The following is a 72,089-nucleotide window of genomic DNA, read 5'->3' on the forward strand; positions in this document are numbered from 1 at the left end:
GGAGATACAATCCTGGTGACCTCAGCAGAATGTAGAAGTGAACAAGTCACTATGCTGGTCCAGATCGAGGTGATTGCAAATTCTTCAGTGTGATCTTTTGTATTAATGTACAGTGTTCACAAAGTGACAGTTTTTGAATGCTTCCATGACAATAACTTGCTGTGTATTCTCTAAACTCTCATCCAGCAACTTTTACCTTCTGCCTGCCTTGAAGATCACTCAGTTCATTCTTCCCAATTCTGCAGGTATTCCCTTTTCTCCATCACACATTTCTGAATTTGAGTGTATACAGCTTTCTGCAAAGAAGACATTTAGGCTCTTCACAAACACGTTTAAATCTTTCTGAAAGAGATGAGTGCTCAAGACCTTTCCTTGTGAAACCATGTCGCTTCAGCAGAGTGTGACGACAGGAAGAGGGACTTCAAATTCATTGCATTTTCATCAATACACACAATGTTGTTTACCTTCTCTCTGAGGTTAGGTATGAAGCAAATACTCCTCCCTGAATATATGATTGAATCCCTACAAGGTGGAAACTGACCATTTCTCCAAACAAGTCCACACCGGCCCTGCCAAGAGTTACCCAGCCGGATGCATTCCCCTCCCCCACTACTCTAGATTTACCCCTGACCCATGCACTGAACCGACACACCCCTGAATACTCCGGGCAATTCAGCATGGCCAATTCACCGAACCTGCACATCCCTGAATACTACAGGCAATTTAGCATAGCCAATTCACCAAACCTACACATCCCTGAATACTACAGGCAATTCAGCATGGCCACTTCACCAAACCTGCACATCCCTGAATACTACAGGCAATTCAGCATGGCCAATTCACTGAACCTGCACATCCCTGAATACTACAGGCAATTCAGCATGGCCACTTCACTGAACCTGTACATCCCTGAATACTACAGGCAATTCAGCATGGCCACTTCACTGAACCTGTACATCCCTGAATACTACAGACAATTCAGCATAGCCAATTCACCGAACCTGCACATCCCTGAATACTACAGGCAATTCAGCATTGCCAATTCACCGAACCTGCACATCCCTGAATACTACAGGCAATTCAGCATGGCTAACTTACCGAACCTGCACATCCCTGAATACTACAGGCAATTCAGCATGGCCAATTCACCGAACCTACACATCCCTGAATACTACAGGCAATTCAGCATGGCCAATTCACTGAACCTACACATCCCTGAATACTACAGGCAATTCAGCATAGCCAATTCACCAAGCCTACACATCCTTGAATACTACAGGCAATTCAGCATGGCCAACTCACCGAATCTACACATCCCTGAATACTACAGGCAATTCAGCATGGCCAATTCACCGAACCTACACATCCCTGAATACTACAGGCAATTCAGCATGGCCAATTCACTGAACCTACACATCCCTGAATACTACAGGCAATTCAGCATAGCCAATTCACTGAACCTACACATCCCTGAATACTACAGGCAATTCAGCATGGCCAATTCACCGAACCTACATGTCTTTAGACTGTGTGAATAAACCCAGCCAGACACCCGCACAATGTGCAAACTCCACAGAAACAGTCCCCCGAGGCTGGAATCGGACCTGGGTCCCCGAGCGCTGTGAGACACTAGTGTGAACCACTGAGCCTCCGTGCCACCCACAAAGGTGAAGGGTTTGCTTGTTGGTGAGATGAAGAGTTTTCTCGAGATTATCCCCATCTTTCATGACCAAGATACGTTCATGTTCTTTGAGACCTCTTGTTTCAGGAGTATTTCCTCATGTTTCAATCTTTATCCTTTTCCTTTTTGTTTTAATTTGTTGTTTCCAGTTCCAAAACAAAAATTAACCAAAACCTACTTATTATTTTGAAAACGATTTTTAAAATATAACGTAAACGTTCTGTTTACTGCCTAACTAATTTTACCAAATGCTAATATTACATACTCAAGCTTTCACACCAACCCGAGTTTTTAACACCTTCTTCAGTCTTTATAAAACAGACTTTAAGACGTGGAAATTAATTTTCATTGCAACTATGCTGATATTGTCACTTTCAGAGATTATTTTGTTCTTTTTTTTTGAGCACAGGTATAAGGCAGAAGCACTGAGCTGATGACTGAAGCCATGATGTGGAGGTGCCAGTGTTGGCCTGGAGTGGACAACATTAAAAATCACACAACACCAGGTTATAGTTTGTGCTTCCAAATAAACCTGTTGGACTATCACCTGGTGCACTGTGATTGTTAACTCTGACAACTGAAGCCCACTTGAGTGAACAGCTGAGGAGGCCTTGGATTTTTTTAATGCAGCCTGAATGTGTGTGACCAGCTCTCACAGACCAGGAGCTCTGAGTATCATCAGAATTGATTGGGATCTCAACAGAGTTGGAAGCTTCAGTGAATGTCTCCTGGCTGCTCTTCCCTCTGAAATTTCTCTTGATGTTCCTTTTTCCCTTCTGAAGTGGAGAATTCCATGTGAGAATCTGTGTCTGAATTTTCCTTTTTTCCCCAAGCATGTTTTTATGGGATGTTACTATATTGGCATCATTAATTATAAATGGTTACTGTATTCATTATTCTGTGAAGTTATGAGTTATGTTGCTCCAAATTTTTCTAAGACACAAGTGAAGTTAAAGAGTGTTTAAATAAATTGTATTTTGCTGAATGTTGAGTCCTTTAATCATTCACATTCCATCTCAAACAGATACTTTCGATTTGCCTTTAAAATAAGAACACTGTTGGGTATCTGCTGTCTGCTTCATATATTTTGAGGAGGTCTGGTCTGGGCCATAACATAACCTTCAGATTCACATTTGGCAATTGTTGCACAGCAAAAACAAACAAACATTCTCTCTGTGCAAAGCTCTGAGCATCAAATGGACGGGTGTTGACCCATCACTAAATGTATCAATAATCCATTTGAAATCATCTTTGCGTTCCAAACTGTTTCAGGGAACAAGAGAGATTTCAGAGCTGAATTAGCAGAGAGGCTGTTATGTAACTGTAATATCTCTGTGTTAGTGACCCAGAGTGTCACTACATGATTCTGGACACACATTCACATTTTACTGGAGCATGTACATAGAACATAGAATATTGCAGCGCAGTACAGGCCCTTCGGCCCTCTGTTTCGCCGACCTGTCAAACCAGTCTGAAGCCCATCTAACCTACACTATTCCATGTATGTCCAAATGCTTGTCCAATGACGACTTACATGTATTTAAAGTTGGCGAATCTACTACCGTTGCAGGCAAAGCATTCCATATCCTTACTACTCTCTGTAGTGATTTTAAAAGAATAATAATTTAATGAAGATGATTGGGAATTTAAAGCGGGACTAATGGCGACAGTGTAATTATTGTCGATAGCCAATAAAAATCCCTGGTGTCCTAATTGCCCTGAGGGACTGAGATGCCCCATTCTAATCTGGGGAATGCAGATCCCAAACAATGGGGTTGATGTCAACGCTGGGCAGTTCCAGACAAGTGACCCATGTTCACCTCACCCGAAATTCACTGCCAGCTATTAATTATTGATATTAAACAATGTCGCACCAAGTCATCACTCAATTCATATTTGTTGCCCAATAAATTGCACCTTGGGGATTGATAAAAAGAAGAATTGTAAATGTGTGAATAATTTGTTGCTTATATTAAAAATGGTGAACAAAGTAGAACAACGACGGACAGATCAGATAAGGTGAGTTATGGATCTGGAATTAAGACTGACGATCACCATCCCTTGGGGAGGGGAAAGGTTGAGGAGGAAGGAAACTCATGGTAAGACCAAATGTTGTTCGGGACACTGTGTTGGTACAAGAAATAGAATTTTAAAAAGCTTGTTTATGACTTTTTGGGAGCCCTGGTGGAAATGAGATGGAACTATGTTTTGAACATGGAGGTGTTCATGGGAATAGTGTTCTGCTGCTTGAAGATAAAGGGAAGGTGTGAGGAAGGCAGGCCTAAACAGAGCAGATAATTCCAAGGACCTTGGAAACCATATGTTAGGGGCCCATCAACGTAATAAAGTGAAATTCTGCCTGATGCTTTGAGATGGAAAGTAATACTATCTGAGAAACGGAAATATGGGAGATGGAGTCTCTATAGGAAGAAGTCGATTGTATGAACTTCTCCAGTGTGTAGGAGAGCTAGGAACAGGAATGAACTTCAAAGTTATTTTAATATTTCAGCTCATTGTGAAAGAAACATAATCTCACAGACATCACCAGTGGTGGACACGACGTAGATAAAAACACAGGATGGCGAGACCAGGACAGAAACAATTTTACTGGAATGAAAGTGATTCATAATCTCTCCAAACTTCCCAGTTCTGGAGGCCACACTTGAGGAACAGCTGAAGGATTTCAGACAGTGCACAGAAAACTGTCGAGGGTGAGGGCTGTATCAAGTTGATGGGTCGGATGTAGACAATGTTTTGCCCAGAGGGAAGCGGAACTTGAGAGGAAGTCTGATAAAGATCTTCAAATCATGGAATCTTCAAAAATTCTAAATCAACAGAAAAACAAGACAAGGAGTCAAAATAAAATCACACCAATTTGGGGATTGAAGGAAGAAGCAAATAAATTTTTTGAGACTTTGTTTAAAATTTTTCTTTTCATTGGCTGTGTGGCGTGATTGGCTGGGCCAACATGTCTTACCCAGTGGATGCGGGGGGCAGCATGGTAGCATAGTGGTTAGCACTGCTTCCTCATAGTGCCAGAGACCTGGGTTCAATTCCCGCCTCAGGCAACTGTCTGTGGAGTTTGCACATTCTCCCCATGTCTGCGTGGGTTTCCTTCAGGTGCTCCAGTTTCTTTACACAGTCCAAAGATGTGCAGGTCAGGTGAATTGGCCATGCTAAATTGCCCATAGTGTTAGGGGCAGGGGTAAATGTATGGGGAATGGGTCTGGGTGGATTGCTTTTTGGAGGGTCGGTGTGGACTTGATGGGCGTAAGGGCCTGTTTCCACATTGTAAGTGATCTGATCTAATCCAACCTAATCTAATCTAATCTAATCTAATCATTCTCCATTAACCAGAGGGCAGTCAATCACATAGTTATAGAACATATAACATAGAAACATACAGCGCAGTACAGGCCCTTTGGTCCTCGATGTTGCGCCGATCCAAGCCCACCTAACCTACACTAGCCCACTATCCTCCATATGCCTATCCAATGCCCGTTTAAATGCCCATAAAGAGGGAGGGTCCACCACTGCTACTGGCAGGGCATTCCATGAACTCACGACTCGTTGAGTAAAGAATCTACCCCTAATATCTGTCCTATACCTACCACCCCTTAATTTAAAGCTATGCCCCCTCGTAATAGCTGACTCCATATGTGGAAAAAGGTTCTCATGGTCAACCCTATCTAAACCCCTAATCATCTTGTACACCTCTATCAAGTCACCCCTAAACCTCCTTTTCTCCAATGAAAACAGCCCCAAGTGCCTCAGCCTTTCCTCATACGATCTTCCTTCCATACCAGGCAACATCCTGGTAAACCTCCTCTGCACCCGTTCCAGTGCCTCCACATCCTTCCTATAGTATGGCGACCAAAACTGCACACAATACTCCAGATTCGGCCGCACCAGAGTCTTATACAACTGTAACATGACCTCAGGACTCCGGAACTCAATTCCTCTACCAATAAAAGCCAGTACGCTATATGCCTTCTTCACCGCACTATTTACCTGGGTGGCAACTTTCAGAGATCTTGCACATGGACACCAAGATCCCTCTGCTCATCCACACTACCAAGTATCTGACCATTAGCCCAGTACCCCATCTTTTTGTTACTCATACCAAAGTGAATCACCTCACACTTACCCACATTGAACTCCATTTACCACCTTTCTGCCCAGCTCTGCAGCTTATCTATATCCTGCTGTAACCTGACATATCCTTCCTCACTGTCAACAACTCCACCGACTTTCGTATCATCCGCAAACTTGCTCACCCAACCTTCTAGCCCCTCCTCCAGGTCATTTATAAAAATGACAAACAGCAATGGTCCCAAAAGAGATCCTTGTGGAACACCGCTACTAACTGTACTGCAAGATGAACCTTTACCATCAACTACTACCCTCTGTCTTCTTCCAGCCAGCCAATTCCTAATCCAAACCTCCAACTCACCCTCAATGCCATACCTCCGTATTTTTTGCAGTAGCCTACCATGGGGAACCTTATCAAACGCCTTACTAAAATACATATACGCCACATCTACCACTTTACCCTCGTCCACCTCCTTAGTCACCTTCTCAAAGAATTCAATAAGGTTTGTGAGGCACGACCTGCCCTTCACAAAGCCATGCTGACTATCCTTGATCACATTATTCCTATCCAGATGTTTATAAATCCTATCACTTACAATTCTCTCTAAGACTTTGCCCACAACAGAAGTGAGACTCACTGGCCTATAGTTACTCGGGTTATCCCTACTCCCCTTCTTGAACAAGGGAACCACATTTGCTATCCTCCAGTCTTCTGGCACTATTCCTATAGACAATGAGGACACAAAAGTCAAGGCCAATGGCTCTGTAATCTCCTCCCTTGCTTCCCAGAGAATCCTAGGATAAATGCCATCAGGCCCAGGGGGCTTATCTATTTTCACCCTTTCCAGAATTTCCAACACCTCTTCCCTACATACCTCAAAACCGTCCATTCTAATTAATTGTGACTCAGTATTCACATCGGCAACAATGTCAAGTTCCTGAGTGAATACTGATGAAAAGTATTCATTCAGTGTCTCCCCAATCTCTTCAGCCTCCACACGCAACTTCCCATTACTATCCTTGATTGGACCTATTCCTACCCTAGTCATTCTTTTATTCCTGACATACCTATAGAAAGCCTTTGGGTTTTCCCTAATCCTACGAACTAAGGACTTTTCATGTCCCTTCCTTGCTGCTCTTAGCTCTCTCTTCAGATCCTTCCTGGCTACCTTATAACTCTCAATCGCCCCAACTGAACCTTCACGCCTCATCTTTACATAGGCCGCCCTCTTCTCTTTAACAAGGGATTCCAATTCCTTATTAAACCACGGCTCCCTCACACGACCCTTTCCTCCCTGCCTGACAGGTACATATTTATCAAGGACACTCAATAGTTGCTCCTTGAACAAGCTCCACATATCAATTGCGCCCTTGCCTTGAAGCCTACTTTTCCAATCCACACATCCTAAGTCGTGCCTCACCGCATCATAATTTCCCTGCCCCCAGCTATAACTCTTGCCCTGCAGTGCACACTTATCCCTATCCATTACTAGAGTAAAAGTCACCGAATTGTGGTCACTGTCCCCAAAGTGCTCACCTACCTCCAATTCTAAAACCTGGCCTGGTTCGTTACCCAGAACCAAATCCAGTATGGCCTCACCTCTTGTTGGCCTGTCTAGATATTGTGTAAGGAAACCCTCCTGCATACATTGGACAAACACCGACCCATCTAACGAACTCGAGATATAGCTTTCCCAGTCAATATCTAGAAAGTTAAAGTCCCCCATAACAACCACCCTATTACTTTCACTCTTCTCCTGAATCATCCTCGCAATCCTTTCTTCTACATCTCTAGGACTATTAGGAGGCCTGTAGAAAACTTCTAATACGGTGACCTCACCTTTCCTATTTCTAACCTCAGCCCAAACTACCTCAGATGGCGAGTCTTCATCCATCGTCCTTTCCACCGCTGTAATACTATCTTTGACAAGCAATGCCACACCTCCCCCTCTTTTACCCCCACCTCTGACCCTACTAAAACATTTAAACCCTGGAGTCTGCAACAGCCAATCCTGTCCCTGTTCTGCCCATGTCTCCGTAATAGCCACAACATCGAAATCCCAGGTACCAACCCACGCTGCAAGTTCACCTACCTTATTTCGTATACTTCTTGCATTGAAGTATACACACTTCAAACCACTTTCCTGTTTACAGGCACCCTCCTTTGAGATTGATGCCATGTTCCTAACCTCCCTACACTCCAAGTCCTACACCCTAAAGCTACAGTCTAGGTTCCCATGCCCCTGCAGACTTAGTTTAAGCCCCCCCCCTCCCCCCCAAGACCACTAGCAAACCTCCCCCCAAGGATACTGGTGCCCTCAGGTTCAGGTGTAGACCATCCTGTTTATAGAGATCCCACCTTCACCAGAAAGAACCCCAGTTATCCAGAAACCAGAATCCCTTTCTCCTGCACCATCCCTGTAGCCACGCATTTAACTGTTCTCTCTCCCTATTCCTCGACTCTCTATCACGTGGTACGGGTAACAAACCAGAGACAACAACTCTGTTTGTTCTAACCCTGAGCTTCCAACCTAGCTCCCTGAAAGCCTGCCTAACATCCTCAGCCCTCCTCCTACCTATGTCATTGGTGCCAATGTGGACCACGACTTCAGGCTGCTCCCCCTCCCCCTTAAGGACCCAGAAAACACGATCAGAGACGTTACGTACCCTTGCACCTGGGAGGCAACATACCAAACGTGAGTCTCTCTCGCCCCCACAAAACCGCCTATCTGTGCCTCAGTTATGGGACTGGAGTCACGTATAGCCGTAGACCAAGATGACACAGCACATTTCCTTCCCTAATGGACAATAATGATGTGGAGATGCTGATGTTGGACTGCTGTGGGGAAAGTCAGATGACCCCAGGTTCTAGTCGAACAGATTTATTCAGAATCTCCCGCTTTGGGAGCGCTGCTCCTACATCAGTTGAACAACAGCTTCCTGTTGTGATTTGGAATAAATCTGTTGGATTATAACCTGGTGCCATGTGACTTTTGCCTTTGGACAGTAATGAAGAAGATGGGCTTTTCTGACATTCAGAACTTGTTTCCTGTTCAGTATTAGAACCTTAATCAATATTTAAATAAAAATATAATTTCAAACCCCACGTTGATGCCATCCTTGTATTTAAATGCAGATTCCCAAGAAAATATAAACTGGTTCTTTTGAGCAATAATCCAGTGATAATAACATTGTAAAGTCACCTCATGGCATCATCTGAAATGAAGGGGCTGATAACATTCTGAGTCCGGATTCAATCAGAAGCCAATTCATTGACAGATAGAGGTAACAGTGTCCCACAGGTCAATGGGGACGAGGAAGGGGGCTGGTACTAATGAAGTTGTCCTTGCAGCAATTCGATAAACCTCATGAGAACATTGCGTTGTACCACCTCATCGCTAAACCTGTCCCATCAACAGGGAATTAAGGCAACAATCGCAAGCTGTTTGCTCAAATGAGGCGAAAACAGGTTGAGCAATGTTGAAACCTCAGTGTCCCAGTGGATAACTTTTAGGGTATAAGATACATGCTCTGGAAATGAAGGTAATTCAGTGATTTGCCCATCAGCACGAAGGGACAGAATAATTCATAACGAAAATGCATCGACCAATTCAGTTAGTCAGAAAAATATGTTACCTGATGCTGGCGGTCATTGGGGTACCTGGTAAGTGTCTGTAAACCATGAGATTGCAGAATGATGTACATGAGGTAATTACTATTCTGTGTGGAATTACTCAACAGCTCGAGCTGCTTCCGTGACCGTGGAAATAGCTCGACATTCTCGAGTGTCATCTGTCTCTTCATGTGGAGCTTGTTGTGCCATCTCTATAAAGGTAGTCAGGAATATCATTACAGTCATCGTGAATGACTTGTGTGAATTAATCTCAACTGCCTGGATTTCAATTCTGTTCTCTGTTATAACATTTTATACTTTTTTGGGAAGTCATGCACGGTTAAATCAATGGTCCCTGTGTGAACCCATTCTTATTGGCCCCGTTGAGTATATTATCATTTTACCGAGTTCAGGCCCGAACGGGAATACAAACCTGACTGCACTGACCCTCTGGGTTTCTGAAGGACCGTTCGGTCCAGGATGCTTTTCAGAGCAGGGCAGAAACGGACATTTCTTCCAAGTCGTGTTATTGTTGGACTCACTGCTGCTGCCTGAGCTATTCCCCTCCCCAGGAAGCTGCCAATTTGGGGCCATGAGCAAGCTGATATAATGATTTAAATATTATGTAGTAAACATTTAGTATACCAGTTTTCCAGAGTTTGACAGATTTCGCTTCCTTTATACAATTATTCATCTCGTTTACTGCACATGGCAGACACTCCATTTTCTCACAACTCTTTGAGTAAAGGATTTATTTGAATTCATTCGTGGATTTCTGAGAGACCGTCTTTTATTAGTGAAATTCAAACTGGGCGCCCACAATGTCGTCATTATGTTACCCCACATTCCATTTCTAAACACTTTGTTATTTATATTGTCTCTGTTGGTTCATGACTAATGTCTCTCATATGCGCTGAACGGAAACACGTCTAACAAAAATGTCCTAATTTCTGCAATCTCTCCGATATAATTTGAATATGCGACCAGACCAATTCCCATAACCCCACCATCCTAAACCTCTCAAAATATACTCCGGAGACTGCCCTGAGCCGAACTCTTATTTATCTGAATGTAAGTGTAAGGCGCTCTGTTCCAAATGTGGTTCAATCATTCGGCTTGAAGCAGAACACACATTTGTCTTATTTAACCATGGCTTGAAGTGTGTATACTTTAATGCCAGAAGTATACGAAATAAGGTAGGTGAACTCGCAGCGTGGGTTGGTACCTGGGACTTCAATGTTGTGGCTATTACGGAGACATGGCTAGATCAGGGACAGGATTGGCTGTTGCAGGTTCCAGGGTTTAAATGTTTTAGTAGGGTCAGAGGTGGGGGTAAAAGGGGGGGGGGTGTGGCTTTGCTTGTCAAAGATAGTATTACAGCGGTGGAAAGGAAGATGGACGAAGATTTGCCATCTGAGGTAGTTTGGGTTGAGGTTAGGAATAGGAGAGGTGAGGTCACCCTGTTAGGAGTCTTTTACAGGCCTCCTAATAGTCCTAGAATCGTTGAAGAAAGGATTGCGAAGATGATTCAGGAGAAGAGTGACAGTAATAGGGTGATTGTAATGGGAGACTTTAACTTTCCTGATATTGATTGGGAAAGCTATAGCTCAAGTTCGTTAGATGGGTCAGTGTTTGTGCAATGTGTGCAGGAGAGTTTCCTGACACAATATGTAGATAAGCCAACAAGAGGTGAGGCCATACTGGATTTGGTTCTGGGTAACGAACCAGGCCAGGTATTAGAACTAGAGGTAGGTGAGCACTTTGGGGACAGTGACCACAATTTGGTGATTTTTAGTCTAGTGATGGAGAGGGATAAGTGTGTACTACAGGGCAAGAGTTATAGCTGGGGGCAGGGAAATTATGATGCGTTGAGGCATGACTTAGGATGTGTGGATTGGAAAAGTAGATTCCAAGGCAAGAGCGTAATTGATATGTGGAACTTGTTCAAGGAGCAACTATTGAGTGTCCTTGATAAGTACGTACCTATCAGGCAGGGAGGAAAGGGTCGTGTGAGGGAGCCGTGGTTTAATAAGGAGTTGGAATCCCTTGTTAAATGGAAGAGGGCGGCCTTTGTAAAGATGAGGCGTGAAGGTTCAATAGGGGCGATTGAGAGTTATAAGGTAGCCCGGAAGGACCTGAAGAGAGAGCTAAGAGCAGCAAGGAGGGGACATGAAAGGTCCTTAGTTGGTAGGATTAGGGAAAACCCTAAGGCTTTCTATAGGTATGTTAGGAATAAAAGAATGACTAGGGAAGGAATAGGTCCAATCAAGGATAGTAATGGGAAGTTGCGTGTGGAGGCTGAAGAGATTGGGGAGGCGCTGAATGAATACTTTTCGTCAGTATTCACTCAGGAACAGGACATTGTTGTCGATATGAATACTGAGGCACGAATAAGTAGAATGGATGGCTTTGAGATATGTAGAGAAGAGGTGTTGGAAATTCTGGCAAGGGTGAAAATAGATAAGTCCCCTGGGCCTGATGGCATTTATCCTAGGATTCTCTGGGAAGCAAGGGAGGAGATTGCAGAGCCCTTGGCCTTGATTTTTGTGTCCTCTTTGTCGACAGGAGTAGTGCCAGAGGACTGGAGGCTAGCAAACGTGGTTCCCTTGTTCAAGAAGGGGAGTAGGGATAATCCTAGTAACTATAGGCCAGTGAGTCTCACTTCTTTCGTGGGCAAAGTCTTAGAGAGAATTGTAAGGGATAGGATTTATGTACATCTGGATAAGAATAATGTGATCAAGGATAGTCAGCATGGTTTTGTGAAGGGCAGGTCGTGCCTCACAAACCTTATTGAATTCTTTGAGAAGGTGATTAAGGAGGGAGATGAGGGGAAAGCGGTAGATGTGGTATATATGGATTTTAGTAAGGCATTTGATAAGGTCCCCCATGGTAGGCTACAGCAGAAAATACAGAGATATGGCATTGAGGGTGAGTTGGAGATTTGGATTAGGAATTGGCTCTCTGGAAGAAGACAGAGGGTAGTAGTTGATGGCAAAGGTTCATCTTGGAGTGCCGTCACTAGCGGTGTTCCGCAAGGATCTGTTTTGGGACCATTGCTGTTTGTCATTTTTATAAATGACCTGGAGGAAGGGTTAGAAGGTTGGGTGAGCAAGTTTGCGGATGATACGAAAGTCGGAGGAGTTGTAGACAGTGAGGAAGGATATGGCAGGTTACAGCGGGATATAGAGAAGCTGCAGAGCTGGGCAGAAAGGTGGCAAATGGAGTTCAATGTAGCTAAGTGTGAAGTGATTCACTTTGGTAAGAGTAATAAAAAGATGGATTACTGGGCTAATGGTAGACTACTTGGTAGTGTGGAAGAGCAGAGGGATCTTGGTGTCCATGTACACAGATCTCTGAAAGTTGCCACCCAGGTAAATAGTGCAGTGAAGAAGGCATATGGCGTACTGGCTTTTATTGGTAGAGGAATTGAGTTCCGGAGTCCTGAGGTCATGCTGCAGTTGTATAAGACTCTGGTGCGGCCGCATCTGGAATATTGTGTGCAGTTTTGGTCGCCATACTATAGGAAGGATGTGGAGGCACTGGAACGGGTGCAGAGGAAGTTTACCAGGATGTTGCCTGGTATGGTAGGAAGATCCTATGAGGAAAGGCTGAGGCACTTGGGGTTGTTTTCTTTGGAGAAAAGAAGGTTTAGGGGTGATTTGATAGAGGTGTACAAGATGATTAGGGGGTTAGATAGGGTTGACAATGAGAACCTTTTTCCACGTATGGAGTCAGCTATTACAAGGGGGCATAGCTTTAAATTAAGGGGGGGTAGATATAGGACTGATGTTAGGGGTAGGTTCTTCACTCAGCGAGTCGTAAGTTCATGGAATGCCCTGCCAGTAGCAGTGGTGGACTCTCCCTCTTTATGGGTATTTAAGCAGGCATTGGATAGGCATATGGAGGATAGTGGGTTAGTGTAGGTTAGGTGGGCTTTGATCGGCGCAACATCGAGGGCCGAAGGGCCTGTACTGCGCTGTATTCTTCTATGTTCTATGTTCTATGTTCTATGAGGCTAATGAAATCAAGAACAGACATAATTATAATTTTATTGAAATATTTAACAAAATAATCTATGATTTAACCGTAGCCGGGTCCTCATGCATTTTGTTTTAAATCTCGCCCTTGTAGGCTTGGCTTTAATCGGGAAACTGTCAGTGATATCACATCTCAGTTGTGGTGTGTTCTGCTTCTCTTTGTACAGTTAATGTGTTGGCAATCGTGGTTTTATCGCAGGGAAAGTGTGGCCTTTCTCCATGCATCACTTTGTACCTGGTTGCCATGGCAGCAGCGGATCTATTGGCAATAATCACTAATGTCATACTTCATCGAATCAATGACTATTATTTCCCATTAAATTTCCTGAGTATCACTCCTGTATGCAGTGTTCGTTATGTCTTGCTCCGTGCAGCTATCGACTGTTCTGTCTGGTTCACTGTCTCTTTCACCTTTGACCGATTTGTAGCCATTTGTTACCAGAAGTTGAAAACGAGATATTGTACCAAGAAAACTGCAGCCGTGGTTCTCGCAACAACAGGCACTCTGCTCTGTTTAAAAAATATTCCCATCTACTTCAGATTTAAACCTAAAGTGATAGTTGATAATGTACCGTTTTTCTGCTCTAATAAGCGAAGTTATTTTACTGACCCGAGATGGATTGGATTTCGGAGGTTTGAAAAGGTTTTAACCCCATTGATACCATTCGGGTTAATTCTGTTCCTCAACATTCTGACAGTCAAACACATTTTCAAGGTCAGTCGAATCCGAAAGGGCCTAAAGTGTCAAAACAAGGCCCTGGACCACAGTGACCCAGAGATGGGAAACAGAAGAAAGTCTGTGATTTTACTCTTCAGCATTTCGGGCAGTTTTATACTTCTTTGGTTAGTGTATATTTTATATATTTTTAATGTCTCTTCTAACCTAGATGAGTATTCCTTCTATATCTTTGAAAATGTTGCCTATATGCTGCGGAATCTTAGCTGCTGCACAAACACATTTATTTACGTGGTGACTCAGGCCAAGTTCAGAGAGCAATTAAAAAGTTCAGTAAAATATTTGGTGACGTCAATTGTTAAATTCTTTATAAAAAGGTGCAAACCGACAGTTTCGGTTTCTTCAGCAGATCAGGGGAAAACTGTCAAATAGAAATTCTGAAAGATGACAGCTGAAGGTACTACCCAATGTCAACAACACTGACCGTCCCAACTTCAGCTCAATCACATCGATTGTCTATTCTTCAAACCTACTCAGGGAAAAAATAATTAAACTCAGTACGGAATCAAATATCCCATTCATTGGAAATGTTGACTCAAGTTATTATTCTCGTTTTCGCATTATCGCTACTTCTGTTATTATAAACATGTCTTATTATTAACAGTAGTTATGGTCGTGTTAGTGAGGATCGTGATGGCTGTGGATAAGGAAACATAATGTCTTAAATAATGTGAGCTGGGCAAATTACTCATGGGGTACACATCAAGGAGGATTCCCAGGTTCTTGGACAGTCAAACTGACAGTGGAGGAGATTTCTGTTCTCAAGAAATTCAGGGTTGAAACAGTGTCCCAGAGTTAGAATTCACAGAAGCCAATCAAACTGTGGGCTGTGTGGAAAAGAACAGTCCAGTGTTTTTAATCCAGTGTATAATCTAGAGCTATACAACAGCGTGCAAAAAGGAATAAGGTGAAATTATGTAGCTGCTGTAATTACCTCACAACGTACTGAAGCTATCCAGTCAGTGACAGCCAGTTACTTTATTGTCTCAACATTCTTGTCATGTGTGAGTCTGAGAGAATTGAATTGAATTTATTGTCCCATGTACTGAGGCACAGTGAAAAGCTTTGATTTACGAGCAATACAGGCAGATCACAGAGTTAAGTAGCATAGATGAGTAAATAATAGATAAACAGCAGCAAAAACAAAAACACAGGTACAGCTGAATGTTAAGAGTTTGTGAGTTCATTCAGTATTTGATCGAAGTAGGATAGAAACTGTTACGAAACCGGCTGGTGCGTGTGTTCAGGATTCTGTACCTTCTCCCCGATGGTAGAGGTTGTAGAAAAACATTGCCAGGGTGGGATGGATCTTTGAGAATGCTGGCGGCCTTTCCTTGACAGCGGGCCTGGTAGATGGATTGTATAGATGGGAGGTTGGCCTTTGTGATTGTCTGGGCCGGGTTCACCACTCTATGTAACCATCTCCAATCAGGAATGGTACAGTTACCATAGTGATATACCCAGTCAAAATGCTCTTGCTAGCACACCTATAAAAATTGGCAAGGGTATTCACCATCATGCCAAATTTCCTCTGCTGCCTGAGGAAGAAGAGTCGTTAAATAGAACATGGAACAGTACAGCACAGAACAGGCCCTTCAGCCCACGATGTTGTGCCGACCATTGATCCCCATGTAAGGTAAACCTAATGTACGAATTCTCAAATGTCTGTGACCATATGCATGTCCAGCAGTCTCTTAAATATCCCCAATGACCTTGCTTCCACAACTGCTGGCGATGCATTCCATGCTCTTTCAACTCTCTGCGTAAAGAACCTGCTTCTGACATTCCCTCTATACTTTCCGCCAAACAGCTTAAAACTATGACCCCTCGTGTTAACAATTTCTGCCCTGGGAAAACGTCTCTGGCTATCGACTCTATCTATGCCTCTCATTATCTTGTACACCTCAATTAGGTCCCCTCTCTTCCTTTTTTCCAATGAAAAAAGGTCTGAGCTCAGTCAACCTCTCTTCATAAGATAAGTCCTCTATTCCAGGCAGCATCCTGGTAAACCTCCTCTGAACCCTCTCCAAAGCATCCACATCTCCCCTATAATAGGGCGACCAGAACTGGACGCAGTATTCCAAGTGCGGTCTAACCAAAGTTTTATAGAGCTGCAACAAGATCTCACGGCTCTTAAACTCAATCCCCCTGTTAATGAAATCCAAAACACCATATGCTTTCTTAACAACCCTGTCCACTTGGGTGGCCATTTTAAGGGATCTATGTACCTGCACACTAAGATCCCCCTGTTCCTCCACACTGCAAAGAATCCTGTCTTTAATCCTGTACTCAACTTTCAATTTCGACCTTCCAAAATGCATCACCTCGCATTTATCCAGGTTGAACTCCATCTGCCACCTCTCAGCCCATCTCTGCATCCTGTCAATGTCCCGCTGCAGCCTACAACAGCCCTCTATACTGTCAATGACACCTCCAACCTTTGTGTCATCTGCAAACTTACTAACCCATCCTTCAATCTCCTCATCCAAGTCATTAATAAAAATTACAAACAGTAGAGTCCCAAGGACAGAGCCCTGTTGAATACCACTCACCACTGACTTCCAGGCAGAATATTTTCCTTCCACTACCACTCGCTGTCTTCTGTCGACCAGCCAATTCTGTACCCAGACAGCTAAATTTCCCTGAATCCCATTCCTCCTGACCTTCTGAACGAGCCTACCATGGGGAACCTTATCAAATGCCTTGCGGAAGTCCATATACACCACATCCACAGCTCGACCCTCATCAACTTTTCTAGTCACATCCCCAAAAATACTCAAGATTTGTGAGGCATGACCTGCCCCTCACAAAGCCGGCTGGCTGCATTTAATCAAGCCATGCTTTTCCAGATGGTCATAAATCCTATCCTTCAGAATCCTTTCGAACACCTTGCAGACGACAGATGTGAGACTGACTGGTCTGTAATTGCCAGGGATTTCCCTATTTCCTTTCTTGAAGAGAGGAATTACATTTGCCTCTCTCCAGTCCTCAGGTACGACTCCAGTGGAGAGCGAGGTAGAAAAGATCTTCACAAGTGGTGAAGCAATCACATTTCTCACTTCCCAAAGCAGTCGAGGACAAATCTGGTCCTGGCCTGGTGACTTGTCAATCTTAATGTTTGACAAAATTTTCAGCACATCAGCTTCCTCAATCTCTATCCATTTCAGCATGCTTACCTGCTCCTCAATGGTTTCATTCACTGCAAGGTCCTTTTTCTTTAGTATAAAGGCAGAAGCAAAAAACTCATTTATGGGTTCCCCTACCTCCTCAGACTCGATACACAAATTCCCTTTGCTATCCCCGATCGGCCCTACTCTTTCTTTGATCATTCTCTTATTCCTCACATACGTGTAAAATGCCTTTGGATTCTCCCTAATCCTTCCTGCCAAGTCTTTTTTGTGCCCCCTCCTGGCTCTACTCAGACCATTTTTGAGCTCCTTCCTCGCCTGCCTGTAATCCTCCAGAGCTGAACAAGACCCTTGCTTCCTCCACCTGATGTAAGCTGCCTTCTTTCTTTTGATGAGAAGCTCCACTGCTCTCGTCATCCAAGGTTCCTTTATCTTACCCCTTCTTGCCTGTCTCGGAGGGACATATTTATTCATCACTTGCAACAACTGTTCCTTAAACAGTCTCCACATGTCTATAGTGTCCTTTCCATGGAACAATTGCTCCCAGTCCATGCTTCCCAACTCACGTCTGATCGCATCATAGTTTCCTTTTCCCCAAATTAAGTATCCTCTCATTGTGCTGGGCCTTTGTAACTAGTGTGTCCACATGAAAAGTCCAAGAAAGCTTGTTGTGGAAGACCACTCCAAGGAGCTTGATACTCTCCACTCGTTCCACCTCTGTGCTGTTAATGTGTAGGGTGGAATGAGGAACATCCTGCCAAAAGCCAATAATGAATTCCTTGGTTTTGCTGGCATTGAGAGCTAGGTTGTTCTCAGTGCACCATTTTTCCAGGTCTTCCACCTTCCGTCTATAGTCTGTTTCGTCGCCATCTGAGATTCGACCGAATATGGTGGTGTCATCAGCGAACTTGTGAATAGTGTTAGTCTGGTATTTGGTGATGCAGTCAAAGCTATACAGTGAGTACAGTAAGGGGCCAAGTGTACACCTCTGGGGGGCTCCAGTGTTGAGTGTTAGTGAGGATGAAATATTGTCCCCAATCTTCACGGATTGTGGCCTGTGGGTCAGGAAACTGAGGTTCCAGTTGCAGAGAGTGGGGCTTAGTCTGAGTTTACTAAGTTTAGTAATCAGTCTGAAGGGGACAATAGTGTTGAAGGCTGGACTGTAGGCAATGAGTAGGATTCTTATGTACCTGTTCTTGGGGTGAAGATGTTCTAGGCAGGAGTGAAGGGCAAATGATTATGGCATCTGACATGGATCTATTGGTCTGAAAGGCAAATTGGAGTGGGTCAAGAGTAGTGGGGAGGCTGGAGTTGATTAATACCATGACCAGCCTTTCAAAGCACTTCATGACCACTGAAGTTAGGGCCACTGGGCGGGAGTCATTGAGACAGGCTGCATGAGCCTTCTTCGGCACAGGGATGATGTCAGCCTCTTGGAACAGTCAGGGAGAGTGGCCTGCTGCAGGAAGAGGTTGAAGATGTACATGAAGACCTCTGCGAGTTGATCTGCACATGCTCTGAGTGCACGGCCTGGTACTCCATCTGGTCCCATCGCTTTCCTTGGATTCACACAAAGGAAAACTGATCTGACCTCTGATCCAGTGACTGTTGGGCTAGATTCGTCAGGACTTTTCAGAATAGGTATTAACTCTCTGCTGAAATTCTGCTCAAAGCGAGCACAGAAGGCATTGAGACGATCCGGGAGGGATGTGTCATTGTCTGCTATCTTGCACTGTCTCTTTTTAGAACCTGTGATGTCATTCAGTCCTTGCCATAGTTGCCGGGTGTCTGGGTCTCTAGTTTGAAGCGGTATTGGTCCTTGGCTGTCTTAATGCGTCTGTTAAGGTCATACTTGGATTCTTTATATTTAAGTGGATCTCCTGATCTGCTTGGACTCTTGTGAAAAACAGGATCTCACAAAGAGACTTAGATAATGTTACGATGTGTTACTCTAAATCCTCTGCGAAGGAAAACTAAAACATTCAGAAAAACTCACCTCACCTCGCAATCTGTTAAATGTGAGAGTGAAGGAAAGAAAACCGCTTGATTTCCACAGCTTAAAGAAAATAACAGTTTATTTTTTCTAATTCTAAACAAAAACTTTTAACAAACCCAAGCTCCCTTTGTTCTTCAGTAATCACTGTCTGATCCCAACTCTATAAAAATACTACTGCAATAACACAATTCTTAAACATTAAATCAACTTAATCTCTCAAAATCCATCCAGTTCCTCTGCTGTCTTCCTTCTGCTCTGAATCTGCTGCTTCCTTCTGTCCATCCCAATTTGCTGTATTCCTCTGTCCTTCCAAATTTACTGCTTTCTCCCTGGGCTGTTGTCTTTGAGGATTTTTCTCTTTTCCGACCAGTGCCTTTGTATAAAATTCCTTGGTCTCTGTCATAGATGGGGCCTTCTGGGAGATTTCGTTTGAAGCTTTGAGAACCTGTTTCAGATGAAATGCACTCTCTGGTTTAATCAGCAGTTCCCTCTCATTAATGTTCAAAATGTCCTTCCTTCCCATGTCCCCAGCATCGTACCCTCTCATTGGTCTGATGTCGTTAATACTATAAAATTTAAATTCAATTGTTTTTTTGCATCCTGGGCATAATTATTAATTGGTTAAATTCAAATTCAGTTACCTTAACATCAAAACACCTCCCCCCCAAGCTGATTGATACATATTATCAATGTCGAGCTCTCTCTTCACCCATCACAGACACATGTGATGTTACAATCTCTTAGCTCAGAAAGGACAACTCTCTTTTAAAGTGACCACACACTCTTTCGACTTGGTAACAAGAATAACAACACCATCACCCACAGGTCGATGATCAGTTTCCATCAGAATTTGGGTCTCAGTGCTCTCTGCTTTCACAGTTGGCAATATGTGGAGGTGTCGTTGTTAAGGAGAAAGTGAGGACTGCAGATCAGAGCTGAAAATGTGTTGCTGGAAAAGCGCAGCAGGTCAGGCAGGATCCAAGGAGCAGGAGAATCGATGTTTCAAGCATGAGCCCTTCTTCAGGAATGAGGAAAGTGTGTCCAGCAGGCTAAGATAAAAGGTAGGGAGGAGGGACTTGGGGGAGGGGTGTTGGAAATGCGATAGGTGGAGGGAGGTCAAGGTGAGGATGATAGGCCAGAGTGGGGGTGGGGGCGGAGAGGTCAGGAAGAAGATTGCAGGTTAGGAAGGCAGTGCTGAGTTCGAGGGATTTTACTAAGACAAGGTGGGGGGAGGGGAAATGAGGAAACTGGAGAAATCTGAGTTCATCCCTTGTGGTTGGAGGGTTCCTCGGCGGAAGATGAGGCACTCTTCCTCCAACCGTCGTGTTGCTATGGTCTGGCGATGGAGGAGTCCAAGGACCTGCATGTCCTTGGTGGAGTGGGAGGGGGAGTTGAAGTGTTGAGCTACGGGGTGGTTGGGTTGGTTGGTCCGGGTGTCCCAGAGGTGTTCTCTGAAACGTTCCGCAAGTAGGCGGCCTGTCTCCCCAATATAGAGGAGGCCACATCAGGTGCAGCGGATGCAATAAATGATTTATGTGGAGGTGCAGGTGAATTTGTGGCGGATATGGAAGGATCCCTTGGGGCCTTGGAGGGAAGTAAGGGGGGAGGTGTGGGCGCAAGTTTTGCATTTCTTGCGGTTGCAGGGGAAGGTGCCGGGAGTGGAGGTTGGGTTGGTGGGGGGTGTGGATCTGACGAGGGAGTCACGGAGGGAGTGGTCTTTTCAGAATGCTGATAGGGCAGGGAAGGGAAATAAATCCCCGGTGATGGGGTCCGTTTGGAGGTGGCGGAAATGATGGCGGATGATACGCTGCATATGGAGGTTGGTGGGTGGTAGGTGAGGACCAGTGGGGTTCTGTCCTGGTGGCAGTTGGAGGGGCGGGGCTCAAGGGCGGAGGAGCGGGAAGTGGAGGAGATGCGGTGGAGGGCATCGTCCACCACGTCTGGGGAGAAATTGCTGTCTTTGAAGAAGGAGGCCATCTGGGTTGTTCGGTATTGGAACTGGTCCTCCTGGGAGCAGATGCGGCAGAGATGAAGGAATTGGGAATATGGAATGGCGTTTTTACAGGGGGCAAGGTGAGAGGAGGTGTAGTCTAGGTAGCTGTGGGAGTTGGTCAGTTTATAGTAAATGTTGGTGTTGACTCGGTAGCCCGAGATAGAAATGGAAAGGTCTAGGAAGGGGAGGGAGGAGTCTGAGATGGTCCAGGTGAATTTGAGGTCAGGGTGGAAGGTGTTGGTAAAGTGGGTGAATTGTTCAACCTCATCGTGGGAGCACGAGGCAGCACCGATACAGTCATCGATGTAGCGGAGGAAAAGGTGGGGGGTGGTGCCAGTGTAGCTGCAGAAGATGGACTGTTCCACATATCCTACGAAGAGGCAGGCATAGCTGGGGCCCATGTGGGTGCCCATGGCCACTCCTTTGGCTTGGAGGAAGTGGGAGGATTGGAAAGAGAAGTTGTTCAGAGTGAGGACCTGTTCAGTCAGTCGAAGGAGGGTGTCAGTGGAAGGGTACTGGTTGGTACGGTGGGAAAGGAAGAAGCGGAGGGCTTTGAGTCCTTTGTGATGGGGGATGGAGGTGTGCAGGAACTGGATGTCCATGGTGAAGATAAGGCATTGGGGACTGGGAAAGTGAAAATCATGGAGGAGGTGGAGGGCGTGGGTGGTGTCCCGAACATAGGTGTCGTTGTTAGCCCGGGATGGGAAAAGGCCAAAGTTACACAATATCAGCCGATAGTCCAATAGGTTTAATTGAAATCCCAAGTGTTTGAAGAGTTACCCTGTTGTCAGGTGCAGTGAGATGTAAGCACACAGGCACACCATTTATAACCAGAGAGATTAATGACCAGAGAGAACAAAAGATCAGACAAATGGGGTGAGTGATGTGTCGAGAGGCTGAATAATGGACATCTGCATTTGATCAAGGGCATCACGCCCTGTAAGAAAAATATCAACAGGTGGATAACAAGCAGAAGGCTGACCGATGTACCCATTAAATGAGGTAGAGAGATAATTAACAAATAATGTGATGCTGGAGACGAGGAAGATAACTGGAATAACACAATAAGTAGGAGAATCTCATGTGAATGTTTTAAGCAATGTGGTAAGTCATTCAAAACTGTACAAGTTAATTTACTCAGATTAAACAATTTATGAAGATACTGGCGTCAAAATAGACAGTAAGGAAGATTTTACAAATACAGAGCAGTCTGGTAGTATCATGTGTATCGCAACATAAACCCAGGACCACAGTTGAGGCTGTCTTCATGGGTACAGAATCTTAGCTGTCAGTCTCTGCTCAGCGATTCTATGTTATTGTGTAAATCGAAGTTCTCAGCCGAGGGCTCAATTTCTGCCCCACGGACAAAATGTCTGCCCCACTGGTCTCGTGTTAGACACAGAGGAATTCGTAAGGCAAATGAGGTTTAGGGAGTTCTTCAACAACCCGAAAGATGTCAGCAGTGAGCCCAGTGAGGGAACCAATGAACCGGAACAGTTGGTGGAGAGATCCATAGTGCAGCCACTAAAGAAGAAAGAGTTGAATTGGACCCCTGCAGAAGGCCCTCTGCTCTAGGCTCGCCATGTCTGCTCAATCAGCCCGGAGATGTGGGAAAGCCAGATTCATCACCTGCACTCACAAGGCAGTGCAGAATGTCACCGACGCACAACACAACGCCATCCATGCTCTCGTGGCCAGACGCAACATTGTTATCAAACCAGCAGACAAAGGAGGAACCACCATCATACATAATAGAATGGATTACTCCACAGAAGCATACCGACCAGTGTACACCCAGGAACACACAGACAACGAGCTACTGAACCAACCAAAGAACACACCCATCAACTCAATGAGCTGATCAAGACCTTAGACCAAGATCTTCAGAGAATCCTCTACACTCTCGTCCTTCATACTTCTCACATCCTGAGACCTCTCCTGTCATCTGAAAATACACAAAGCCAACACACCTGGTCAGCCAGTTGGATCAGGCAATGGGACACTCTGTGAGACCCTTTCTGGTGATGCTGAGGCCAACTTGAAACCCATTGTATGATGAACTTCCAGCTTCTGTCATGACACGATAGAGTTCCGAGAGAAATTCACCACCCACAGACCAGTGACACCAGGAACATTCCTCATCCTAATGGACGTTTCGGCACTCTGAACCAGCATCCCATACGGCAACGGCATTGCTGCAACAGCTCAGTACGCAACACCATTAACTGCTAATTTCCAGACCCATCCTCCAACTCATCTGCTTCATCCTCGATCACAGCACCTTCACCATCGATAACCAGTTCTTTAACCAGACACACGGAACAGCCAATAGAGGTCGGATCTGCACCCCAATATGCTAATATTTACAGGCACAAGTTCTAGTGAGAATTCTTGGCTGCACAGGACCTCCACACAACGCTGTCCACCAGCTACATCGATGACATTTTCTTCCTATGGACTCATGGTAAGGAATACCGAAAGGGCTACACAGTGATATCAGCAAGATTCATCACAACCATCAGACTGACCATGAAGTGCTCTTCACAACTGGGACTGTTTTTCGATGCCCGTATATCCAGAAAGGACAAACCCCTCAGGACTTCACTCGACCACAAGCCCATGGGTTCGGCATTTCTCCAGCTTCTACCCTCAGGGTGTTAAAGAAGCAATTCCCTACAGACAGGCCATACACATGCATAGCATATGAACAGATGAGGAGAAACGTTGGATAAAGGTTTAAAAGGACACCCTCAGTACCATGAGACACAAAGCTCAACTCATTGATTGCCAGTTCCAACTTGCCAAAACGAAAATGACCTCCTCAGAAGACAGACACAGAATACATCACATCGAGTACCTTTCATCATCCAGTACATCCCCAGAGTGGAGAAGCTCCACCATGTGTATATCACAGCCTTCAACATGTCATCAATGACAACGAGCATCTTGTCAAAGCCATCCCTACACTGCCACTTCTCATCTTTAAACACCCACAAAACCTCAAACAGACTATCGTTCACCTCAAACTACCCAGCTTTCAGGAGAACATCGAACAAAACACCACACGACCCTGTCATAGCAACCACTGCAAAACATGTCAGATCTTCAACATGGCTTGTACCATCACACGTGTTAACACCACCGCCACGTACACTGCAAGTACTCATGTGTCTCAGTCAATGCTGTCTATCTCTCACGTGTAGACAAGGTGCCCCTTCATCAAGTGGTTGTGTACTCTGAAAGCCAGTGCTTCCAATTAAACCTGTTGGACTAGAACCTGGTGTTGTGTGATTTTTAACTTTGTACACCCCAGTCCAACACCAGCATCTTCAAATCAAAGCAAGGGTACAGTATCCTTAAGAAAAGGAGCAGCTTTGTGACACATCCCCCTTAAAAAAAATCAATCTCCAAAAATCTGACAAAAAACTGGATCGTAGCTGAAACACACAGACACACAATACTAACTACACCCCTGCAAACATACACAGGCACCTACAAATTCAGGCCGGGCCACACCCCCCACTGAACACCTCTGTGTCTCATTCGAGTCTCGATAACACATCAGCAATCCCGTTTTCGTGACCTGCCACCTGCACAATTGTCAAATGGAAAGGCTGCAACAACAAGCTCCATTGAAACTGTCTGAACTTCTCCACAAATGGCAATGGGTGATGATCAGAGAATACGATTATCTCAGATACATTGCTGATATAGACACTGAAATGTTATAATGGCAACACCAAGCTCAAAGTCTCTTTATCCACCATTGAATATTTCTGTTGAACGTTCAACTTCCTGGAAAAATACCCAATGGGTCTTTCTATTCCCCATCGCCCTCCTGCAGGAGCACCGCACCGACACCCACATCACTGACATCGGTAGGCACCTTCAAAGGCTTCACATAAACAGGTGTGGCTAACACTGGGGCAGTGACTAACACAGAATTGAGGCTGGCAAATGCCTGAAACTTACCCTTTATTTAACAACTCAGTGAATGGGTGATCCACACTGCTCAAATCCGATACAATCCTCTCAAACCCAGGAATGGTCGTGCTGCTCCTGTTGTCAATGCTGTGGGAAATTTCCCAATTACTTTTGTTTTCACATCCCGTGGGGCCATTTGTCCATGTCCAACAACATGGCCCAGGAAGGTGACATGGACTTTGACAAATTCACCTTTCGCTCGGATTACCACCAAGCCTGCCTTCTGAAGTCAATCGAACAAGTCGAATAAAACTGTAAATGTTCCTTCCATGAGTGACTAAAAATCACCAGGTCACCACGGCAGGTTGGTGTCGAGGAGAAATGGGCAGAAGTGCACCAGATTGTGTTGCCGGAAGCATACAGACAGGAAGTGATACAGGTAGCATCAGGAGGCGGTCACCTGGGTGTGAGGAAGACTCAGGCTAAGGTCCAAAATCATTTCTATTTGCCTGGACTGCACAAGGATGTTAACAAATTTTGCCATAGCTGTCATTCTTGCCAAATGGTAGGGAAGCCACAGGCAGTAATAAAACCAGCAACTTTGTTGCTAATTCCTGCATTCGAAGAATTTTTGACATGGGTTATCATTGATTGTGTAGGTCCTCTTCCTAAAACTAAAAGTGGGAACCAGTGCTTTCTAACCATAATGGGTGTGTCCACCAGATTTCCGGAGGCAATTCCATTGTGGAGTATTTAGGCCAAAAGGGTGGGAGAGGAGTTAGCAGCTTTTTTTTAATGGAGTACGGGCTACCCAGAGAGATTCAGTCAGACCAAGAGTCTAATTTTACTATTAGCCTGTTTAAAGAAGTCATGGACAACTTAGACATACAGCACTTTAAATAAAGTGCATACCATCCTGAATCCCAGGGAGCTTTGGAAAGGTGGCTTCAGACCATGAAGACCATGTTAAGAGCATACTGTCAGCCAGGGCTCCCTGATTGGAACAGGTTAACAACCTCAATCAGGGAACTCCTATTCTATGAGATCCACCTGGCTGACCTTGTTACAATCACTCCACTCCCTAGAACCCAAATTAGGGCCTCAGTTTTCTATTATATTTATTAATGACTGACAGTAATCCAGCAGTCATCCTCTTTAAACAAAATTTGTTTTTAAAGCTTACAAAAAGATATCAAAATATTCAGGTTTGAGATGAAGGCCAATGAACCTGGTGTTGTGTGATTTTTAATTTTGTACACACCAGTCCAACACTGGGACCTCCAATCATGTCCTGTTTGTGTCTGTGCTGGAGATTTCAATAAGCTATCCTGAATTACCCACCCATGAATTAAACACATTGATCAGGACTTTGGATCCAGTCCTTCAGAGTTCCCTACGTGCCCTCATCCCACGTATTTCTCATGTAGGTAACTTCTACTGCCTTCCAAAGGTACATAAAGCCAACACACCAGGACGTCCCATCGTATCGGGCAATGGGACCCTGTGTGAGAATCTGTCCAGCTATGTTGAAGGCATCTTGAAATCCATTGTACAGGAGATCCCTAGCTCCTGTCGTGACGCTACGGGTTTCTTACAGAAACTCAGCATCCACGGACCAGTCGAACCGGGAACATTCCTCGTCACAATGGACATTTCCGCACTCTACACCAGCATCACCCACAAGGATGACATCACGGCAACAGCCTCAGTACTCAACACCAACAACTGCTCATCTCCGAGCACCATCCTCGAACTCATCCACTTTATCCTCGATCACAACGTCTTCACCTTTGACAACCAGTTGTTCATCCAGACACATGGAACAGTCATGGGAACCAAATTTGCACCCCAATATGCCAACATCTTCATGCACAGGTTCGAACAAGACTTCTTTTCTATGCAGAATCTCCAACCAACATTGTACACCAGGTACATTGACAACATTTCCTTCCTCTGGACCCATGGTGAGGAGTCACTGATAAAACTACACAGTGACATCAACAAGTTTCATCCCACCATCAAACTCACCGTGGACTACTCTCGACTATCTGTCTCATTCTTGGACACATGCTTCTCCATCAAGGATGGGCACCTCAGCACCACACTCTACCACAAACCCATAGACAACCTCACAATGCTACACTTCTCCAGCTTCCACCCAAAACATATTAAAAACAGCCATTCCCTATGGACAAGCCCTACGCAAACACCGCATCTGCTCAGATGAGGAGGAATGTGAAGGGCACCTGCAAGTACTCAAGGATGCCCTCACAATAACAGGGTACAATGCCCAACTCATCGACCACCAGTTCCGACGTGCCACAGCAAGGAACCGTAATGACCTCCTCAGGGGACAGACACGTGCTGCAACTGACAGGGTACCCTTCGTTGTTCAGTACTTCCCAGGAGCTGAAAAACTACGCCATGTTCTTCGTGACCTGCAAAACATTATCAATGAGGATGAGCACCTCACCAAGACCTTCCCCACACCTCCACTACTTGCCTTTAAACAACCGCCAAACCTCAAACAGATCATTGTTCGTAGCAAACTGCCCGGCTCTCAGGACAATTCCATACAACCCTGTCACGGTGGACATTGCAAGACGTGTCAGATTGTGGACATTAGATACCACTATTTCGTGTGGGAACACCTCCCACCTTGTACATGGCAGGTACTCATGTGACTCAGCCAACGTTGTCTATCTTATACGTTACAGGCAAGGATGCCCGGAGGCATGGTACATTGGGGAAACCGAGCAAAGGCTACGACAACGGATGAATGGGCACCGCACAACAATCAACAGACAGGAGGGTTCCCTCCCAGTTGGGGAACACTTCAGTGGTCCAGGACATTCGACCTCGGACCTTCGGGTGACCATCCTCCAAGGTGGACTTCAGGACAGGCAGCAGCGAAAAGTGGCCGAGCAGAGGCTGATAGCTAAGTTCGGTCCCCATAGGGAGGGCCTCAACTGGGACCTTGGGTTCATGTCACAATACAGGTGACCACCATTGCACTATACACACACACACACACACACACACACACACACACAGGCACTCCTATACACACATACACAGGGACACACATATAAACAGACACGCACACAGACACTCACACATACCCTTATAGACACACGCACTCCCACACTCACACATGCACCCCCTCATAGACTTAAGACACTCTGCACTCACCACACACACACACACATATACACTTTCTCACACTCACAACTCCCAACCCAGACAGACACACACACACTCACACACACGACAAAGACCCACATGCACACATATATTTTGTGGGGTGAATTTGTACTTGCAGAGTTACATTGTACTTTGCTCAAAAATTGCATGAATTAACGTAAAACTCTGTTATCTCACTTTTTAAAATTAGAATAAATCTAAACATTATGGTATAGACAGAGAACACAGGGGGCCAAAACCTTCAACATATTGTCTAGCTAACACCATTGTTAACAGCTAACCTGAGAATGGAACTTTTAAAAAAGGTTTTGTGATTTACACATGAAAGGAGTGAAACTATCACTGTATTCGAACAGACAATCCAGGTGTGTTTCAATGTATTTCAGATACATCACACTGTAAATATTTGCTATAAATTCTGTGCCTTACAATTGTGTCCTCCACAATCACCTGATGAAGGAGCGACGCTCCGAAAGCTAGTGCTTCCAATTAAACCTGTTGGACGAGAACCTGGTGTTGTGTGATTTTTAACTTTGTCCACCCCAGTCCAACACAGGGACCTCCAGACCATGTCCTGTTTGTGTCTGTGCTGGAGATTTTAATAACCTATCCTGAGTTCTGCACTCTTCTCTCTTCCTTTGATTCGGGTTCTCTAATTTGCCCTATAACTGAGCTCCCACCCCCCCCCACCCCACCCCACTAACTTACAGCATGGTGACAAACAGTGTGGAGTCCATTTAGCGGAATCCTACACACTGGCAGTAGTGGAGAGCTGAAGGTTTCTTCAGGCTCAGCTTTAAGGAGGCTGCTGGTACAGACAGACCACAACTGAAAGAGCTGAACTTTAGAGAACCAGACAGAATAACCTTGTGACAAGATTCTACAAGGTGAAAACCAACAGCTGAGGATTAAAGAAAAGAGCATTTCAGCCCTCATGGTTGAGTTTAAAATCCTGTCTACAGCCCTAGTTATGTGATTCACTTGGTCTCTGATCCCTCCAGACCAGGTCCTTTCTTTCCCAATACCGATGTCAATGTCTCAATTCAACCAGATTTCTCCCACACCAATTTTTGAGCCATGCATCTACCTGCTTAATCTTATCAACCCTGTGCTAATTAACTCATGGCTCAGGTAGTAATCCAGAGACTGCTACCTTTTTGGTCTTATTATTTAGTTTAGCTTCTCGCTGTTAATACTCCCTTAGCAAACTGTCTGCCCTAGTGTTATCTATGTCATTGATACTACATGGACCACAACCACTGGATCTTTACCCGCCCACTATGCAGCCCAGATGAGATATCCTGGACCCAAGCTCTGGGCAGGGAACACAACCATCGGGACTCTCAATCCTGGTCACAGAGAACAGTGTCTATGCCTTTAACTACACTATCCCCAGTTACAACAATATTTCTCTTCTCTTCCTCCCCTTGAATGGCTCCCTGCACTGTGGTGCTGCAGTCAGCTCATTCTCCCTGCAGTCCCTATTCCCGTCCACACACAGGGAGCAAACATCTTGAACCTGGTTGACAAGGACAGGGGCTGAGGCTCCTGCAACTCTACCTCCTGGATCCCTCAACCTGTCTCACGCACAACTACACTCTCCTATCCCTGATTACATAACGCTTTTCAGCTCTTTCCTAACTTCCTGCACTCACTCTGCAGGACCTCATCCCTCTTTTTACCTATGTCATTGGGACCAATATGCACAATGACCTCTGGCTTCATACCCTCCTCCTTAAGAATTTTGTGCAACAATTCAGAGATGTCCTTCATCCTGGAACCAAGGAGGGAACATACCATCCTGGAATCTCAAACACGACCACAGAAATGCCCGCGTGTGTGCCCCAACTAGCGAGTCTCCCATCACTGTCACTTGTCTGGATGTTGACTGACCCTGATATACAACAGAGCCAGTTGTGGTGCCACAAACCCGGCTGCTGCTGTTATACTCCCCTCTGAGGCCAGCCTCCTCAACAATATCCAAAATGGTGTACCTGTTAGTAGGGTCTACCACACACTCTGCCCACTGTATGCTCCTCAGTGTGTCCAACTGCTGCTCCAACTGAACAATGTGGTCTGTGAGGAGCTGCAGCTGGTCACACTTCCTGCAAACATAGTCGTCAGGGCCACTGGACTGCTTCCTGATCTCCCACGTCTGGCAGGGGGAGCACACCATTGACCTAACTACTAGATTGGATGGGATTGAGGTTAACAAGGAGAAGGTGTTAGCAGTTCTGGAAAGTGTAAAAATAGGTAAGGCCCCTGAGTTGGATGGGATTAATCCTAGGATTCTCTGGGAAGCCAGGGTGGAGATTGGCACTGATCTTTATGTCATCATTGTCTACAGGAATAGTGCCAGAAAACTGGATTACAGCAAATGTCGTTCCCTTGTTCAATAAGGGGAGTAGGGGCAGCCTTGGATATTATAGACTCTCCCAGACCTGCAAAGGACCTCTGCTCTTTGACATCCTCAGGAGAATTCACACTCTCAACAAATGCTCATTCTCCACCATATCAGACATAAAATAATGTACCCACTCCCAGCACCTTTCCCTGCCAATGCAAGAAGTGCAAAACCTGCGTCCACACCTCCCCCCTCACCTCCATTCAAGGCCCCAAAGAAGCCTTCCACATCTAACAGAAATTTACCTGGAACTTCCACATACACCATCTACTGTATCCATTGCATCTGATGTGGTCTCCTCTACATCAGGAAAACAGGCCGCCAAATTGTGGAATGTTTCAGAGAACATCTCTGGGACACCCAAACCACCCCCACTGCCCTGTGACCCAACACTTTAACTCCCCCTACCACTCCACCAAGGACATGTAGGTCCTGGGCCTCCTCCATTGCCAAACCCTAACCACATAACACCTGGTGGAAGAACTCCTCACCTTCCACCTTGGGACCCTGCAACCACATGGGATTAATGCGGATTTCACCAGTTTCTTCATTTCCCCTCCCCCACCTTATCCCAGTCTCAAGCTTCCAACTCGGTACCGCCCTCTAGACCTGTCCATCTTCCTTCCCACCTATCCGCTCCACCCTCCTCTCCGACCTAATATCTTTCACCCCCACCTTCATCTTCCAATCACATTCCCAGCTACCTTCCTCCCAGCCTCCTCCCCATTCCCATTTATCTCTCATCCCTCCCGGCCCACAAGCCTCATTCCTGATAAAGGGCTTATGCCTGAAACGTCAATTCTCCTGCTCCTCGGATGCTGCCTGACTTGTTGGGCTTTTCCAGCACCATAGTCTCGACTCTGGTTTTCAATGAAGCATGTGGCTACAGAAGGCTGTCTTTCATCTCCTTTCAGTTACTTTGTGGTTAATGTGTATCTTAGTTATCTTTCCTTGTGTTTGAACCATATATCTTAATAATCTTAACTAACAAAAATGAACCAATCAAAGTCTTAGAATTCAGTTGACATCCTGCACTTTGTAGGAATTTCTCTTCTCTTCCTCTGTATGAAAATTCATAACCTGTTCCCATTATTGTGGTTTTGTTCGCCGAGCTGGGAATTGGTGTTGCGCACGTTTTGTCCCCTGTCTAGGTGACATCCTCAGTGCTTGGGAGCCTCCTGTGAAACACTTCTGTGATGTTTCCTCCGGCATTTATAGTGGTTTGAATCTGCCGCTTCCAGTTGTCAGTTCCAGCTGTCCGCTGCAGTGACCGGTATATTGGGTCCAGGTCGATGTGTTTGTTGATTGAATCTGTGGATGAGTGCCATGCCTCTAGGAATTCCCTGGCTGTTCTCTATTTGGCTTGTCCTATAATAGCAGTGTGTTGTCCCAGTCGAACTCATGTTGCTTGTTATCTGCGTGTGTGGCGACTAAGGATAGCTGGTCGTGTCGTTTCGTGGCTAGTTGGTGTTCATGGATGCGGATCGTTAGCTGTCTTCCTGTTTGTCCTATGTAGTGTTTTGTGCAGTCCTTGCATGGGATTTTGTACACTACATTGGTTTTGCTCATGCTGGGTATCGGGTCCTTCATCCTGGTGAGTTGTTGTCTGAGAGTGGTTGTTGGTTTGTGTGCTGTTATGAGTCCTAGTGGTCGCAGTAGTCTGGCTGTCAGTTCGGAAATACTCTTGATGTATGGTAGTGTGGCTAGTCCTTTGGGTTGTGGCATGTCCTCGTTCCGTTGTCTTTCCCTTAGGCATCTGTTGATGAAATTGCGCAGGTATCCAATTTTGGCGAATACATTGTAGAGGTGTTCTTCTTCCTGTTTTTGCAGTTCTGGTGTACTGCAGTGTGTTGTGGCCCTTTTGAACAGTGTCTTGATGCAACTTCGTTTGTGTGTGTTGGGGTGGTTGCTTTTGTAGTTCAGGACTTGGTCTGTGTGTGTGTCTTTCCTGTATCCCTTTTGGTGAATTCTCCGTTCGGTGTTCTCTGTACCATCACGTCTAGGAATGTGAGTTGGTTGTCCTTTTCTTCCTCTCTACATTTCACCACAAAGGTATACAGGAAAGACACACACACAGACCAAGTCCTGAACTACGAAAGCAACCACCCCAACACACACAAAAGAAGTTGCATCAAGACACTGTTCAAAAGGGCCACAACACACTGCAGTACACCGGAACTGCAAAAAGAGGAAGAAGAACACCTCTACAATGTATTCGCCAAAAACGGATACCTGCGCAATTTCATCAACAGATACCTAAGGGAAAGACAACGAAATGAGGACATGCCACAACCCAAAGGACTAGCCACACTACCATACATCAAGAGTATTTCCGAACTGACAGCCAGACTACTGCCACCACTAGGACTCATAACAGCACACAAACCAACAGCCACTCTCAGACAACTCACCAGGACGAAGGACCCGATACCCAGCATGAGCAAAACCAATGTAATGTACAAAATCCCTTGCAAGGACTGCACAAAACACTACATAGGACAAACAGGAAGACAGCTAACGATCCGCATCCATGAACACCAACTAGCCACGAAAAGACACAACCAGCTATCCTTAGTAGTCACACAATGAGATGACAAGCAAAAAGAATTCGACTGGGACAACACACTACTATTATAGGACAAGCCAAACAGAGAACAGCCAGGGAATTCCTAGAGGCATGGCACTCATCCACAGATTCAATCAATAAGCACATCGACCTGGACCCAATATACCGGCCACTGCAGCGGACAGCTGGAACTGACAACTGGAAGCGGCAGATTCAAACCACTATAAATGACGGAGGAAACATCACAGAAGTGTTTCACAGGAGGCTCCCAAGCACTGAGGATGTCACCTAGACAGGGGACAAAACGTCTGCAACACAAATTCCCAGCTCGGCGAACAAAACCACAACAACGAGCACCCGAGCTACAAATCTTCTCCCAAACTTTGAACCTGTTCCCACTGGCCTAGCTCCAAGCCTCAGATTATTCTCCATTGTTTTGATGTCCTCCTTCAAATTCTTATCCTCGATTAAACTGCACCAAAGTTCATCTTGAAGCCCTGGTATCATTCTGGAGAATCTGTACCGTGACATTCCAAACAGTCCGAAACCTGGATCTCTTGTTTTGGCACTGCCAGACCTAAGATCCTTTTCGAAATGGTTCCAGATCCCAATAGTGGAGAGATTAATTTTCCTGATAATATTTGACACAGAAACACTGCTCTCCTGAAAACCGACTGTCCTGGGAATTTTGATGTCAACATTTACAATGTAAAATGTCAACACAAACCTGTCCCTATCATGATACTCTCCTGTCTGTGACTTTAACGAGACATAGAGATCTACAGCACAGAAAAAGGCTCTGGCCCAGAGTAGGGACTGAATTCTATCTGTATTCTTTGAGTGAATTATAGTTCACTGATAACCCGACTTCAGTTAAAGACCACACTTGGATTTAATTTCACGTGGCAATGCTCCATGAGATGGATTAGTTCCACATCAGGTGCATCGATGTGCACTTTCTCACACCAACTGTGACAAATTGGGCGCACCTATGACATAAATTACACTCTTGGAATTTTAATTCTGTAAGTATCCACTGTCTGTAGCGATCTTGTATTTGTAGCTGTGGCCCCAGTAAACAGCATTCACATCTCTGAGCCAAAAGGTCATGAGTTCAAATCTCTCTCTAGAGATATGAGCACAGAGTCAAGGCTCAAAAACCTGAGGGAGTGCTGATTGTTGGAACTGCTGTCTTTCAGAAGAAAGTTAAAGCCAGATCTCATCTCCCCTTGGGTAAGCAATGGTTACCATGGAGCTATTCAAAGAAGAACCTGGAAGCTCTCAGCCAACAAATGATTACATTGCTGTTTGGGGGACATTGCTTTGCCCAAATTGACCGTCCTATTACCTCCACCAAAACAATAACTATACAACAAATATATTCACATAGTTCTGAAAGTTGCCTGATAAATGCAAATTATTCTCTCTCTCTCTCAGTGCTGCTTTTACAGGTGGCAGTATTTTTCAAACTCCTTCCAAGGTGGAGCTGCAGCATCCTCTAAAATGTTTTCCATTTTCAGACCGTTTCATTTCTTTCACAGGCCCACTTCCTGCCTTCCTGTCAGACCACTAGCTCCTACCTGTATGGTCACTTTCAAGCCTGCTCTCACCAAATCATACCACCCAGCCTTTCTCTGTTCCAGGCTTCCCATCACCATAACCTGCTTTCAGACACTCTGCCCCACTGCATATCCCCTGATCGAGTAGCCTCCCTCCCCCATGGTTAGGGACTCGTGCTCCCTTGGTCTTTCATGTGAGGAACACCTTTATTCTGAAATACTTTCAGACTTCAGGTTGGGGGGCAAAGTCAGACGGTTTTCTATAAAAACAGAATTTGAATCCTGGCTTCACAAACAACAGCAGAGAATAAAGAAACCATATCAAACCTTTAAATGAGGCCTTACCAATTATTAATCGAATATCATTTGTAGTGAGATCTGTCTGTTTTGTAATCATTCTATAAACCTATTATTACTGAGGTTGGAGGGAGAAATAAGTCTGTCCTCATTCAGGTGAGCAACATTTATTAACTATTTACACTTTGTGCTTCAATAATTAGGGAACAACATTCTTAAAATCTTGCAGACTCAATCTGAATTTTGAAAATGTCGCCTCTCACAGGCATCACTGATATTGTGTAGTATTGATTAGCATAACGAGACTTACACATTAACCTACATTGTTTAATTCAGAACAATTTTCAGTATAGGTTCAATTGTCACACCATTTGGGCAATGTGGATTATTGGCCATCTTCATGTCCGATTATTTGCAGGAAGCAGGACAAATCCAATCTAGTCCCCAATGTTCTGGATGTGACATGAGAGTGACTGTGTTGATGCCAAGGTGCCATTTGACAAAGCTGGCACAAAGTGCCCTGTCCAAACTGAAATCAGGAGGAATCAGGGGATAACTTTCTCTGGTTGGAGGTGTGATGGCTGGCTGTCACTCAGCGACTGTTCCTCTGCGACTGTCCTCGGACCAACCATCTGCTTCATCAATGATCTTCCCTCTATCATAAGGTCAGAAGTGGGGATGTTCACTGATGCTGGTGCAATGTTCACCACCATTCACATCATTGAAGCAGGTCATGGCCAAAGAAGCAAGAACTGGATAAATTCTTGTCCCTCTTGGATGCAGAGGTTGTGGGCTCCATAAGTATTTCTAGGAAGAGGCTTGGAGAGCTGTTGCAGTGCATCAAGCACATGGTGCACACTCCAGCCACATTATGCTGATGGTGGAGAGAATAAAAGTTTAAGTTGATGGATAGGTTATCAATGAAATGATCTGCTTTGTCCTGAGGTATCAAGCTATTAAATGTTGCTACAGCTACATTGATCAAGACAAGTAGATAGCACTCAAACACATGCTCGACTTGTGCCTTGTTGATGGTGGTAACATTGAGAGTCAGAGGTGAGTCACTTGTGATCGAATTCCCAACTTGCTCCTGGAGCTATGATATGTAAGTGGCTGGCCCAGCTTTTGGTCAATGCCCCAGGATATTTATGAGGGATCTGTGTGTGTGATCTGTAAGGCTTGGGTTGATAAATGGCAAGTAACATTTATATCACCTGAGTACCAATCTTCAATAAAAGGGAATTTAATGATCTGCCTTTGACATTCAATGCTACCAATAACTCCCACTCTTACAGACCACACCGACAGATCCCTCAGAAACACCCTTCCAGACAGTGACGAAAAAAAATCAATATTGGCCCTTTTTAATCTCCCATTTATGTTCATCACAAGCAGCATTTCTGTTTCCTAATTTCCAGTTTCATTTTGGGGTTTGAGTTCCTTTGTGATGTTTGTGGGGGTTTTAAGTCTCGATCAGGTGAAATCACATGGAAAGCCAATGCTATTATTTTTGAGGTCACACCACATACCTTTTTTTATGGATGTAGGTTTATTATAATCCTTCTTACACCCACTCCATCCTCCATTAAGCTATGTTTTCTGAACAGTTGTATAACTCAATGAAGCCGTCGGATCTTGCATTTATTTTTATTGATGTAACACCTTTACTTAGAGCGGTTAGAATGTGGAACTCACGACCAGAGGGGATACATGAGGTGAATAACATTGCTGCATCTAAGAGGAAAGCTAGATAAACACATGAGGGAGAAGGAATAGAAGGAGACATTGATCGGGTGAGATGAAGGAGCCTGCGAATAGGCTCATGTGGAACATGGACATTGACGTTGGTCAGTTGTGTCATGTGACCTATTTCTGTGCAGTAGATTCGACACAATTCCTTGTAAATTGTCTCCCTTTTATTCAACCTGTCCTCTGCTACATTTCAGCACAAATGTGTAATTATCCTCAGGAACTTCCCTGAAATAATCCCCTAACATGGCTCCTATTCATACACCCATCAAAGATATTTCCAAACAATGTGTCCATTGCCATTTTCAAGCAGCTGTAGCTCCCTCATGCAACGTGCCAGAGTGACCTCTTGAACCTGGCCTCAACCTTTAACCTCCTTCTAAATAAAACTCATACGTGAGGAATAAGAGAATGATCAGGGAGAAGGGAGGGCCGATCAGTGACAGTGTAGGACACTTGTGCGTCGAGTATGAGCAGAAAAGGGAAGCCTTAAGTTAGTTTTTTGCTTTGGTTTGCACTACAGAAAGGTACCTTATTGTGAATGAGAACTTTGAGGAGCTAGGATATAGGCTTGAACAGATCGAGATTGATGAAGTTGATGTGTTGGACATTTTGGTGAACATTAAGATTGATGAGTCCCCAGGGGCAGACCAGATTTAACCTCGGTTGCTCTGGGAAGTGAGAAAGGAGGTTGCTCGGCCGTTGGTGAAGATCTTTGCTTCCTCACTCTCCACACAGTCATACTGGAGGATTGGAGGGAGGCAAATGTTCCTCTTTTCAAGAAGGGTAAGAGGGAAATCCCTGGCAATTACAGACCAGTCAATCTTACATCTGGTCAGCAAGATTTTTGAAGGAGTTCTGAGGGATAGGATTTATGACTATTTGGAAAAGCATAGCATGATTAAAGGGAGTCAGCATGGCTTTATGAGGGGCAGGTTGAGACTATTTAATCTAATTGAGTTCTTTGAGCAGGTGACAAGACATGTCGACGAAGGTCGAGCAGTGGATGTGATGTACATGGACTTCAGCAAGGCACTTGGTAAGGTTCCCTATGGTAGGCTCATTCATAAAGTCAGGAAGTATGGGACACAGGGAGATTTGGTGATCTGGATTCAGAATTGGTTGGCAGACAGAAAGAAGAGTCTCGTTTAGAGTGGTGCTGGAAAAGCACAGCAGTTCAGGCAGCATTAGAGGAGCAGTAAAATCAGCGTTTCAGGCAAAAGCCCTTCATCAGGAATACAGGAAGCAGAGAGTGGTTGTAGATGGAAAGTATTCTGCCTGGAGGTCAGTGTTGTGTGGGGTCCCGCTGGGCTCTATTCATGGGCCTCTGCTCTTTGTAGATTTTATAAATGATTTGGAGGAGGAGATTGAGGGGTGTGTTACCAAACTTGCCGATGACACAAAGGTTGGAAGTGCTGTTGATAGTATTGAGGGCTATTGCAGGCTATAGTGTGACATTGACAAGATGCAGAGCTGGGCTGAGAAATGGCAGATGGAGTTCAACCTGGATGCATTTTGGAAGGTCAAACTCAAATGCTGAATATATGATTAAAGACAGTATTCTTGGCAGTGTGGAGGAGCAGAGGGATCTTGGTGTCCAAGAACATAGGTTCCTCAAAGTTGCCACTCAAGTGGATATGGTTGTTAAGAAAGCATATTGTGTTTTGGCTTTCATTAACAAGGGGATCGAGTTTAAGTGCGACGAGGTTTTGCTACAGCTCTACAAGTCCCTGGTGAGACCACACTAGGAATATTGTGTCCAGTTCTGGTCACCCTACTGTAGGAAAGATACAGAGTTTTTGTAGAGGGTGCAAACAAAGGTTTACCAGGATGCTGCCTGGACAGGAGGGCTTGTCTTATGAAGAGAGTTTGACTAAGCTCAGATTTTCTCTCTGAAGAGAAGGAGGAAGAGGTGTGACCTGATCGAGGTATACAAGGTAATGAGAAGCATGGATAGAGTCAATAGCCAGAGACTTCTCCCCAGGGCAGGATTGACTGGGCCGAGGGGTCATCGTTTGAAGATATTAGGAGGAAGGTATAGAAGAGACGTCCGAGGTAGTTTCTTTATGCAGAGAGTTGTGAATGTATGAAATGTGTTGCTAGCGGTGGTGGTGGAAGCAGAGTCAGTCGGGATATTTCAGCACCTGCTGGACATACACGTGGACACCAGTGAATTGAGGGGGGCATAGGTCAGGTTATTTTATTTCACATTAGGATTAATCCTCGGCACAGCATTGTAGGGTGAAGGGCCTGTTCTGTGCTGTACTTTTCGATGTTCTATGTTCTAAAACACAACATTCTCAGCTTCATCTGCTCCCTGTGAAAACCTGACAATCCTCTGTGTAAAGAGATCCCTTTGTTCACACTCGGCCCTGATATGGGAGTGGGAAAAGAAGTGAATGTGTGGGTTTATTATCACATCATTGAGGTGATGGGCCATCTTTCCAGCAATAGCCTAAACCTGAGCCACTTCCCGAAAGGCTGAGTCACGGCTGGAATGGCGACCTGTTCGGAAGCAGCAAGCGGGAAATGGAACTAAAAGGAGAGGGAAAAGGATTGATCAGAGGAGCCTCAGAGAAATGTTTCAGTCTGTGTGCAGTCACTCTCTATCACACCCTTTCCCACACCCTTACCCAGAGGGCATGGATAGTGTTTGAGCTGCCTGTCTGGGGATGGTCTGGAGGTGGCAGATTGCCAATCCAGGCAGCCTGAGGTACCCCAGTGGCTGCAGGTTTCCCTCCACAATATTGAGCTGGTGGCTGTGCCCATTTTCTTTCAATAAAACCTTCTATAAATGCTGAGAAAATGCTCCAAGAAGGAAGCTACCTGTCTCTCCCTTACATTGGCATGGCAGGGTGCAGCTCCTTCTCATAGAATCCCTACAGTGTGGAAGTAGGCCATTCAGCCCATCGCAAACCTCCAAAAAGCATCCCACTCAGACCCACCCCCATCCCTGTAACCCTGCGTTACCCATGGTTAATCCACCAAGCCTGCACATCTTTGGATTATCAGAGGAAACCCACACTGACATGGGGAGAATGTGCAAACTCTACACAGAGAGTGACCAGAGGGTTGAATCGAACCCAGGTCCCTGGTGGTGTGAGGCAGCAGTGCTAACCACTGAGCCACCGTACCACCCTCATACTGACTCAGTATTTCTGTACTGCTAGACCTCACAGTTCCTCAGGCTTCGAAAGCCCAGCCATCATCCTTCACTGTCCAGTCAGCATCCCCTCTGGACCATTGATTGGTGACTGCCCTTTACAGTGCAGCTTTGGGTGGCACGGTGGCACAGTGGTTAGCACTGCTGCCTCACAGCGCCAGAGACCCGGGTTCAATTCCCGCCTCAGGCAACTGACTGTGTGGAGTTTGCACATTCTCCCCGTGCCTGCGTGGGTTTCCTCCGGGTGCTCTGGTTTCCTCCCACACTCCAAAGATGTGCAGGCCAGGTGAATTGGCCATGCTAAATTGCCCGTAGTGTTAGGTAAGGGGTAGATATAGATGTAGGGGTATGGGTGGGTTACGCTTCGGCGGGTGCGGTGTGGACTTGTTGGGCCGAAGGGCCTGTTTCCACACTGTAAGTAATCTAATCTAAAAACTCAGTTTGAGCTCCGAACTCAAAAGGGAATATCTTACCATCGAACGCAGGAAAGAAACAGCCTTTACCTCTTCACCTGAACAAAGTGTTCATAATTTTAAATACCCTCATTAAATCTTTCCTAACCTTTACAGCTCTGATTGAACGAATCCCAATATTTCAGAAATAGTTTATGGGAATGACATCATCTTTAAAAATCTATACACCTATCAGAGTTTAAACGTACATAATGGGGTATCCATAATATTGTTACACTTTCTGCAATATATCTTGTATGCTATAACCCTATCGGTGAAACCAGAAATAGTGATGGGCCATTTGTGTGACTTTATTTATTTCCACTCAAAATATTTAAGTTCTATGTTTGCACCCTTCAGTCTCTCTGTTGAACCACTGTATTTTCCATTAAGTGTGCACTGTCATTCCTATTTATTTCTGCAAAGATTCGTGCATCATAGTTTCCCTCCTACATCAGCACCCTTTCCATCCCATCTACTCAGATCTGAAGGGCAGGGGGTTTAGGGGATACTGTTGCAGAGGTAAAGCTTGCATTTCCCAGCATGACCTCGTGTATATGGGAGATAGTGAGTGAGGAAGAGAGAGAATATATCTGTTGGAGTGAGGGTGAGAGAGTATGTGTGTGTGAGTAGGGGAGAGCAGGATAGAGGGTATGTGTGATGGATGAGGGAGAAAGGGTGTGTGCAAGAAAGGGAAGGAGGGATATTGAGGGCATGAGTATGTGTGTTGGGAGGAGGAGAAAGGAAGGAACAGGAAATTTGGCAGTATATGGAAATGAGAGAGCAAGAGAGTGAGAAGGAAGGAGGGAGAGGGAAGAATGTGCAGATGAGAAGGAAAAAGTGTGTGAACCTTGAAAATTAGAGTGAGCCAAGCACTCACAACCTTTCCTTCCTCTTCCTCCCTTCTCAAAAACCTGATCTACACAGCAGGGGAGAAACCCCAAATTAACCCACTTTCAACCCCCAGTATCATTTGACGATTTCCAAGGCTAGTCCAGAGTGTACATCAATGAAAGTGAACAAAGATTAGTGTAAAATAGCCCAACTCCTTGGCGACACTCTTTCCCCTTCTTTGTGATCAGGGCTTGGGCCTACTCTGGGGGTCTTTTTGTAGATCTGCTTGTTAATTGAAAAGAAAAAAAAATCTGAGTTCTATGTTGGCACTTTTTCATGGCCATTTTTTATTATTTATTTGTTAATTTAATTATTGGTTTATTGTTTTGGAACTTTTCTCTTCTGAAATTCATGTTTTCTGTTTGAAATAAATCCACGGAGGTCGGTATCCCATCACCAAGTCCCCCTTTGTTTACATATGCAAAGGACATGGACTCTGACCAGCTAGCTCAGAGCCAGTCCCTCCAGGCCGCATCTGGAGTATTGTGTGCAGTTTGGGTCGCCATATTATAGGAAGGATGTGGAGGCACTGGAACGGGTGCAGAGGACGTTTACCAGGATGTTGCCTGGTATGGTAGGAAGATCGTATGAGGAAAGGCTGAGGCACTTGGGGCTGTTTTCATTGGAGAAATGAAGGTTTAGGGGTGACTTAATAGAGGTGTACAAGATGATTAGGGGTTTAGATAGGGTTGACCATGAGAACCTTTTTCCACGTATGGAGTCAGCTATTACGAGGGGGCATAGCTTTAAATTAAGGGGTGGTAGGTATAGGACAGATATTAGGGGTCGATTCTTTACTCAGTGAGTCGTGAGTTCATGGAATGCCCTGCCAGTAGCAGTGGTGGACTCTCCCTCTTTATGGGCATTTAAACGGGTGTTGGATAGGCATATGGAGGGTAGTGGGCTTGTGTAGGTTAGGTGGGCTTGGATCGGCGCAACATTGAGGACCAAAGGGCCTGCACTGCGCTGTATTTTTCTATGTTTCTATGTTTCTATAACATAGGACTAATAAATTAAACTGCATTTATTTCAATGCAAGGGGCCGAACAGAGAAGGCAGATGAACTCAGGGCACGGTTAGGAACATGGGACTGGGATATCATAGCAATTACGGAAACATGGCTCAGGGATGGGCAGGACTGGCAGCTTAATGTTCCAGGATACAAATGCTACAGGAAGGATAGAAAGGGAGGCAAGAGAGGAGGGGGAGTGGCATTTTTGATAAGGGATAGCATTACAGCTGTGCTGAGGGAAGATATTCCCGGAAATAGGTCCAGAGACATTATTTGGGTGGAACTGAGAAATAAGAAAGGATGATCACCTTATTGGGATTGTATTATAGACCCCCCAATAGTCAGAGGGAAATTGAGAAACAAACTTGTAAGGAGATCTCAGCTATCTGTAAGAATAATAGGGTGGTTATGGTGGGGGATTTTAACTTTCCAAACATTGGCTGGGACTGCCATAGTGTTAAAGGTTTAGATGGAGAGGGATTTCTTAAGTGTGTACAAGATAATTTTCTGATTCAGTCTGTGGATGTACCTACTATAAAAGGTGCAAAACATGACCTACTCTTGGGAAATAAGGCAGGGCAGGTGACTGAAGTGTCAGTGGGGAGCACTTTGGGGCCAGCGACCATAATTCTATTTGTTTTAAAATAGTGATGAAAAAGGATAGACCAGATCTAAAAGTTGAAGTTCTAAATGGGAGAAAGGCCAATTTTGACGATATTAGGCAAGAACTTTTGAAAGCTGATTGAGGGCAGATGTGCACAGGTAAAGGGACGGCTGGAAAATGGGAAGCCTTCAGAAATGAGATAATAAGAATCCAGAGAAAGTATATTCCTGTCAGGCTGGTAGGTATCGGGAATGCTGGATGACTAAAGAAATTTAGAGTTTGGTTAAGAAAAATAAGGAAGCATATATCAGGTATAGACAGGATAGATCGAGTGAAAACTTAGAAGAGTATAAAGGCAGTAGGAGTATACTTAAGAGGGAAATCAGGAAGGCAAAATGGGGACATGAGATAGCTTTGGCAAATAGAATTAAGGAGAATCCAAAGGGTTTTTACAAATATATTAAGGACAAAAGGGTAAGTAGGGAGAGAATAGGGCCCCTCAAAGATCAGCAAGGCGGCCTTTGTGTGGAGCCACAGAAAATGGAGGAGATACTAAATGAATATTTTGCATCAGTATTTACTGTGGAAAAGGATATGGAAGATATAGACTGTAGGGAAATAGATGGTGACATCTTGCAAAATGTCCAGATTACAGAGGAGGAAGTGCTGGATGTCTTGAAATGGTTAAAGGTGGATAAATCCCCAGGACCTGATCAGGTGTACCAGAGAACTCTGTGGTAAGCTAGAGAAGTGATTGCTGGGCCTCTTGTTGAGATATTTGTATCATCGATAGTCAGAGGTGAGGTACCGGAAGACTGGAGGTTGGCAAACGTGGTGCCACTGTTTAAGAAGGGTAGTAAAGACAAGCCAGGGAACTATAGACCGTTGAGCCTGACCTCCGTGGTGGGCAAGTTGTTGGAGGGAATCCTGAGATCCAGGATGTACATGTATTTGGAAATGCAAGGACTGATTCGGGATATTCAACATGGCTTTGTGCATGGGAAATCATGTCTCACAAACTTGATTGAGTTTTTTGAAGTAACAAAGAAGATTGATGAGGGCAGAGCAGTAGATGTGATCTATATGGACTTCAGTAAGGCGTTTGACAAGGTTCCCCATGGGAGACTGATTAGCAAGGTTAGATCTCATGGAATACAGGGAGAACTAATCATTTGGATACAGAACTGACTCAAAGGTAGAAGACAGAGGGTGGTGGTGGAGGGTTGTTTTTCAGACTGGAGGCCTGTGACCAGTGGATTGCCACAAGGATCAGTGCTGGGCCCTCAACTTTTTGTCATTTACATAAATGATTTGGATGTGAGCATAAAAGGTACAGTTAGTAAGTTTGCAGATGGCACCAAATTTGGAGGTGTAGTGGACAGCGAAGAGGGTTACCTCAGATTACAACAGGATATGGACCAGATGGGCCAATGGGCTGAGAAGTGGTAGATGAATTTTAATTCAGATATATGCGAGGTGATGCATTTTGGGAAAGCAAATCTTAGCAGCATTTATACACTTAATGGGAAGGTTCTAGGGAGTGTTGTAGAACAAAGAAACCTTGGAGTGCAGATTCATAGCTCCATGAAAGTGGAGTTGCAGGTAGATAGGATAGTGAAGAAGGCATTTGGTATGCTTTCCTTTATTGGTCAGAGTATTGAATACAGGAGTTGGGAGATCATGTTGTGGCTGTATAGGACATCAGTTAGTCCACTGTTGGAATACTGCATGCAGTTCTGGTCTCCTTCCTATCGGAAAGATGTTGTGAAACTTGAAAGGGTTCAGAAAAGATTTACAAGAATGTTGCCAGTGTTGGTGGATTTGAGCTACAGGGAGAGGCTGAACAGGCTGGGGCTGTTTTCCTTGGAGCATCGGAGGCTGAGGGGTGACCTTCTAGATGTTTACAAAATTATGAGGTGCATGGAGAGGATTAATAGACAAAGTCTCTTCCCTGGGACCGGGGTGTCCAGAACGAGAGGGCATAGGTTTTGGGTGAGAGGGGAAAGATATAAAAGAGACCAAAGGGGCAACTTTTTAACACAGAGGGTGGTACGTGTATGGAATGGGCTGCCAGAGTAAGTGCTGGAGGTTGGTGCAAGTGCAATATTTAAGAGGCATTTGGATGGGTATATGAATAGGAAGGATTTGGAGGGATATGGGCCGGTTGCTGGCAGGTGGGACTAGAATTGGGTTGGGATATCTGGTCGGCATGGACAGGTTGGACCGAAGGGTTTTTATTCCATGCTGTACATCTCTATGACTCTATGACTCAATGAACAAAATGTTCATTCAAAACAGACCACAAAGAGTTAACACTTCACAGTAAGTCTCTCTCTCTCTCTGTGTCTCTCTCTGTCTGGCTCTATCTCAGGTGGCAGCGGCTTCTCAGTTTATTCTGTCCATTTCACCCTTTTTATGGAATAAGTCATAGTTTTGGAATAATTTCCCCATGCCTGTCTCTCACATGCACACTATCACAATCACTCAACGATTCAAACAGAGTGTCCTTTAAAATATCAATTAAAATTCAACAATTTGCCCAATTCATGCAAAAGGATTTAACAAAATGCCCAATTTATCTGCGTGGCTTCCAAACACTAGGAATCATTTTCCTGATCAGATATTATCTCATACATAGTCTGAAAGGGAGAAGTCTTTCCAACTGCATCGAGGGGCTGTCCCGTTGTAGCTTATGACTCCGTGCTCTTCAAAATAAAAATCAACCGGCCTTGTCCTCCTTTCTCTATAACCTCATAACTTTAACCGATCATATTAACACAATGGAGTGTCTAATATCTCATAATTTCCACTGGCCATATTAACACAACTGAGTGAGAAAATTACCGAGACTCCCTTCCATTTTCAATGATCTAAAAGGTTCTCCTGTCCATATCTGATAGAGTCAGTTCTCTGTGTGGAACACAGAAACACCAAGGTCACCCCACAGTAAACAAAGAGACATTTCAGCGGGAAACATAAACAAAAAGTCTCACATTTCAAACGGCCATATTAAACAAAACATATCAAATTTCAACAGACGATATTAAACAAAAACAGAACAGACTTAAATTTACCTAAAACTGACGGACCAAATGGTCCTTTTTAACCCTTCAAGGGACAAGTCTCACTCGGCAAGGGGCAGATCATCTCTTGGGACACAAGGAGTGGTCTGAAGGTAAAATACCTAAGGGACCCCACCACAGGGTTGAGTCTGACACAAACTTTCGGTTGTTTAATCAGCCTAGAGAAATGTTCCCTATGTTGGGAACCGAGTCACGGCACCAGATGGGAACTTGGGAATTCTCGGACCACTCAGAGTTTGTAAAGTAGCCCTCTTGTATTGTTAGCTAGCCAGCTGAGAGATCAATAGGCAAAAAGATGAGGTAATCAATCAGATAGGACTGATAGGTTATCTCTAATTCTCAGGAGAGAGGCAGCATAATTTGTACCCTGAATGTGCACAATCATATCATTTTTCTCCAATTCCCACTGTATAATGTTTCTCGTTTTGATTAGATTCTCATGAGGTAATTCATACATTCGTGTTGTTTTGCATGTAAAATAAACAATTCTGTAAATGTGGTGTTATTGTGTCACTGAGATAATACCGAGGTTACAAAATGTATTACGTTATAGTGACTGTCTGGGAAACAGGCAGTTACTTGATTCTGCCAAGATTCATCCATTCATTATTCCATTCTCATGGTCACTGTGCTTGGCCATTTTAAAAGGCAAGTAATTACTGTGAAAAGGAGACTTACAAAGTGGAGGATCTTAGCTACTATTTCCCTAATACTTCATCCCTCTCACACATATTAGACAAGGCTGGATAACCTCTCCTTTACTGGCTGCTGCATTACAGTTAATAGAAATATGCCAAGGGCTTGAATTTCTACATGGAACTGCAATGTAGTTCCCATCACGGAGACATGGTCTAGAGAGGATCAGGAATAGGGACTTCCCATTCTGAGGTACAGGGTCTACAAGAGGACAATCCTGTATGCAAGTGTGGAAGGGCTGCTGTAGTGTCGGTTATTGTGGGGAGGAAGGATGATCTCTTTGATGGGTCGTCAAATGGGAGACTTCCAAAAGAGGGTTGAAAAGGGTCCAAGCTGGGTACATACCCATGAGAAATAAATCTTGGCTATCCAGAGCGAGCGGACCCTGGATGACTAACGATATTGATAAGAACATGAAGAAGAATGATGAGGTATATGATGTAAACCAGAATGGAAAATAGCAATAAATATCAGAAAGGGAATCTCAAATGCAGGAGAGAGCTTAAGGCTACAACAAGGAAGGCTCAGAGGAAGCATAAGGTGTGGATGGAGGGCTGTTCTCAACATAGAGAGTAAAATGTCCTTCAATCATTTTAATAATAAAATATTAGTGAAGGATAGAGTGGGGCTGTGAGAGAAGGGGAAAACATTTTGCTTCATGACCATTTTGTTGACAGAAGCCTGTCTATCCCCAGCTAAAAGAGAGCCTTCCCATAATACCATTGATGGCTCATGTTAGCTCTACCCAGGAACTGACTGTGAATGGGACATTACCGAATTGGAGGGAACACATTCTCTAAACAACCCGCTAATGAGATTGTCTCCCTCACAATGTCACAGCACCTCCAGAAGCCCCGAAAACTCTCCCTGTCTCTATGAGATCCCAGCTGACACAATACTTCCACAGACAAAATGTCACCAAACTAATCACTATGGATGAGCTGAGCCCTGTGAGACACTGTGGACAGGGTGATACTGAATCGTCAATCAATGGTCTTTGATTAGCGAACCTCCTGTTGCCATTGTTTAACTGATGGATACTGGTTAAACATTGTTAGCTCTCTTTCAATACAGTAAAACTATCCACTGTAATTAAAACTGTATTGTCTTACAATCAGCTATCAACCTCTTGTATCCCACTAAAACCTGGATATGCCTGTACTTCAGGGAATAGGCTGAGACTCCTCTGTGTAGCGTGACTATTCTGTGTATGTTTCGATCTTTAGCTCCTTCTCATGATAACATGAAATAAAAAAAGCATGTCAATGTTGTGGTTGTGTTCGCCGAGCTGGGAATTTGTGTTTCAGACGTTTTGTCCCCTGTCTCGGTGACATCCTCAGTGTTTGGGAGCCTCCTGTGAAGCGCTTCTGTGATGTATCACTATAAATGCCGGAGGAAACATCACAGAAGCGCTTCACAGGAGGCTCCCAAGCACTGAGGATGTCACCTAGACAGGGGACGAAACGTTTACAACACAAATTCCCAGCTCGGCGAACAGAACCACAACAATGAGCACCCGAGCTATAAATCTTCTCACAAACTTTGAGAGTGTCAATTTTACAAGGTCTGAGTACGAGCTACATTTGAAATTGGACAATTCTTTGACAATTTGGCGTTAGTTAGCAGGTCCCATTACTTAGTATGGGGATCAGGACCAGACATAAATTTCACAAATGTTACCATTTGCGTGATCCTCCCGTCAGCCAGCGTACCTGTACTGGAAGAGGACACATGACAAGGCAAGAAGTAAAACAGCAAAGATGCCTAAATTTTTAAGTTTACAAAATTGTTTCAAAATGTGGTCACTTGCGTGATCCTCACCTGAACCAGCGTACTTGTAATATAAGAGGACAGACAACTAGGTAAGAAGGTAGACTGGAAAGATCACCTCAATTTAATCCCTGCTACATTTTTCATAATTCTGCTCTGAGCATGATACTGAGCTGAGCCAGTGATTTAGTGCTGTAAGAGAATGCACGGCCAGTGAGAGGGAAGATTGGAGAGATCTATCCTTTAAATTTCTCAGGTTCAGAGTAGGGAGACCATGGGAACTTGACCAGGCCGCCTGTGCTTGTCTTGTTTATTTATTCAGTGTCCTGTCCTGTCGGTGTGTCCTCCCTGCTTGTCCTGTCCTGTCTGTGTTCATCCGTGCTGTACTCTGTACTTTGTTCCCAGTGTGACTCCTCACAGGTAAATGGGATTGTGGGACTCGATACTGTCCAGAGAAGGACTGCCCCTGGGGAGACCGGTCTAACTTGTCCTGCTGGGGTGGGTGGTGCGCGGCCACTGACCCTCTCGCAGAAAATGCAGAAGCACCATGATCAATCCGCGTACTGCAAGAACAAGGTAAGAGATCCTCTGGTTACACCAGGCTCACCAGCTCACATGGTATGGAAGGAAACTGGGGACAGGAGATATGTAACCCCTTTTAGCACCAATTTGGACAGTTGGTCCCACAGGAATTAGCCATATCAGGGCTCCTTCAAACTAGACAAAATTGACCACAGGAGGACAAAAATTGTGGGCAGTTATGGAGATCCATCCTGGGACACTGGGTAGATGCTTCAGTGCTGAGACAAATTTAAGGAAGTTGCGACTGGACATCAGCCCGCTGAAGTAACAGAGTGTCATCAGGCCTCAGACCCAACTCCATCCTCCGATTCACTGCCCACTGCCCTGCTGCCATACACCCCCCCAGTACCCTAAGATTTCCCTCCTGACCCCAGAGCCAGACCCACTGGGAAACAAGCTCACTGCAATCATTACCAGGTGATCACACACCCTCCCCATTACAGCACCTCAGGTAGTTCAGGAGGTGGCAATTGGTGGGTGGGCATCAGGTTCAGAGCACCCTGATCAGGCAGCACCCGACCCCGCTCCCAGCACCAGACGGAAACACCGTGAGGCTGCAGCTTTGAGATCACAGACCCGTGACCACCAATACCCCCACATCATGATATGCACTACACCTCTGGACAAGCCCTGGACACACACAGAGGTCTGGGGTATGCCCCAGGATGTCTCAGATCCTCAGGATGCCCAGACTCTCCTGCAATTGGCTGACAGGAGTCACTGGGCACCTGCCCGTCTGTCTATTGAATTTCCAGCCGGACAGTGGAATAGCGACATGAGCACAATCACTGGTTCGAAAATCCTGGTCACACCGTCATTAAGGCAGCCGCAAGGCAACAGGCTGACTTCAGGGGAAGTTCCCCAGTACCTGCAGAAGGTAAACAAGTCTGTCCCAGATTTATTGCCAGCTTTAAGGATATCTGAGTCTCCTCAGTGGGCATCCCTTTATCAGAAAATGAAAAGTTAGTGATGCAGACTCTTGTGAACGGCATGCTGCCCCGGCATGCTCAAGGTTATAAATCACACAACCTAACCTGGCAGACAGATGAGGGGGGGGGGGGGGGGGGGGGGGAGGGGGGGATACACAAACCACTTGAAACAATTGGGACAGATAGGGACTGTTTGAGACTATGAAGTAGAGGGAGGCATACCCCCAGCTCGTGCAGCCAGAATACCAGGGAGCAAGTCGGAGCCCGGCACAGAGAAGTCGGGGCAGGAATAGGGATTAATGTAGGGTATGTGGGAAGTGGATTCTGGATTAGTGGTGCTGGAAGAGCACAGCAGTTCAGGCAGCATCCAAGGAGTTTTGTCCTGATTTCGAAGCTCCTTGGATGCTGCCTGAACTGCTGTGCTCTTCCAGCACCACTAATCCAGAATCTGGTTTCCAGCATCTGCAGTCATTGTTTTTCCCGATGTGGGAAGTGGGGTCACTGGGTAAGGGAATGTTGGGCAGCAGCCCCTCAGCAGCAGCTGAATGTTTCCACCCATACACTACCCTGGCAGACTCAGCGACACCGGGCCCCTCCACAGAGGCAGCCTCAGCAGGCAGCCTACACTGTGAATGAGCCATTCCCCCACTCCCTGAGACCCTCGGGCTGCCACGGGAGGGAGGCTGCCTCTAGACACCTCTCACACTCCCTGTCGGAGAATCCAATGGTGGATATGGAAGTGGGGAGTTGTCTCATTTCAGTTTTGGTGGACCCCAGAGTCTCTCACTCATCTGCACCTCCCTCTGCAGAACTCCCCCTCAGTTCCCAAAATGTCCACACTGTGGGTATCTCCGGAGTATCCATGGTAGAACCACTCTCCAATCCAGTCCCCCCTTTAGTGTCAGGTCGGTGACAGTCCCTAACACAGCTATAGCATCCTCATCCTGTCCAGTAGCCCTGTTGGGTTGTAAATTAAATGCCTCCATTCGCTGCTCTCCCCAGGGTCCCACCTGAGAAATTGTAATTCTTGCCCTTATCACGATCCTCATTATGTTTGTCCAACAGTGCTGTGTGTGCACTTGTGTTCACTGCTACTGCCCCCCCCCGCTCCACCGAACACCCAGATCACCAAGATTCACCTGAATGATGACTCTGGCCAAGATTCAGAGCACCCAGACACAGAATACATTGAGTCCGACCAGTCTGAGTCTCAGGGCTACCCGTCTGATAATGAGCCTCCCCCACCAGACAATCCCCTGGGTTGGTGACGTTCCCCCTTTTGCCGCAGGTCCTGGTTATAAAAAGGGGGGAATTGTGAAGAAGGGGAACACATTTTGCCTCGTGACCATCTTGTCCCCAGCTAAAAGAGGGCCTTCCCATAATGCCATTGATGGCTCACATGAGCTATCCCCAGGAACTGACTGTGAATGAGACATTACCGAATCGGAGGGAACACATTCTCTCAACCTGCTAATGAGATTCTCTCCCTCACAATGACATAGCACCTCCAGAAGCCCCGAAGACTCTCTCTGTCTCTATGGGACCCCAGCTGACACAATACTTCTGCAGACAAAATGTTACCAAACTAATCAATGTGGATGAGCTGAACCCTACTGTGGACAGGGCGAACCTCCTGTTGCCAGTGTTTCACTGATGGAAACTGGTTAAACATTGTTAGCTCTCTTTCAATACAGTAAAACTATCCACTGTAATTAAAACTGTATTGTCTTACAATCAGCTATCAACCTCTTGTATCCCTATAAAACCTGGATATGCCTGTACTTTGGGGTAGAGGCTGAGACTCCTCTGTGTAGAGTGATGACCATTCTGTGTGTGAGTGGTCTTTGGCTCCTTCCCACGATATCGTGAAATAAAAAAGCGTATCAATTTCACAAGGTCTGAGTATGAGCTTCATTTGAAATTGGACAATTCTCTGGCAGGGCCCATACTGAACAAACAGCAAAGATGCTCACTGAAGCAAGAGGGAGGGTACTAAAGGAAGTCATTACATTTGTCCTTCCCAAATTCGTTACTAATTGCTAAATGGTGACAATGGTCTTGTTGAAAATGTGAGTGTTGAGCAGCTGGGATTTATAGTCACAGCTAATGTAGAGGAGTTGAAAAGCTTGCAGCACTCCCAGTGAGAAATTCCCTGGCCCTGGCAGGATACAGCCTGGATTGCTGAAGGAATGAAGGGAGCAAATTGCAGGGTCATTGAAAGAAATTCTCCAGGATTCTCTGAACGCAGGATTAGTGCCAGGGAACTGGAGGATTGCAAATGGGACACCATTGTTTCAGAAAGGAGTAAAAGTTAATTCAGGAATCTATATACATGTTAGCTTGGCATCAATAGTGGGATAACTGACAGAGAATATAATACGGACTAAGGTAAATACCCACTGGATAAAAATAATTTAATACCAGTCAGATAACATGGCTTTGCCAAGAGAAGATCATGTCTCGAAAGAAACTTGAGTTCTTTGATGAGGTGACACAGGCAGAGAATGAGAGTACTCTTGTGGATGTTGTATATTGGAACTTTCAAATAGCATTTGATGCCACACAGCAGGATGGTTCCCAAATTAGAAATGTCTGGGATTGGTGAGTCCTCGGCAGCACAGAATTGAAGTTGGCGAAATGAGAAGATACAGGGTGGAGCTGTTGGTGGGCATTTTCCAGTTTGGAAACGAGTTGAAATTAGTGTTTTCCAGATATTGGTATTCAGACCCTTGCCTCATCTGATTGAGAGATGGGTGTTGTTGCAAACTCTCTCAATGTGTCGATGTTACAGCGATAGGGAGAATTGTGAATTGTGAGAATAGAGTCATGCAGCATGGAAACAGACCCTTCGGCCCACCCAGCCCATGCAGACCATGTTCCCAAACTAAACCAGTTCCACCTGCCATATTAAGGCCCATAGTGCTCCAATGCTTTCTTCTTCAGGAACTTATCGAAACCGATCAACTCCATTGGTCCATGACAAGTTGGTCAAAACGCACAGATACCTGGCAAATGAATGTCAATGCTGAGAAATGTGAGGGAGTGTATTTTGGTCCAATAAGTACAGACAGAAACCACAGGCTCAATGGCACAATTTTGAGGGGAATACAGGAGCTGAGGGACTGAGGGGACCATGTGCATAATTCTATGAAGATTATCCGGCAAGTGGCAAGAGCAGGTAATAAGGCTTATCGGATCGTTGGGTTTATAAACAGAGGGTTAGAACATGAAAGCACAGGAGTAATACTACACCCCGGCAAATTATTGGTCAGACTACATTTGGATTATTGTATTCAGTTGCTGGAACCTTATACATTGTTTCCACAAGTTTGTCTGTCAGTAACTGGATGATAGATTACAGAGTTTTCCAGCATGTAAACAGACTGTACAGACTAACTTGCCCATGCCGACCAGATTTCATAAAGTGCAGTAGTCCCATTTGACAGGGTTTGGCCCATGTCACTCTAAACCTTTCCTATCCATGTCCCCATCTGGATGCCTTTTAAATGTTGTAACTGTACCTGTCTCCACCACCTCCTCTGGTGGCTCATTCCACACACGCACCAACTTCTGTGTGAAAAGATTGCAGCTCGTGTTCAGTTTTAAATATTTCCCCCTCACCTAAAGACAAAGGCCCTGCCTGAAACTGTGTAAACCTACCCTGGTTTATCGGAGCAAAATGGAACTCCTCACATTTATCGAAATCAAGCTCCATCTGCTATTTATCGGCTCACCAGACCAGCTGATCAAGATCACATTGAATGCTTAGATAACCTTCCTCACTGTCCATTTTACCATCAATTTCAGTGTCATGTATAAACGTACTATCCACGTCTCCGAAATTCTCATAAAATCATTTATCCAAACGACAAACAACAGTAGACCCAGCGTTGATCCTTGCAGCACACTGCTAGGTGCAGGTCTCCAGTCTTAACCAAAACCCTCTACCACCACCCCGTCTCCTACCATCAAACCAATTTTGTGTAGAGTTTCCTACGTCTCCATAGACCCCATGTGGTTGAACATTCCTAACCAGTCTACCATGCAGAACCTTGGTGAAGACCTTGCTAAAGCCCATGTAAACAATGTCTATCGTTCTGCCTTCATGTATCTTCATGGTCACCTCTTCAAGAATCACAATAAGGTTTGTGAGACATGATTTCCCAGGTACAACGCCATGTTGGCTATTCCTGACATTTCCAGAATTGGAAGGTCATTCCATCCCTCGTGTTGAAGTTTCCAGAAAGGAAAAGTTGTAAATATGGTGCCCTGGGAGGAGCAGGAACCTGTTTTGGACTCATCTGTGGCAGGAAATATGTCCTCACGGTCATTCTCTATTTTAGATGGAGAGTCACGAGACAATCCCAGATCACTGTATTCATGGGAATTTGTAGCTCAGGTTGTGGATGAGGTTGTTGACTTGCTCACTGAGCTGGTAAGTGTATTCTCAGACATTTCCTCACCATTCGAGGGAACAGAATCAGTGAGCCTCCGGTGAAGCATTGGTGTTCTGTCCTGTTTGCTGTTTAAGTGTCCGGGTCTGCTGGGGTTGGTCATGTCATTTACAGCTTTGCTGCTGGTTCTGTTTCTTAGTGCTTGGTATATGGGATCCGACTCGACATGTTTGTTCATGGAGTTCCGGGTTCAGTGCCAGGTTTCCAGGAATTCCCGTGAATGTAACTGGCATGTCACAGGATGGATATGATGTTCCAGTTACACAGTCACAGAGTCATATAGTCCTACAGAATGGAGAGAGACCCTTTGGTCTAAACTGGGTCATGCTGACCAAAATTCTCATCAATACTCAGTCCATGTCCCTGCACTTGACCCTTGTCCATCTCATCCTTTCCTATCCATGTTATTGACCAAGTGCCTTTTAAATGTTGTTAGAGTACCCACCTCACACACTTCCGCTGGTAGCTCATTCCATATGTGTAATACCCTCTGTGTCTAAAGTTATAGAGACACAGAGATGTACAGCATGGAACCAGACCCTTCGGTCCAACCCATCCATGCCGACCAGATATCCCAACCCAATCTAGTCCCACCTGCCAGCACCCGGCCCATATCCCTCCAAACCCTTCCTCTTCACATACCCAACCAAATGCCTTTTAACTGTTGCAATTGTACCAGCCTCCACCACATCCTCTGGCAGCTCATTCCATACACGTACCACCCTCTGCGTGAAAAGGTTGCCCCTCAGGTCTCCTTTATTTCTTTTCCCTCTCACCCTCAACCTATGACCTCTAGATCTGGACTCACACATCCCTGGGAAAAGACTTTGTCTCTTTATCCTATCCAAGTCCATCATAATTTTGTAAACCTCTATAAGGTCACCCCTCAGCCTCCAACGCTCCAGGGAAAACAGCCCCAGCCTGTTCAGCTTCTCCCTATAGCTCAAATCCTCCAACCCTGGCAACATCCTTGTAGATCTATTCTGAACCCTTTCAAGTTTCACAACATCTTTTCAATAGGAAGGAGACCAGAATTGCACACAATATTCCAACAGTGGCCTGCCCTTAAATTTCCTTTTATTCTTTCCCCTCTGACCTTAAACTGATGCCCTCTAGTCCTCAATTTCCCAACCCTGGGGAAAAAAACCTGATGCTTTCACTCCATCCATGCCTCATATGATCTTACATAAGACCCTTTGATAAGATCCCCCCTCACTCTACTACGCTCCAAAGATAAATGTTTTAGCTTGCCTCACCTCTCCCTGTAACTCAGACTGTTGGATCTTGGCAACAGCTTTGTACATTTCTTCTGCACTTTTTCCTGTTTCAAAACATCGTTCTGACAGCAAGGTGACCAAAACACAATAGTCCAAGTGCGGCCTCGCCAATGTCCTATAAAACTGCAACTTGACTTCCCAACTTCAGTGCTCAATGCCCTGACTGATGAAGGCCAATGTTCCAAAAGCCTTTTTCCCTGCCCTGTCTGCCTGGGACTCCTCTTTCAGAGGACCATGTCCCTGAACTCCAAGGTCCCTCTGTTCCACTACACTCCTTATGGCCCTACCATTCACCATGAAACTCCTTCCTTGATTTTATTCTCCAAAATGCAAGTCCTCACACTTATCTATATTAAACTTCATTTGCCATTTCTCAGGCCACTTCTCCAGCTGATCAAGAACCTTCTGCAATTTCTGATAACCTTCCTCATGGTCGATGATATAATATTATCATCTGAAACCTTACTAATCATGTCTAGTACATTCTCGTTCAAATTATTGATGGAGATAACAAACAGTAATGGGCCCAGCACTGACCCCTGAGGCATTCCGCTAGTCACAGGCCTCCAGTGTGACAAACATCCTTCCACTATTACCCTCTGCTTCTGACCATCCAACCAATTGTGTATCCAATTTGCCAGCTCCCACTGGATTCCATGTAACCTAACGTTCCAGAGCAGCCTACCATGTGGAACCTTATCAAACGCTTTACTGAGATTCATATAGACTATTTCTACTACCCTGCCCTCATCAATTTTCCTGGTCACTTCATCAAAGAACTCTGACAGATTTATGCGACTTGATTCCCACACACAAAGCCATGCTGACTACTCCTAACCAAACCCTCTCTTTCCAAATGTATGTATACCTTATGTTGAATTGGGGTCTTTCATTGTCCGTGTGTCTGTCCAAGTGATAACTGGTCATGCCTCTTGGTGGCTGGCTGGTGTTTGTGTACCCTGGTGGCTAATTTCCTTCCTGTTTGCGCTATGTAGTGCTTTTGACAGTCTTTATGTGGTATTTTGTTTCAATTCACCCGTGTTAGTGCTCTCTTCTTCCTCAGTGAATTGCATGCTGGGAAGGATGTTGTTTGTGAGTTGATGGGTTTCCTTGGCATCAAATGGACAGATAACCACACTCCAGCAAGAAACAATATGTGTCAGACTGGCCTGTCCATTCTATACTGCATTGCCATAGTTAGACAAGAGTCTGCCTTGGGAGGCACAGTGGCTCAGTATTTAGCACCTGCTGCCTCACAGTGCCAGGGAGTTGGGATCGATTCCAGCCTCGGGATAGTGTCTGTGTGCAGTTTGTACACTCTCCCCGTGTGTGTGTGTGTTTCCTCCAGGTGCTCCGGATTCCTGCCACAATCCAAAGATGTGCAGGTTAGGTGAATTGGTCACACTAACATAGCCCAGAGTGTTCAGGGATGTGTAGGTTAGGGTAAATGGAGAGTAGAATGGTAGGGAATGATTCTACTTAGGATACTCTTCAGAGAGTTGGTGTGGACGTGTTGGGCCAAGTGATTCCACTCTTAGGGAATCCATGATTCTGTCATCCATTAGGAAAGTAATTGATCATCCGTCAAGAGAATCTCCTTTGGAACATATGTCTGGGCATGCAATGAATGTAAAAGTGTGTTTTTGCGAAAGCAAATAAAACAAAACATCATCATTCGCAAAATGTTTTATCAAATTATCATATCATATTAAAACACCGAAAGTACAAGAGTAATGAACAATTAATACCTGAACTTTGATCTAGGTTTGGCTGACAAGCAACTTATCTAATTGCATAAGAAGGCTGGAATATTCTTTGATGACCTAATTGGTTCATTGGAGATGTTCCATTCCAAATAGCCTGACGTTACATTCATATATTCCACCCGGGTCCATCGGACCTGATAGTCATTAAATATGGCAGGTCACCAAATGGGACAATGTGCCCATGTTTCTGAAACTCAGCCTTTTACAATCATCACAATAGAGTCCTCCAAAACACAAATCACAAACTGACTGTATTGTACCTTTCCTACACTGTTTGTGTTTTGATTGTTTCTTGAATCATTTTGATATTTCTTTTCAGCTCAAGCACAAGACATGAACTTCAGCTACAGACTGTGTTTCTCTCATGTCACCGTCCATCCTGAAACTGATTTGGAGATGCCGGTGTTGGACTGGGGTGTACAAAGTTAAAAACCACACAACACCAGGTTATAGTCCAACAGGTTTAATTGGAAGCACTAGCTTTCGGAGCATCGTTCCTTCATCATGACAACCACCTGATGAAGGAGCGACACTCTGAAAGCTAGTGCTTCCAATTAAACCTGTTGGATATAACCTGGTGTTGTGTGGTTTTTAACTTTGTACATCCTGAAACTGATCTTCTTCTCGTTTGAAATTTCTTCCCTGAGAAAATCGGTCGGCATATTGTTGTCAGAACCCAGGCATTAAAATCCTTCAGGTATATCGGGCTACAGCAGAAAACACTTACACCTGAAATGTTATCCTTCACATCTCATTCTTGTGCTGCGTTAAATCGCTCTGTAAAACTGTCCTGAATTCTGACTTTGTAGAAATGACTTAATCCATAAGAGATACTGAGCTCTGACTGAGGCAAAATTATTCACTCAGATAATCAATAGGAAAGGTATGTAAACATAGATTTAAATATTTATTCCAAGAAGATCAAAGCACAGCAGTTGTTCAGACTGCATGTAGTTTTTGACTGATATCATTAAGTAAAAAATACTTTTCATTTCTCAATATGGGGAACAGGAAAATCTTTGTGCTGCACTACAGCATAATGATGAGCTATCTGCTGAGTTGGCCATGAGATACTCCATGCAGAATCACTGTCTCTGAAACATTAATGCAGTTCCTGTTCAAGATGCTGCCAGACCTGCTGTGTCTCCCTTTATTCTTCTATCCAGACTCCCCGGATCTGCAGTTCTTTATTTTGTTGTATTTAATTATATGGTGATTCCTTGATGGACGGCACACATTTCAGAGACATCATGAAACCAGACTTTGATTTGACAGAACACTAACTCTGTGGTCGGTAATGCTCCTCAGTGGTTCAGGTATTGGGCTTTGTAAAACTTCAATAAAACCTCGAAAGCCTTGAATGAAGTTCCACATTTGTCTCAAAGTTGCCGTGTTGCCCCAGAATTCATGGCCTGAGCTGAGTCACACACTGGAGACTATCCAGAGAATGAACATTCGTGAAATTAGTGATCAGAGGCCTCACTCAATGCAATGCTGCTCAGAAACTTGATGGTACATAGACCCAACATTGTTTCACCCTTTTATAATCTTCACGACTTTGTCTTTCCCCCAGTTTCATCTGAACACATTTGTGGTGATGAAAGAGCGTTTCTTTATAAATATGGAAAGCACCAATGGGTGGTCTTTCCTTTCATTGACGTTTTCTTCCTCCCTTGTCAGATTAGTGGGTTTGATCATTCATTTCTGTTCCGTCCTGTGTTCGGCTGAGGATCAATGTTCGACTCTGTGACAATTCTTTTGAGTGGACAGGAGATGGAAAATGAACATGGCTGAATCTGTACGGAAATAATTCGAGACTGTTGAAGTGAAATGTTCATGAAATAACTTTCTTTATGGATAACGATACCTTTGCAAATCAAAGTCAGAAACAGATTGTGTATAATCTGCGAATATCGATGGAATGCATTTTTGTCAGAATGTGCAACTATTCTGCATAATAGATATTCCACACATTTGCAAGAACGATAAGTTGCTAACCAATGAGAAAGGTAGGACGAGATCAACAAAATGGGAACTGAAGAATCAATATGATAGGTGTGTCTGATAATTATAAATATTTAGACAGGTGAAGTAACTCCAATGAGACTGGTACCCAGTCACCAAGTCACCTTTCCTTTACACGTGTATGGTACATGGAGTCTGCCTCCCTCACTCAGAGCTAGGCCCTAGAATGAGGTGATTATCTGAATCTCCTGGATGTACCTATCAGCCAGGGCTCTCTGACCCAGGGGAACAAGCCCAGGCAAAGATCTCATTATCAATGAAATCTACCTGGCCCCAGTCCCAGTGATGGAGGCCTGTTCCTTACCATGTAGCTTCTCCTGGGATGTTCCCACCTCCGGTCCAATTCTTCTGTCTCTGACTCAGACGTGATTGTCGTGTATCAGACTGTAGCCCATCTGTTGTATCTGAAGAGACCACACTTAAAGCTTTGCATTCAGTTCTGTACGCCACATTACAAAAGGGAAGAGGAGGCTTTGGAGAGAGTGCAGAAGAGGTTTGCCAGGATGCTGTCTGGCTTAGAGGGGATGAACTATAAGGGGAGATTAGAAAATTTAGGTTGCTTTCTCTGGAGGGGTGGAAGCTGAGGGGAGATTTGATAGAAATATATAAGATTATGGGATGTACAGATAGGATTGATGGTCACAGTATTTGCCTCTGAATTGAAATGTCTAATACTGGGGAGCATGCATTCAAGGTGAGAGGGGGTTAGTTCAATATCTTTTTACACAGAAAATGGTTGGAGTCTTAAATGTGCGGAATCGACATTTTGGGCAAAAGCCCTTCATCAGGAATAAAGGCAGTGAGCCTGAAGTGTGGAGAGATAAGCTAGAGGAGGGTGGGGGTGGGGAGAGAGAAGCATAGAGTACAATGGGTGAGTGGGGGAGGAGATGAAGGTGATAGGTCAGGGAGGGGAGGGTGGAGTGGATAGGTGGAAAAGGAGATAGGCAGGTCGGACAAGTCTCGACAAGTCAAGGAGACATTGCTGAGCTGAAAGTTTGAAACTGGGATGAGGTGGGGGAAGGGGAAATGAGGAAGCTGTTAAAGTCGGGGACCATCTCTGACACCTCGCTCCCATTCTTGGACCTCCCCATCTCCATTAGTGACGACCGACTTGACACTGACATTTTTTACAAACCCACTGACTCCCACAGCTACCTGGATTACACCTCTTCCTACCCTATCTCTTGCAAAAATGCCATCCCGTATTCCCAATTTCTCCGCCTCCGCCGGATCTGCTCCCAGGAGGACCAGTTCCAGATGGCCTCCTTCTTTAGAGACCGCAATTTCCCTTCCCATGTGGTTAAAGATGCCCTCCAACGCATCTCGTCCACATCCCGCACCTCCGCCTTCAGACCCCACCCCTCCAAGCGTAACAAGGACAGAATGCCCCTGGTGCTCACCTTCCACCCTACAAACCTTCGCATAAACCAAATCATCCGCTGACATTTCCGCCACCTCCAAAAAGACCCCACCACCAGGGATATATTTCCCTCCCCACCCCTTTCCACCTTCCGCAAGGACCGTTCCCTCCGCGAGTACCTGGTCAGGTCCACACCCCCCTACGACCCACCCTCCCATTCTGGCACTTTCCCCTGCCACCGCAGGAACTGTAAAACCTGTGCCCACACCTCCTCCCTCACCTCTATCCAAGGCCCTAAAGGAGCCTTCCACATCCATCAAAGTTTTACCTGCACATCCACTAATATCATTTATTGTATCCATTGCTCCCGATGTGGTCTCCTCTACATTGGGGAGACTGGGCGCCTCCTAGCAGAGCGCTTTAAGGAACATCTCTGGGACACCCGCACCAATCAACCAAACCGCCCCGTGGCCCAACATTTCAACTCCCCCTCCCACTCTGCCGAGGACATGGAGGTCCTGGGCCTCCTTCACCGCCGCTCCTTCACCACCAGACGCCTGGAGGAAGAACGCCTCATCTTCCGCCTCAGAACACTTCAACCCCAGGGCATCAATGTGGACTTCAACAGTTTCCTCATTTCCCCTTCCCCACCTCACCCTAGTTCTAAACTTCCAGCTCAGTAACAGTCCCCATAACTTGTCCGGACTTGTCCGACCTGCCTATCTCCTTTTCCACCTATCCACTCCACCCTCTCCTCCTTGACCTATCACCTTCATCCCCTCCCCCACTCACCCATTGTACTCTATGCTACTCTCTCCCCACCCCCACCCTCCTCTAGCTTATCTCTCCATGCTTCAGGCTCACTGCCTTTATTCCAGATCAAGGGCTTTTGTCTGAAACGTCGATTTTGCTGCTCCTTGGATGCTGCCTGAACTGCTGTGCTCTTCCAGCACCACTAATCCAGTATTTGGTTTCCAGCATCTGCAGTCATTGTTTTTACCTCTTAAACGTGCGGCCAGGCGTCGTGATGGAGGTCGGTATGATCGGGGTGTTTAAGGGTCTTTTAGATATAAATATGCATGAATATGCAAGGAATGGAGGGCTAAGACAGGCAGAAATTATTAGTTTAATTTGGCATCAAGTTTAACACAACTGTCTGGGCTAAAGGGCCCATTCCTGTGGTTTTTCAGTTCTATGTTGTATGTTTATTTTTGGAGGTTAAATACAAGAGGAAATAATACAGTCGATGACAGGATCCTTCGGAGAATTGATTTACAGAGGGATCTCGGAGTGACAGGATACAGCTCCCTAAAGTGGAAGTACATGTCGATAAGGTGCTGTAGAGGGTGTATGGCATGCCTGTGTTCATTCATTGGGACATTGTATATAAAAGTTGGCAACTCATGCCGGTTGGCAGCTGTAAGTAAACAGTTAGGTTCCAGTGCAGTAGGGAATGCTGTTCTGGTTATCACACGGTAGGCAGGACATGGAGACTTCGTGTGGAACATTATGAGAAGCAGGAATAAAGTACAGAGTCGGAGTCATGTTTCGAGGATGGAAGTGTCAAATACAAGGTTTTATTGATAAGGTGAGAGGGAGAAAGTTTAAAGGAAGTGTGTGAGGTAACAGTTTCTTTCCTGCGATGTGTGGTAGATGCCTAGAAGGTCCCGTGATAATAGCAGACGTGATAGTAACACCTGAGAGGCATTTAGATGGGGATGTGTCCAGGCTGGAATAGAGGGAAATGGGTCCTGTGCAGCCCTGATGGAATTAGATTAACATTGAATTATTGTCAGCAGAGACATGATTGACTGAAGGGCCTTTTGCTGTCCTGTGCTGTGTGCTAGTATGACCACACTAATTTGATATTTTTAAGAAAACTTTCATCACAGCCTGCCTAGTCAGAGGACTGGCTCAGTGCAATCCTGTATTTTTCTGTCTTTTTTTTCTCTTTATTAGAGTCAAAGAATCATAGAGATATACAGCATGGAAACAGACCCTTTGTTCCAACTCGTCAATGCTGAACAGATATCCTAACCTCATTGAGTTCCATTTGCCAGCACTTGGCCCATATCTCTCGAACCCCTTCCTCTTCATATACCCACCCAGATGCTTTTTATTGTCCCAGCCTCCACCACTTCCTCTGGCAGCCTCATTCCATACAATGCACTACCCTCTGCATTCAAGGTTGTCCCTCAGGTCCCTTTTAAATCTTTCCGCTCTCACCCTAAACTTTTGCCCTCTAGTTCTGGTCACCCTCACCCAGGGAAAAGACCTTGTCTATTTACCTTAGCCATGCCCCTCATTATGTTATAAACCTCTATGAGCTCACCCCTCAGCCTCCAATGCTCCAGGGAAAACCTTCCAACTCCCAACTCCAGCAACATCCTGGTAAATCTGTTATCAGAGAGAAATCAATAATTCAAATGGAATCGTTCTTCAGTCCTGAAGAAGGGGGAATACCCGAAATGCTAACTTCTCTACCTGCTGATGCTGCCTGGCTGGCTGTGTTCTCCCAGTCTCCTGCTTGTCTACTTTGGATTCCAGCATCTATCGTTTTCTTTCTCTCTAACGAATGGCAGAGTGGACTCGATGGGCCGAATGGCCAAACTTCTGCTCCGATGGTCTTGTGGTCTGAGGTTTCTGTGGATCATGTCAGTCCCAGGCTCAAGGAGCTGCAGTGCTCACTGGGAGCAAAGCTCATAGAATCCCTACAGTGTGGAAACAGGCCCTTCGGCCCGACAAGTCCACACTGACCCTCCGAAGAGGAACCCACCCAGACCCATTCTCCTAACCTATTACTCTACATTTACCCTCTGACTAATACACCACAACTACACATCCCTGAACAATACGGGATAATTTAGCTTGGATAATTCACCCTAACCTGCACATCTTTGGACTGTGGGAGGAAACAGGAACACCCAGAGGAAAGCCACGCAGACATCGGGGGTTGGGGGTGGGTGGGGGGGGGGGGAACGTACAAACTCCATACAGAGAGTCACCTCTAGGGTTAGATCGAACCCAGGTTCCCGTGAGGCAGCGGTGCTAACCATTGAGCCACCGTGCTGCCCCTGAGCCACCGTGGGGTGGGGGTGGGCTGTTGGGTGAAGGAGGGGTTGGGGGTCAGTCCAGCAGAAAACTAACTCTCCCACTGCACCCACTGTCTTGTTAAACTGTTATTAAAACCATGCCAGGACATCTTGTTCTTGTTCAATGTTCCATGTGACTGTCAGCCCCATTTTCAGGATCTCTGGGCTCGGCCATGACTGTATATTAGAGGCATGTGCTTATTACTTCAGCATCAGATGAAGTGGTAACAATGTGAAGTTTGGTCCATTCTGTGTGTACATGTTACTGGTATGGACTCGGCCAGACCACTCAAAACATTCTGTTGCAGGCAACCCAGACCAGAACTCTGTAACTTGTTTCGGTAAGTGTACAGTGAAAATTACCCAGAGTAAGGAGCTATGTTGACTCCCACGTTTCAAAACAGGCAAACATTTATTTGCAAAATTACACAATGAAACACATAGAACAGAATAAAGAACCCCTTCAGAACGTAGTCTCTCCAAACTAGTCTCAACTATGTCATTGCGAACATACATAACAGTCCCAATAAGCAAATCCCCTTAAAAAACCAGTAAAAATAGAACAAATGCTTACAGGAGGGCAGAAAGAGAGAGAGTGTTCGCAGCCTGTTTCCACACAACTGAACTCCGAACTTGTTCTGGATTAAACTGCTCAGCTCGAGAGCTGACCACGCCCCTTTCATTATACAGGTCACTTCTAAAACATGACCACTTTGGCCTGAAGTCTCGTCTGTTTACACATAAACAAAAAGACCTCACAATACTCTTTAATCTCTGTCAAAAAACAGTCTAATTGGAACCAGGGCTGTTTACGACCACTCTGAAAAAACCAAGGACACAAAATCCTTGATTCTGGATCAGTGGTGCTGGAAGAGCACAGCAGTTCAGGCAGCACGTTGGATGCAGGTTTCCAGCATCTGCAGTCATTGTTTTTAACCTCACAGAATCCTTGAGAGAAGGAACAGCTTTTAGAAAAAAGGGATCAGCTTTGTAACGTTGCGGATTTATTGTTTTCGATTATTTATTCAGGGATGCAATTCGATACAAAACAGGCAGATCACCAGACGCGGCTGTGCCAGAGTAAGCAAAGAAGTTGGTTCTAATAGCACTCCAGAGAAATGTAGGTCGGTCAGTCAGAAAGGAAAGCAAACAGCTGCAGTTTTATCCAGGTGGATGGGTTTATAAAGGGATGCTGTAGTGACAGAGTTTGAGACAAGTGCTGAGTAAACGGTTATCATTTTCACTGCAAGAAATGATCTATTCTGGTTCAAAAACACCATTCTCTTGTCTGTACAGATGCAAAATGTCAGCTCAACATCTTTCTGAGGATGCACAGTGTTATGAAGTTGAAGGTATTATTGATGTCTCACGAACTTGATTGAGTTTTTTGAAGAAGCAACAATGGGGATTGATGAGGGCAGAGTGGTATATGTGAACTATATGGACTTCAGTAAGGCATTCAAGAAGGTTCCCCCATGGGAGACTGGTTAGCAAGGGTAGATCTCATGGAAAACAGGGAGAACTAGCCATTTGGATACAGAACTGGCTCAAAAGTAGAAGACAGAGCGTGATGGTAGAAGGTTGTTTTTCAGACTGGAAGCCTATTACCAGCAGATTGCCACAAGGATCGGTGCTGGGTCCACTATTTTTCATCATTTATATAAATGATTTGGATGTGAGCATATGAGGTATCGTTAGCAATTTTGCAGATGACACAAAATTGGAGGTGTAGTGGACAGCAAAGAAGGCGACCTCAGATTACAATGGAATCTTGATAAGATGGGACAATGGGCTGAAGAGTGGCTGATGCATTTTAACTTCGATAAATGTGAGGTGCTTCAATGTGGGAAAGCAAATCAGAGCAGGACTTATAGGCTTAATGGTAAGGTCCCAGGGAGTGTTTCTGAACAAAGAGACCTTGGGGTGCAGGTTCATAGCTCCTTGAAAGTAGAATCACAGATAGATCAGATGATGAAGAAAGTGTTTGGTATGCTTGGCCAGACTACTGAGTACAGGAGTTGGGAGATCATGTTGTGGTTATACAGAACACTGGTTAGGGCACTTTGGGAATATGTGTGCAATTCTGATCCCCTTCCTATTGGAAGGATGTTGTGAAACTTGAAAGGGTTCTGGAAAGATTTACAAGGATGTTTCCAGGATTGGAGGATTTGAGCTACAGGGAAAGGTTGAATAGGCTGGGACTGTTTTCCCTGGAGTGTCAGAGGTGACCATATAGAGTTTTATAAAATCATGAGGGGCATGGATAGGATGAATAGACAAAGTCTCTTCCCTGGGGTGGAGGAGTCCAGAACTAGAGGGCAAAGGTTTAGGGTGAGAGGGGAAAGATATAAAAGAGATCTAAGGGGCAACGTTTTCACCCAGAGGGTGGTAGGTGTATGGAATGAGCTGCCAGAGGAAGTGGTGGAGCCTGGTACAATTGGAACATTTAAAAGGCATCTGGAGGGTTATATGAATAAGAACGTTTTGGAGGGATATGGGCCAAGTACTGGTAGGTGGGTCTGGATTGGGTTGGGATATGTGGTCGGCATGGACGGATTGGACCGAAGTGTTTGTTTCCATGCTGCACATCTCTGTGACTCTGTGACTCGGTATGTACTATATCTTTCAGAGAGAGTGAATGCTGATCTGAACTGAGAGATTCCAAGTGTTTGTGTATGTGACTAGATGCCAATCTCAGCCTGTTCATGGCTTGTGTAAAGATTTGTAACTCGGGTGCCAGTTGCCATGGTTGTGGGTGTGTTTGCCGAGATGGGACGTTGATTTGCAGATGTTTCTTTCCCTGTCTCGGAGACATTTTCAGTGCTTTGGAGTCTCCTGTGAAGTGCTGCTGTCATGTGTCTTCTGGAAGTTATTTGGTTCCATTCCTGCAGCTTCCAGATGCCAGTTCCTGTTGTTCATTGAAGTGCCGGTGTATTGGGTGGATGTCTATGTGTTTGTTGATGGAGTTCATGGATGAGTACCATGCCTCTAGGAATTCTCTGGCTATCCTCTGTTTAGCTTGTCCTATGATCATTGTGTTATCGCAGTCGAGTTTGCAGTCTTTGTCATCTGTGTGTCTGGTTACTGGGGACAGCATTCATGGCGTTTAGTGCTTGGTGGTGTTTGTGGATGTGGATTGCTAGTTTTCTGCCTGTTTGTCCTACACAGTGTTGTGTGCAGGCTTGGCATGGAATTCTGTAAGTTACATTTGTCTTGCACATGATGGATAGAGGCTCCTTTATCCTGGTGAGTTGTTGATTGGGCGTGGCTGTCAGTTTATGCCCTGTCATGAATCTGAGTGGTTGGGGAATTCTGGCTGATAGTTCTGAGATGGTTTATATAAAGGGTAGCGTGGCTAGTGAGTTAGTTCATGGCCTTGTTGCATTGTTTGTCTGTTAAGCATCTTTGGATGAAGTGTTATGAAGGTGCAAGGGGTACTGTACCTTTAAGAGAGTTGAAGGACTTAGCAAACACCCAAACTGCTGGAGAATTTACAATGATACATGTGGTCCAGCAGCTAGCAGTACCTAGGTTGCCATGTGACAAAAAAAATACAAATTCGGCAATCAATTTAAACTATGCTCCAAAATACCAATCTCCAATGTAAATATATGGCTTAGCTCGAGGCATTCAGAAGCCTTTCATGATATATTTGTTTCAGTACTTATAATACAATGTTATACTTAACCATTAACTAGCACAGTGTAGTGTAACCCTTGTATGTACGAACAGACAGTGGAAAAGTACTGAGCACATCTGACTCGTAAAGATATGCTGATGTAAACACACAATAGGAATGACTTTTAATAAAGAGCAGTGTGTACTGGCAGCCTTGGTAGCGGCTGGGAGAGCGAAGCAGACAGCGGGGGTGTTGCCGCCCTGTGAGTGCAGATGCAGGACATGTTGTAAGCTGTGGTAAAAAAAACAAGAACTATTTTGCACCACCTCCTGCAGAAGGAGGTTACATGGGGTCAGATATCCAGGAACGCGAGAAGGCGGAGAATGGAGTCAGGTCAACAGTCAATCAAGAAGACAACCACACCTCAATGCTTGCACAATGTTCTGTGATTACATGACATTTTGTACTGTATAAAAGACTGGGTCAGGGCAGGATAGGGGTCAGACTTCATGAACTGACACACTCTGCTGTTTGTCAGGGACAGAAAGGTCTAGACCCAGAGCTCTGAATGCTTTATCCACTTACTGCTAAAATAAACTTAAAAGTGTGAGGCCGAATATCTTCTCCTATTGATTCATTTAAAGAACACGCAGGACTTGGCTCACACATAGAAGAAAGTAAGTTAATAGATTGAGCCAAAGTCCGACAATTGGTGACCCTGACGTGATGAAGACAGAGAAGTGACGGAAAAGAGAGAAAATAGAAACAACGGACAACTGACGTTTGATGACAACAACAAGCGGCGCCGCATAAAAAAGGTGAGCAGACGCCTGTTTATATCGAAGTTCTGCAATTGGAAATACTAAATTGATTGTTGTCATTATACTGCAAGTGTCCTAGTAAGAGTAAGTGGATAAAGTATTGATTACAGTATGTACAGGTTTAAAGTCCCTTGGAGTTCGAGTCCCCATAAAAGCAACAAGGTTCGTAAGTGTGAGGAGGTTTAAAGTCCATTGAGCAGGATCTCATAAAAGCAATGCTTACAAATTGTGGTATATGATTGATGTGTTGTATGTTTTAAAACTTATATTGGAGAATGTACAGAGGGTGGCAGAAAAGCCAGTAGTGTTTTGAAGTAAGGGACGGTGGTGTCTCAGCGAGAGAGAGAGTTGGCAGTGGGAATCTAACGGTAACAACAGCGACACTGCTCATAAATCTCGCTGAAAGGGTCAGTTGCTCGGGTGTACTCTATACAAACTGACTGGCCACCGGATTTGTCTCTGATTGGGTTAGTTGTGCAGTTATGTTACATCCAAACCAATTGACTGCTAGACGTGAGGATTAAAATAAAATACGTAAGATGAAAGGGGAATTTGATAAAGAGTGTGAGGAATACGGAGGATGTTCTTTTGACTTAATGTTGTCTGTAAAACGACAGTGGGGTAAAGCTAGAATTCAGTTAGTGGGCTTGCAAAGGACAAAAAAAAGTGATGGAGAAATATGATAAGATTTGGGACGAATTACAACAACAGGGCAAAGTCCCTAAAGATGAGGAGAGGGAGAAATTGTCACCGTTTTTAGGAAAAGCAGAAGAGCAAGCTAAATTAGAAGTTGAAGAGTACATGAAGGGAAAGAAAGGGTCAATATTAGTTAGAAGAAAGTGGACAAAAGAAGGTGAGGAGAAAGAAGAGAGGAGGATTTGACTGCATAATATGACGTTAGCCTGTATGGCGGGAGAAACATTACAAAAGAGGGTGGGTGGTACCTCTGAACCAAACCTGGTGAAGGAGATAGAAAAGCCACGACCATCTGAGTCATTATATCCTAAATTACCTGGGGTACAACCACCGCCCCCATATCCTGTAACACAAATGCCACTCATGTATGTTCAAGAAGGGGTGTTAGATGTGCAAGAAGTTTGAACAAGAGAGTACGAAGCAGTAAAAGAGAGACTTGCGGAGGCAGTAGAAGATAGCATTAGAAAGGTAGAAAAACTAACACTAGAAGCTGCACAGAGAGTTAAAGAAGGAGGCAAGCAGGTTGATAATGACACACAACAGAAACAATGAACAGCCGAAACAAGGGAGACATTCATTATTGGCAGGGCCAGATGCTCACTCGACACCGTATAGTGTTGAGGGCGAAAGGAAGGGAAGATTACATAATTCAGGTCAGTTATTAGACGACAGGTTCTCAGACAGAAGAAGGAGAGATTTGAGGGAACAATGACATAGAGACAATTTGGATGGTTGGTGGGGAGGGGGGGGAAATCTGAAAACAGTACAGATATTGAGGATGCAGAATCTCTGACAGAGGATGACCCACACACCTACCCCGTCACTTTGAAAGGCTCACTCACAATACATGCTGAACATGGCCCTCCAATGCAGCCCCTATCTGAACCAGGTTACAGCCTGCGTCCCAGAGACACATTACGACAGTCTGTACAGTATCAGCACCACCAAATGCCATTCATTTACAGAGGCTCTTATCTGGGGAATGTTTATCAGCCCTTCACATTTACTGACATGAACTGCATCCTGGATAAAATGCCCCCACCCATGGAGGGAGGTGGGCCTTGGATGACTAAATTTTGCCAATATACACGTGGGCACAAGTTAGCAATGGGCGATTGGAGAGCATTGTTGGGCAAGCAATTGAATATGTGGGAAATACAGCAGATTGAAGCGTCTGCAGGGACCACCTTACTACCTGATTCAGAACTGTTTGTGCAGCATGCCACCTGTGTGGGAAGGGCAATCAGGGATAGATTTCTGATTCCACCGGGAGTGATGCACTCACTCACCTTCACAATGAAGGAGGGTGAGGATATGCCTGCCTTCTTGGCTCGGTGTAAGGGCACATGGACAGATACTGCGGGGAGCCATCCAGGGTCGGGTCAGCTACAGACCACGTTATTTAGGAATGCTGTTATGGCAGGGATGCCTAAGGAAGTAAAAGAGGCAATGGAGAGTAATCCTGATATCCCAGGTTGTTCTACAGAACAGTGGGAAAAACACTTGACGCACCACATGAAGCGTTACAGGACGAAACAGGATGAAGATAAACAGAGTAATGAGTCAGCTCAAGCACAGTTGCTGAAGTTACAGCTCAATGAGGTTAGGAGGAAGGTTAATGATACAAGGAAGGCCTCCCAAAAAACGACTAATCAGATGGTTCAGCGACTGTCGCCACAAAACATCCTGCCCAGTCTGGACTCAAAACCTGATGGGATGCCTCCCTACTCCCAATATGGGGGAAAGCCGATAGGTGTTTCAGGAGGACTGCGTGGTAAAGGGAGGGGCCGTGGAGCACCAAGAGGTCAGCCACCCAACACCTGTTTTGTATGCGGCCAGCTCGGGCATTGGAGACGGAATTGTCCCATGCTGTGGGGACACCAGGGAGGGCGGGCATTGATCTGAGGACAGTATGTCCGTTCAAGTCAGCTTCCTTTTCAACAGGCTGCTCAGCCTTACCAAGTCCCACATGTAGCTGCAGCCCCGGTGCAAGGACAGTACGCCCAGACTATGCCGGAAGGGCAGGGGTACGAATATTGACGGGGCCCAAGAATCCAGGGGCATGTGGGGTTGGCAGACCCCTATATGCAAATGAGGGTAATGGACAAGACTCTGTCTTTTTTGGTTGACACGGGTGCAAGATTTTCTACCATCACTTGTGATATACCTCGGTCAAATATGTCGTCCTCTAGCGTCCAGTTGGTAGGGTTCTCGGGCAAACCAGAAAATCTGCCTTTGACATCGCCACTGATCACATCAGTGTCCAGACAGACATTTCGTCACCAGTATATTTCATCACCTTCATGCCCTGTGAATCTGATGGGTGGTGACTTGGTGAGATGTGGGGTCTCGGTCCTGTGTGGGCTAGACGGGCTGGTAGTGACCTTTCCTAATGGCTATTCTGTCAACTGTTCTATGACAATGATTCACTCTGGATCCCAAATGATGCTATCACCGGACACATCTCCAATGGCACAAGGGCAGTGGGCAGATATATACTGGGGACTCCTCGAACCTGAAAACAGGCAGAACAACGGTATTTATACAGCCGATGGCGACCCTGGGTTCAGATGCTGAATCCCTTTGCTCCTCCTGCAGATCCCCTTCACGTTACCCTGTATTATGATCCTGATGGTAGTGACATCTATCAGCATGCATTCTATCAGCATTTAGAAGGGACACAATGGGATATTTCCTCTAGTTGTATTCTGATAGGGAAAGAAGGTGTGGTGGGGGTTGTTGAACTGACTGCAGAACAGTTGGAATGGTATGAGATGTCTCACATTGGCCGTGCATGCTAAATATCAGGCCAGGG

The 72,089-nt window shown here is 45.1% G+C and overlaps 1 protein-coding gene across 1 annotated transcript; it reads left to right on the forward strand.

Annotated features, from left to right (window-relative positions):
* The first annotated feature begins 9,370 nt into the window (after window positions 1–9,370).
* On the forward strand, window positions 9,371–51,432 carry LOC140465536 (uncharacterized). Its single transcript, XM_072561075.1, has 4 exons — window positions 9,371–9,437; window positions 13,591–14,266; window positions 27,918–28,147; window positions 51,230–51,432. Exons 1-4 carry the CDS (start codon window positions 9,371–9,373, stop codon window positions 51,430–51,432), a joined length of 1,176 nt encoding a protein of 391 aa, XP_072417176.1.
* The last annotated feature ends 20,657 nt before the right edge of the window (window positions 51,433–72,089 follow it).

The sequence above is a fragment of the Chiloscyllium punctatum genome, chromosome 42, assembly GCF_047496795.1.
Source record: "Chiloscyllium punctatum isolate Juve2018m chromosome 42, sChiPun1.3, whole genome shotgun sequence".
Taxonomy (NCBI): domain Eukaryota; kingdom Metazoa; phylum Chordata; class Chondrichthyes; order Orectolobiformes; family Hemiscylliidae; genus Chiloscyllium; species Chiloscyllium punctatum.

What these genes read in the sequence shown, in the direction of transcription:
- LOC140465536 (XM_072561075.1), top strand. Translation starts at nt 9,371, where the DNA reads ATGCATCGACCAATTCAGTTAGTCAGAAAAATATGTTACCTGATGCTG. An exon ending in GGCGGTCATTGGGGTACCTG is followed by an intron (nt 9,438 to 13,590) that starts GTAAGTGTCTGT and finishes CTCTTTGTACAG; the next exon opens with TTAATGTGTTGGCAATCGTG. An exon ending in GGCAGTTTTATACTTCTTTG is followed by an intron (nt 14,267 to 27,917) that starts GTTAGTGTATAT and finishes TATACGTTACAG; the next exon opens with GCAAGGATGCCCGGAGGCAT.